Source organism: Pogoniulus pusillus, chromosome Z (genome assembly GCF_015220805.1).
Source record: "Pogoniulus pusillus isolate bPogPus1 chromosome Z, bPogPus1.pri, whole genome shotgun sequence".
NCBI classification, from domain to species: domain Eukaryota; kingdom Metazoa; phylum Chordata; class Aves; order Piciformes; family Lybiidae; genus Pogoniulus; species Pogoniulus pusillus.
The window spans coordinates 5396974-5467605 of NC_087309.1; the positions used below are offsets into that span (position 1 = coordinate 5396974).

The 70632-nt window shown below is 48.1% G+C and overlaps 2 protein-coding genes across 3 annotated transcripts; one reads left to right on the forward strand and one right to left on the reverse strand.

The window, feature by feature from the left end:
- The first annotated feature begins 11726 nt into the window (after window positions 1-11726).
- On the forward strand, window positions 11727-23541 carry HMGCS1 (3-hydroxy-3-methylglutaryl-CoA synthase 1). Of its 2 annotated transcripts, none has more exons than XM_064176681.1 (10): window positions 11727-11855; window positions 16947-17404; window positions 17776-17901; window positions 18391-18555; window positions 19195-19363; window positions 19461-19631; window positions 21377-21483; window positions 21820-21945; window positions 22580-22743; window positions 23143-23541. In XM_064176681.1, the coding sequence occupies exons 2-10, from the start codon at window positions 16957-16959 to the stop codon at window positions 23233-23235; spliced, it is 1569 nt and encodes a 522-aa protein (XP_064032751.1). In that variant the 5' UTR covers window positions 11727-11855; window positions 16947-16956; the 3' UTR covers window positions 23236-23541. The 2 variants fall into 2 exon arrangements, with proteins under 2 accessions (XP_064032751.1, XP_064032750.1); XM_064176680.1 differs by lacking the exon at window positions 11727-11855 and adding an exon at window positions 15311-15372.
- A 3008-nt stretch (window positions 23542-26549) lies between these two features.
- NIM1K (NIM1 serine/threonine protein kinase) lies at window positions 26550-39787 on the reverse strand. The gene is made up of 3 exons (XM_064176682.1): window positions 39366-39787; window positions 32040-32308; window positions 26550-27395 (listed from the first exon to the last, which is right to left on the reverse strand). Exons 1-3 carry the CDS (start codon window positions 39655-39657, stop codon window positions 26649-26651), a joined length of 1308 nt encoding a protein of 435 aa, XP_064032752.1. The 5' UTR covers window positions 39658-39787; the 3' UTR covers window positions 26550-26648.
- Between the last annotated feature and the right edge of the window lie 30845 nt (window positions 39788-70632).

Genomic DNA, 70632 nt, shown 5'->3' on the forward strand with positions numbered 1-70632 from the left:
CATGGGAAGGTACTGGTTTGCACTGTGCTTCTTTTGAGTCCCATTGAAGCAGTAAAGCTTTTTTTACTTCCAAATTTCACAAGACAGATTTAAACAAATTTAAGATCCTAACTTTTACAGATTTGAAACTAGACAAAGGAGAATAGATAGGGTATAAAACGTAATTTAAGACTGACCAATTCTACCTCTGTAGTCTTCACAGGTGAGTGGTAAGTATGCTCATTTAAGAAAGATGGGGGTTATACTTTCTTTCCCTTGAAACTGACAACCAATTTTTATTCTGGCAGCCTCTACATAGAAGGGAAAAAGTTCTGTGTGAGTCCCTGGATTAGAAAAGTTAAAACATGGATGAAGAAGAACAAGCACAAGATTCGCAGAAAAAAATCTCATGGTAGAAAGCAGAGAAGAACAAAAATCATTAAAAAGAAACAAAAGAGGCAGTAACATACCTGTGGCTTATGGCACTGTGAACCAAGACACCAGACTGCGTCAGTGATGGATGATGGCAACACTACGATGACTTTTCAGAGACCAGTGTGCTAGAGAAAGCACTGGCAGCAGAAAAACCACCTGTACACAGACACAGTGCTGGTCAGCTTACCAGCAAATGACAAGGTGTTCCTGGACAATGTCTTGCAGCATCTGCTTGCTGTACCTCCTGGATCTGTTGGTAGACTTGAACTCTCCTCTCTCCCACCCTGCTTTCGTGGCAACCTCCTCTGTGATTTCTTTTCTAACACTCCAATAGGCAGTTCCTTCTCATTGCTCCATTTTCCTGGTCCCATTTTTTCTTGTCTGCAATCATCTTTGAGCTGTTGCCTGTTGTGCTTCTCTTCTTCTGGTCATTAATATTTTCTTCTCTTTTCTAATATATTTTTTATAGATACCTTTCCAGGTACCAGTTCAGTTTAAGTTGGCCCAAGACATGTACCCTTTGCCTGTTCCATGCAGTCTCTGCTCCCAGTGGTTGCCGTCATGAAGTATCATTTCAATTACAATAGCCAAGCCTGTTCATTCGGCTCAAAGTGTGGCATCAAAAGCAATGCAATAAAGATAATTTCTATTGCCTTTGTTCATTCCATTCCCTATTCAAATGCTTCAGCTGGGTCCTTTCCACCCTCTTTGCTGAATTTCTTACAATTAGCACTAAGGATTGCACATGGCTAATAATGACGCCAAGCTGGCTGCCCACTTCACATCTCTTTCCCACTGTATGGCACTGCCTTCACCCCCGTAGTCCAGTCCAGTCTCCAACTCCCTCCCTCCTCCCCTACAAACTTCAAACTAATTTAGTATTTCCACAAAGACACCTCAGTCAAAAGGCACTTTTCCTCAGGGTTACGTGTGTGGAAAGCAGAAAATAAGGGGAAAGAATAGATCTTAAAATGAGAAGTACCATAGAATGCATACATAAAATATTTACCTAGTGAGCAAAAGAATACTTAATATAACAACATAACTCTGATCTTTCTCCTCTTCCCCTACTAATTACTGTTTGTTTCTATTCACTGTATTTGACTTAACTCCTCAGAGCTGCCTCTTGTGTTTGTTTTGTAGTGGTTGTGTCTGGCTACACACTGAAATGCATTGCAAGCATGGCAGGTGACAGCAGATAAAAGCAGCTGCTGATAGGTTTCCTGTACAAAATGAAGATGAGCATCTGGAGCAAGGTCACTAGAGAAGAAGTAGCATACCCCTGCAGATGTGTATCTGAGGGAAGAAACTGGTTCCTCTCAAACCAGATAGCAGAAAACAATAAACATAATTATTTCCTCTGATGAGCCAACAGCCTGCTAACAGGGACGAGGCAGCTCATCTAAGTCTTAATCCAGTTTATCTGGAATACTGAGTACACCAGTGCAGCTCCATCCTCTGCCTGCTGAAATGACTTGCAGGAAACCTTCTGCCAGGATCAGGAGCTGGGACTGCTCTCTCTGACTCGGCACATTCACAGAAGCTCTTCCAAATGCCACGGTCAGTGTGCTGGGGAGGCAGAGGATGTGACCCTGGCTGATCCAAGCCCAAACTGCACATGTGTTCTATCATTTGGTTTGCACTCTGATGCTGAACTGCTTGGATAGCACACAGATAAAGTCAATGGGTATTAGACAGAACACAGTTCTCTCAGGTCCACGCTCAGCAGAGTGCCTGGAATGCTAAACTGCTATAAAATATGATCCTATGGTGTCTGTATTTTACTGGTTTTGGCAGCTGCATTTATTCTTTTCCTTATGTTCTGCTTTAGATTCCAGATTTTACCTTTGCATTTCTTTACTGACTCACATATTTCTCAGTGGATTTATGATGGCATCTCAACTCCTCATACCTTTTCCATCAATGTTAACCACTGAGTGTACAGAGTGCACCCTAAATATTGACTGAAGCATGGAGTGTACCCTCATTTGGATGCCAGTCCTATCAGGCATACCCAGTATTTCTCAGTATTAGAGCATACAACTGACTTGCCAGGCTGACACAGGCATGTCCAATGCCCCTGTGAGCCACCTGACGGTTACACTTACACAATCATGAAGCATTTCCACTTGGTAAAGGCAATCAGGAAAGTCTGGGAAAGAAAAGAAAAGGAAAAGGAGAGGGAAAAGGAAAGGGAAAAGGAAAAGGAAAAGGAAAAGGAAAAGGAAAAGGAAAAGGAAAAGGAAAAGGAAAAGGAAAAGGAAAAGGAAAAGGAAAAGGGAAGGGTCTAGGCATTTGCTGCTGAGAAGCTCCATACAGATCTGGTCTCTGCCTGTTTTAAGAACATAGGTCAGCTGCCATTCTGTCTCTGATCTGGGGAGCAGTATCTGCTTCCTTGTGGCTACTGCTTTATGTCAGCTTTCTTAGCCCATGAACCTTAAATCTTAACTATTCAACAGTTACTGCTTCACATTTGAAATCACAGCACTGCCACTATTCTTTCTCCTATGTGCACTGCACAACAGCAGCAAAGATGAACGCACGCTACGATGTCACAAATACATTAAGTCCTAGAGAGATCTGCAATTAAAACACTATAGGAAATATTTGGATTTACTGGGCCTACTTTAAAAGACAGGCTTTTATATTTTCATTTGCATCTCCCAGTTCTTCAAAGTGTGTATTTTCTCATGCCAGGTTCCCTTGGATTCAGTAGGTCAAATGGAGAAAATATGAGATATCTGGAGTCCTTTCCCAGCTGTGTTCCAGGTTTGGGTTCCTGTGCATTCTTTTGGGAACCAAATTAGCAACAGCTCCTACTAGTCATTCAATCTAAAAAAGCTCTCCTCCCTGATATTGGTATAGGAGCTATCAACTGCAGCACATGAAAGGTCTGCTCTCTAATTCACTTCAGTATTACCCCTGAACTCTGACACACAAAGATGTAAAACAAAAACCTTCCAGTTTCCAAACCTTCATCTGTCTGATCTCACGCTCTCTGTACCTGAGTGTTGTTTTTGACCTTTGCTATTTTGTACTTGGCAACAAAATAAAATCAATACCTTTTTTTTTTTGTCCACCAAGAAAAGTCATCTCAACATCCTGTTTTGTGGAACAGATTATCACGGCAAAACTTTGTTCCTCTTGAAAATGCTAAAGCTCTCTTTTCAAAGGGTTTAGGCACCTAAAGAATCTGAAAACCAGTGAGTATTTTAGTGACTTAAAACCGTGGCTCCCATTGTCTAAATGAGCTCTTGAAAGTTCCACTAAGTTCACTCTTAAATGGTTTTAAGAAACAGTCTTAATCTTCTGGCTGTTTCATTTCTTCTCAGTAACTTAACCTGATAGCACAATCTCTACCACTCTAGGTGGCTTTAGAGGGGAGGAGGGGAAACCACAAGTATAAATTGGTTAAGAATTACTAAACAGAAACAACCTGTTGGTGTATTGAGGCAAAAGCAGAGCCCTACATTTGATATGCTAGGTCAAAACTAGAAGTAAAGGTGACTCACCAGACATCATTCCTCTTTCAAAAGAGTACTGTATGAGAAGATCCCACAAGCTTTCACACAGCTCAAAATTGGTGAGAAAGACTTAATTTCAAAGTCTCTTTTTTTTTTCCCCAAATCAAAACAGGCTGGATTTTTACAGAGGATGAGAAAGTCTGTCTGTCACTTGCAGCATTTGAGCATTTTTCTGTTGAGTTTCTTTGGTAATACCATCTTTATTAAATAGAGAGCTTCCTTTCTCAGGCTTCCAGTTACAGAACCATGGAATCAGTCAGTGTTGGAAGGGACCACAAAGATCATCCAGTTCCAGCCCCCCTGCCATGGGCAAGGACACTTCCCACTAGATCAGGCTGTCCAGAGCCTCATCCAGCCTGGCCTTAAACACCTCCAGGGATAAGGCTTTCACCACCTCCCTGGGCAACCCATTCCAGACTCTGACCACTCTCATAGTGAAGAAATTCTTCTTAACATCCAGTCTGAAACTACTAATTTCTAGCTTTGTTCCATTACCCCTAGTCCTATCACTATCTGACACCATAAAAAGTCCCTACCTAGCTTTCATAGAATCATAGAATCAACCAGGATAGAAGAGACCTCCAAGCTCATCAAGTCCAACCTATCCCCCAGCCCTAGCCAGTCAACCAGACCATGGCACTAAGTGTCTCGTTCAGTCTTTTCTTGAACACCTCCAGGGATGGTGACTCCACCACCTCCCTGGGCAGCCCATTCCAATGCCAATCACTCTCTCTGGGAAGAACTTCCTCCATCTTGTATGTCCCCTAAGACACTGAAAGGCCACAATAAGGTCACCTCAGAGGTGACCTTAGTTCTAAGGTTACTGAGGTGTAGCAGTCATTTTTTGGGGGGTACATTAGTCCAAATTACCAAATGCAGTCCTGACTGAAAAGAAGCTAAGACAACTCACAGGGCAGACTGGTTACACTGTAGAGTCACGAAAGGAAAATCACATGGCATTTTCACAAGCTGGGCTGCAAACAATGGCAATCACATATCTAGAACATAATTTGCTTAGAGGACTATAATTAATTACATAAGAAATTTTGGAACAAGATTTGTCAACAACAACTTTAATGTTATTACTGCAACCTTTCAGAGAAATTAGCATCATGCAGTTGCAGTCTGTCACAATAAGCAGTATGGGCAGATCATTCCTTGTGAAGAAATAATGGCAATATTTTTGTAAGTATTCCCTTGCAATACAGTCAGTGACAGGAACAGCAGACAGGAGCCTCATAAAGCTGAATATAAAGGATAATGTTATTGACCACAGTTATAAAATAAATTGTTCTGATTAATAATAATAGGACATAAGGAATTAGTCACCAAAGTAGCCTGCAAGAGGAGGATGTCTGGTCTTGGTGCAAACTTAAACAATCATCTAGATCCAGAAGTATCCAGAGGAGGCAAACACATTGCTCTTAGCAGTGTCAGACACCAAGTCTCTGAATTCATAGAATCATAGAATCATGATACTGTGATACTGTGATAGAATCAACCAGGTTGGAAGAGACCTCCAAGATCATCCAGTCCAACCTAGCACCCAGCCCTAGCCAGTCAACCAGACCATGGCACTAAGTGCCTCAGCCAGGGTTTTCTTGAAGACCCCCAGGGACGGTGCCTCCACCACCTCCCTGGGCAGCCCATTCCAATGCCAATCACTCTCTCTGGGAAGAACTTTTTTCTAATATCCAGCCTATACCTCCCCTGGCACAACTTGAGACTGTGTCCCCTTGTTCTGTTGCTGGTTGCCTGGGAGAAGAGGCCACCCCCCACCTGGCTACAATGCCCCTTCAGGTAGTTGTAGACAGCAATGAGCTCTGCCCTGAGCCTCCTCTTCTCCAGGCTAAACACCCCCAGCTCCCTCAGCCTCTCCTCATAGGATTTGTGCTCCAGGCCCCTCACCAGCTTTGTTGCCCTTCTCTGGACATGTTCCAGCACCTCAACATCTTTCTTGAATTGAGGGGCCCAGAACTGGACACAGCACTCAAGGTGTGGCCTGACCAGTGCTGAGTACAGGGGCAGAATAACCTCCCTTGTCCTACTGGCCACACTGTTCCTGATGCAGGCCAGGATGCCATTCGCTCTCTTGGCCACCTGGGCACACTGCTGCCTCATCTTCAGCTTACTATCTATCAGTACCCCCAGGTCCCTTTCCTCCTGGCTGCTCTCCAGCCACTCAGTCCTCAGCCTGTAGCACTGCTTGGGGTTGTTGTGGCCAAAGTGCAGAACCCTGCACTTGGCCTTGTTCAATCTCATCCCATTGGCCTCTGCCCACCCATCCAGCCTGTCCAGGTCCCTCTGCAGGGCTCTCCTACCTTCCAACACATCAACACCTGCTCCTAGCTTGGTGTCCTTAATCACAGTTTCAAAATTCTGAAATTCAGAAACTTGTTGTGTTTTTGCATTTTGCCTTTCCTTAGTCATCTGGAGGTCTGGGCTGATGAAAAGCTCAACATAAGCTGGAAGTGTGAATGCAGCCCAGATGGCAACCCTGTGCTGGACTGCAGCAAGAGCAGTGTGGGCAGCAGGGCAAGGGAGGGGATTCTGCCCCTTGGCTCTGCTCTCCTCAGACCCCATCAGGAGTCCTGTGTGCAGGTCTGGAGCCCCCAAAACAAGAAGGATATGGAACTGTTGGAGCCAGTCCAGAGGAGGCCACCAAGATGCTCAGAGGGCTGCAGAAGCTCTGCTATGAGGACAGGCTATAAGAGTTGGGGCTCTTCAGTCTGGAGAAGGCTTCAAGGAGAGCTTGGAGTGGCTTTCCAGCATCTGAAGAGGGCTACAGGACGGCTGGGAAGAGACTATTGACAAGGTCTTGTAATGGCAGGGCAAGGAGGACTGGGTTTGAACTGGCACAGGGGAGATTTAAACTAGATGTTACGAAAGGGTTCTTTACAGTGAGGGTGGTGAGACACAGGCACAGGTTGCCCAGGGAGGTTGTGGCTGCTCCCTCCCTGGAGGTGTTCAAGGACAGGTTGGATGAGGCCTTGAGCGACCTGTTCTAGTGGGAGGTGTCGCTGCCTATGGCAGGGGTTGGAACAGGATGTCCTTTGATGTCCCTTCCAATTTAAACCATTCTATGGTCTGCAGGGTGTAATGCTTAGACATGCTTCAGTACTGCAGAATAAGGTTATCACTTTATTTGGTACAGGAGGTCAATTTGGTGTTCCTGGGGTTTGTGTGAATACATGATTTTACATTAATAACAACTATTTCATGCATGTTTATGTCACACTACCTTCTACAACAAAGACTGAATGCAGTTCATCACCACAGGCCATAGAAAATAAAGCAGTAATATGGATTATCTCCCCTGTGAAGATGTAATAAAGATGATTGCTCCTTACACCTGCAGTTGTTGTTGACTACAGGGCAAAAAAACCCAACCCAAACTAAAAACTAACCAAACAAAAAAAAAAAAAAAAAAAAAAAAAAAAAAAAAAACAACCAAACAAACCAATTGCAATAACCATTTTAAAAGCAACTATGGTATTTACCAGAAAATAAACCTCCACTGCCATGTAAGTGCAGGCTTACAGACAAACAGATTTAAGGTGTCAGAGAGCAGCAAGGGTAGGATGCTCTGCGAGGCCAAATGAGTCAGGAGCTGAATGTGACAAGAACGCAGGCAAAACAGTGACCTCACTGACAAGGACACACTTTTCACAGTGCCCAAATGAAAAAGTAGAGCAGGAACAGCAACAGAAGGCAAGGTCAGCCAAGAGTCTGTGTTTTCAGACAACCCTGTATCAATGAGCAGGTCAAAGTGAAGCTGAGAAGTCAAGTTAGTGGGTCAGGACCAGCAAAGCACACACAAGCATCAGGCACAACTGCAGCACCACTCAGATGAGGGCCCAGGTTCAAACACCAGTGCCTAGGGAAAAGGCCACCGAGGAGGCTCCCGACAGCTCACTGTCACATATCTCTTTTCACTGCAGCACCATCCCAGGTTACACGAGTTTGTTAGAGCAGAGCTGGTTTTGCATACAGGCAGCTAAGTCCCCAGGGAGCTGAAATGTCTCAGAGTGCACTTGCAGCCCTCACACGAGCTCATGCACATTCAATGACATGGACTGCTTCTTCTCTTCACAGTATCACAGTATCACAGTATCACCAAGGTTGGAAGAGACCTCATAGATCATCCAGTCCAACCCTTTACCACAGAGCTCAAGGCTAGACCATGGCACCAAGTGCCACGTCCAATCCTGCCTTGAACAGCTCCAGGGACGGCGACTCCACCACCTCCCCGGGCAGCCCATTCCAGTGCCCAATGACTCTCTCAGTGAAGAACTTTCTCCTCACCTCCAGCCTAAATCTCCCCTGGCGCAGCCTGAGGCTGTGTCCTCTCGTTCTGGTGCTGGCCACCTGAGAGAAGAGAGCAACCTCTTCCTGGCCACAACCTCCCCTCAGGTACTTGTAGACAGCAATAAGGTCTCCCCTGAGCCTCCTCTTCTCCAGGCTAACCAATCCCAGCTCCCTCAGCCTCTCCTCGTAGGGCTGTGCTCAAGGCCTCTCCCCAGCCTCGTCGCCCTTCTCTGGACACCCTTCCTGCATGCCTATGTCAGGAAACATTTTGCTACCAAAGCATACAGTGAGAAGCTGGCATTAAGAAAACATTCTGGAATCTAGAACAAGGAGACAATTCTATGTAGATTTTTGGTTGGCTGGTTGGTTTGGTTTGTTTTTCTCCTGTTCATGGTTTGTGTGTTTGTGCTAGGGAGAAGAAAGTAGAATTTAAGTCCCAGATTTCCAGAGCAGAAGTTGAACTTCTGCAACAGAATTCTGTTTAGTCCGCAGGCAAAGAAGATAACAGTGTGTCTGCATGATGTAACTATGTCATCACCTTTTGAGTTTGCTTTTTTGTCAATATCTTTTTTTTTAATCAGAACTACAAGTGGAACTGGCTTGTACACGGGCTGGTGCAGGTTTATCAAAGACTGCAGGTCAACACGTGCAAACAAAGCTTCTCTCAATTTCTCAGTACTCTTACTCAATCCTTGCACCACAATCAGGCAGCAAACCTGAGATTTTTGCATGACGACAGCAAGATGGTTACAAGTTCAAAACGAACTGAACAAACATGATAGGAGTTAACACTTTCAATGGCAGTTTCCCCTCTTTCTTTTGCATTATTTTTACCTATTCCTAACATGGTGGTATTAACATGGTTCTAACAGCCTTATACTGACTGAAGGGAGCAAGGTTGAGCATGAGCCAGCAGTATGCCCACATGGGCTAGAGGGCCAAGGGCATCTTGGCCTGCATCAGGAACAGTGTGGCCAGCAGGACAAGGGAGGTTATTCTGCCCCTGTACTCAGCACTGTTCAGGCCACACCTTGAGTGCTGTGTCCAGTTCTGGGCTCCTCAATTCAAGAGAGATGTTGAGGTGCTGGAAGGTGTCCAGAGAAGGGCAACAAAGCTGGTGAAAGGCCTGGAACACAAAGCCTATGAGGAGAAGCTGAGGGAGCTGGAGGTGTTTAGCCTGGAGGAGGCTCAGGGGTGACCTCATTGCTGTCTACAACTACGTGAAGGGAGGTTGTAACCAGGTGAGGTTGGTGTCTTCTGCCAGGCAATCAGCAACAGAACAAGGGGACACAGTCTCAAGTTGTGGCAGGGGAGGTCTAGGTTGGATGTTAGGAGGAAGTTGTTGTCAGAGAGAGTGATTGGCATTGGAATGGGCTGCCCAGGGAGGTGGTGGAGTCACCATCCCTGGAGGTGTTCAAGAAAAGCCTGGCTGAGGCACTTAGTGCCATGGTCTAGTTGATTAGATAGGGCTAGTCTGGATGATCTTGGACATCTCTTCTAACCTGGCTGATTCTATGATTCTGTGATTCTGCTAGCTGTAGCAATCAGATCTCATGGGATATGACACCAGATGCTAAGGGTGTATATTTCTTTGACTTAAGCAGTACTTTACAATCACATTATCCAGACTGTAAAATTTTTGTATGCTTTTTAACAAACTTTTTCCTATCTGCAGCAAAGGTTTGTATGCCCGCTAACGGCATCAATGACTTCCCTCTGGGGACATTCAGTAGCCTGTGGAGCACTCTGTTAGCTGGCTGTAAGTCATCACACGGTCTAAAGGCAACAGATGTTCAGATGAAACCTATACATTAGCTGGTTGTCAGTCTGACATAACCATAATCACAGAAGGTTAGAGATTATCCTGGAGAAGAGGAGGCTCAGGGGTGATCTTATTACTGTCTACAACTACCTGAAGGGGCATTGTAGCCAGGTGGGGGGTGGCCTCTTCTCCCAGGTAACCAGCAATAGAACAAGGGGACACAGTCTCAAGTTGTGCCAGGGTAGGTCTAGGCTGGATGTTAGGAAGAAGTTCTTCACAGAGAGAGTGATTGGCATTGGAATGGGCTGCCCAGGGAGGTGATGGAGGCACCGTCCCTGGGGGTCTTCAAGAAAAGCCTGGATGAGGCACTTAGTGCCATGGTCTGGTTGACTGGATAGGGCTGGGTGCTAGATTGGACTGGCTGACCTTGGAGGTCTCTTCCAACCTGGTTGATTCTATGATTCTATGATTCTATGACCTTGAAATGGTCTAGTTGATTGGACAGGGCTGGGTGATAGGTTGGACTGGATAATCTTGGACGTCTCTTCCAAGCTGGTTGATTCTATGACTCCAAGCCCCACTGCCATAGCAAAGCCATTTAGAGGAGGTCACACAGGAACACATCCAGGTGTGGTTTGAATGTCTCTAGTGAAGGAGACTTCACAACCTCTCTGGGCAGCCTGTTCCAGTGTTATGTCACTCTCACAGTGAGAGAGTTTTTCCTTATGTTTGTATTGAAGCTTCCCTGCTCCAGATTCTTCCTGCTGCCCTTGTCATCACTGAGCTGAGCCTTGCTCCATCCTCCCAATACTTGCCCTTCACATAAACATTAATGAGGTCACCTCTCAAGTCTCTCCTCCAAGCTGGAGAAACACATCTCCCTCAGTCCTTTCTCATAATGGAGATGTTCCACTTGCTTAATCATCTTTCTGGAGTCTTTCAAATAGTTCTGTGTCCTTCTTAAACTGAGCACATTGTGGATTTATCAAGCTGGGAAGACTGTCATGGGATGATCTAGAGTAGTTAGAACAGGACACTGGGCCACACAGGAAGGGCATTACACAGCCTTTGCGAAGCAACTCCTTTGGTGGAGTCCTTGTGCATGTTCCGAGTTCCTCGGCCTGGCTTGGCAAGAGGAAGGCCTGCGGGTAGGCTTTACAAGCAAGGGAGATGTCATGAGCCTAGAGCATGGGGATGCGCTTCCTGAGGCGAGTTAACCGGACCACGCCTTGCTGCCCCGCAGACCCTTGCCCGCCTGGGGATTGCCAACAGGTCCAGGTCTGCTCTCATCCGCCGTTGATGCCTCCCAGCTCCTCCCCGCGTCCTTCCCGCCCGTCCTGAACCCCAGGCCCTGCCGCAACCTCGGAGACAGGAGCAGGGCCGAGAAGCCGCACGCATAGCTTTCACCAGCGCCGGGCGGACCTCGCCTCCCGTTACCAGGCAACGGCCTCCTCGCCCGGCCGGGGACCGACCGCCGTCCTACTCTCACCCGCCGTCAGCAGCGCGCTCCCATTGGCTGCCTCCGCTCAGCGCTCGGCTCCCATTGGGCGCCTGCCGCCGCTGCTGCGTCCTCATTGGCGCGCTGTCCTCTGGCCACGCCGCGTCACTTTCTCACACCATTCCCTCCGCCTTCTCCGCCAGCTGCGGGCCGGCTCGTGGGCGGGACCTGGGTGGTGGCACCTGTGATTGGCGGGAGAAGCTGCCACTCAGGGCGTGGGCCGGAGCCCGGGCGGCGGGGCTGTTTTAAAGGCGCCGCGCATCGGTGCCCGGTGTTTTGCGCCGTGTGTGAGGACAAGTGAGGTTACGGAGCAGCGACCACCGACACCGGGAGCCATCGATTCCAACAGGTGAGGGCAGTTCGTCCAACAGAGGCCTTTGTGCTCCGCCGCTTTCGGCGCCGGGTGGCGACCCCTCACTCGGCCCTCAGCCGCGGCGGAAGGCTGGGAGCCCCGCGCGTGGGGCGGTGGGGCCGTCCGTGGGGCTCGGGAGTGGGTCGATCTAGCTGTAAGCTGTGTTTTCAGTGCAGGTAAACGGTGCCTGCAGTGCGGTAGGACAGGGATGGAGGAGAAAAGGAGGAAAAAAAAAAAGGGGGACACACACACACACACACGACACACGGACAGGGACGAGGGGGCAGGGGAGAAAAAGAGGGGAAAAAAGAACGGCAAGCAAAATCCAGAAGAGCTATGCTTGCCTACGAGTTCGCACGCTGCTCCGGGCTCTTCCCGGACCGTCACGGAGCATCGCCTGTGGCGCGGTGTGGCATGGGGCTCTCCCCGCCCGGCAGAGCCAGACGCCTCCCGAAAAAGCCAACAGTGCAGGTGCGCCTTTACCGCCCTTCACCCCGGGGCAAGACCTCCGGCTAGGTGAGCTGTGGTAGGCGGCTGCTGCGAGGCTTTGCTGGGCTCTGCCTCCGCCTTGGTGCCACAAAGAAGCCTGAAAGCGGCGGCGCCTTCGTCATGTCTCTTAATCGCTTCTCAGTGTCGCGACGTCCAAAACCAGGGTGGGATGGGTGTGTGAGCGGGCGACCGTGCTCCCATGTCTACGCCACCCCCTCGCCGCGTAGGGAGGAGGCAGCCGGGGACTATCCCAGGGATACTGTCGCCTTCTGTTGCCGTAGCTTTTATTGAATCGGGTAGGCATCCTGACACCGCATTGCTAACGGAGCCCCGGTCTCTGAGGTGCCCAGGGGTGCACCGCAGCAGGGTGTCTGGCACCCCTGTCGGTGGGTTCTTGCGGCTCGATTCGAGGTCCCGTCTTTGCGGTTCGCTGTTTTGCGCAGTTTGCCTGTCTCGGGTGTAGTCTCCACCCCGCTAGGCTAGAAAAGAGCAGGACCAGGGATGCCACAACCGCACCCGGACGGTGCCGTGGCGGAGGTCCGAGTCGCAGCGTGACCCCTCCTGGTGTGACGGGCGTCCTGCAGGCGCTTCATACATGTAAACCTTTCCGCTCGGCAGCTGAGTGATGTCATGGCTGAATCTGTCAGCTCATCACTGGTTAACTTCCGAACCGCAGTCTGGAGCGGGCTCTGTTCTCACCAGCCAAGTCCATACTCCAGGTCCCGCAGAGGTGCGATGCCTCAAGAGGGTTAACAGATGTGCTGCTGGTACCAAACAGGCTGGGGGCTGTTGAGACTCTAGGCAAGTGCTCTGTATGAATTAAAAGCTTAAGCAGGAAATAATGAAGTCAAGATTGTTGACAGGATAGTCTCAAATTCTTAACAAAGCCGAGAGCTGTGGGAGGACGTGTTGTGGCCACACTGGCATAAAGTAGTGCCTGGATAATACTGCTCATTCATTCCCTCCACAATCCTAGAGGACTCAAAACAAAGCAGGCATATTATTTTTAAAGTTAAAATTCTCTGTCGTTAAAAAAATGTCTGCATTTCTGAGAAAGCCTTCATGGTCAGTGAAAGCTCATAATGGGGTGTTTGTGATTTAACTCGGATGACAAAAGGCTATTTGTTTTACATCAGGTAAACAGGTTTCTTGTAAATGACAGACTGACTTTAGATGTCATAGGTCTGGTTTCCTCCAGTGATCAGAGCAAGCTTATAAAAAGCAGAGGTTTTCATTGCAGCACAGCTCTGTAGCGCTGTGTGCCACTGTCTTTGGCATATTTGGTGATCCTGGTGTTTGGTGAGTCACGGCAGTACCAGAAAAAGAGCCTCCCTTTAGTTGTCTTCATCGGGGAGTTTTCTTATGAGACAGCTATAGTGAGTAATGTGAACTAAGTGCCAGTTCTGATTGGAGCTCTGTAAGGAGCAGGGACAGGGCAGAAAAGCTTTCCTCAGCCCACACCCATAATGCAAATCTTGGCATCTTTAGTTTTCTCATAATTCACGGCCTGGTTAAAAGCCACTGCTGTTCTATTGCTGTTACAGGTCAAGCCATGTGCTCCATGCATTGCTTTTTAGTTGTAACTTAAGCCTTTCAAGAGTCTTTGTGGCTTTCAACTTTCAATTTTCTGGTGCTTGGAGCAGAACTGAGTTCTGCGCTGAGTACCCGGCTTGCCTTTGAGGTGGCAGCCAGGTACTGCTGAGATGGCATTTATTCTTTGCCTCATTTTGAAGAAGTGAGGTGTTCTGTGCCACAGAGAGCTGAACCCCAAAGTCCTTTTACCAGCTAGTGAAACCATAGGATCATTTTGCTTGGAAAAGACTTATGTCTTGGATCACCAAGTGTCAACACTGCCTATGTAAGTACTCCATCTATAGCACAACCATGTACCTAAGTACTACATCTAAGTACAACTATGTGCTTAAGTATTACATCTACACACCTTTTAAAAACCTCCAGGGGTGGCGACTCTGCTTGGCAGCCCTTTCAGTGAAGAACACTTTTTCCTGATACCCATTCTAAACCATACGTGATGCAACTCGAGAGCAACTTGGGAATCTGACACCCACCTTACTAGAACTTCCTTCCAGGCGATTGTAGAGTTCAGTAAGGTCTCCCCTCAGCTTCCTTTTCTCCAGGGTAAACAACCTCAGTTCCTGCAGCCACTTCTCATAAGCGCCCTGTGCTCTTTGCCAGCTTTGTTGCTGATCTTTGGAGACACTCTGCCTCATCCTGCCGCCTCTTCTTCAGACTGAACAGCTTCAACTCTTTCAGTCTGTGCTCACAGTAGAGCTGCTGCAGCCCTCTGAGCATCCTCCTGGCCCTGCTCTGGACACACTCCAGCATCTCCACATCCCTCTTGTAATGGTAGCTCCAGAACTGGATGCAGTACTCCAGGTGGGGTCTCGGCAGAGCACAGTAGAGGAGGAGAATCACCTCCCTGGCCCTGCTGGCCACACTTCTCCTGCTGCAGCCTGGGCTCTGGCTTTCTGGGCTGCAAGTTCACACTGCTGGCTCCTGCTGAGCTTCTCTCCCCAGGGCTCTTCTCCAGCCAGTCACTGCCCAGCCTGGATTTGTGTTTGGCATTGCCTCGGCCCGGATGCAGGACTAAGCACAAATACATATATAGATGGAGTGTATATATTGTATACCATCAGGTGTGGTGTGGGAAACAACAACAACAACAAAAACCCAAACAACCGGGGAGTTCTGAGTGCTGTGGGGGTTTATGTTCTGATGGTGTGGTGGGGCTTGGGGGTTTTGTTTTCTTGGGTGTTGTTTTTTCTCCCCTGCGGAAGGGAGGTGGTGCCTCCAGGCTCTGTCGCTCACGGCGGCTAAGGCAACAACGCTGTGGCTTCCCGGAGCTGGCTGCCTCCCGCCGCTGCCCAGCGCCACCTGCGCCGCTGCGGGCGGGCCGGGCCGGGGCGTGCCGCGGCGCCTGCGCACTGCTGCGCTCCCCTGGCCGCCCGGCGCGGCGCATGCGCGGCCGTGCGCACCGGCAGCCGGGCATGGGATTCCGCAGCGTGTAAGGGCCGGGGTCGCGGCGGTGCGGGGCGGCGAGGCGGGGGGCGGCTGGGGTTGTGCTTTGGTGGGCCCGGGCTGCGGGTGGGCCGCAGCAGAGGGTGTCTGTGCCACCCTGGTAGATCGTGGCCGTCTCCTCGGCCGAGTCACCGGTAACCTTGAGGCGCTGGCGGCAGGGGGGAGCCAGATGCCCTTGGTGCCCTCAGCGCGGCCGGCGCTGCGCGGGGAGCCGGCTGGCCGTCGGCCGAGACTGAGGGCGTCGTGGCGGGGGTGGGCAGAGCAAGGAGAGGTGCCGCTTGGCCCGGGCGGGCTACCCAGCGCGGCAGCAGGGTACACGAACTGAGCCGAATCGGTTGTTTGGGTTAAAATCGTGGCGGCGCACCGTGCGGGTGTTCTGCATCTGCGAATAGCCTGCTTCTGCCGTTCACGCGTTTCAGTTATTTTAGGCACGTAGAGGTGGTGTTAAAACTTCATTAGAGGAAATAAAAATGAATGGCGAGCCATACGTTGTGGGTTTTTTTACTATAAATAAGACTATAGCTGTAGCAGGAGGCTGTGCTCACATTCGTCTTCATACACATGCTGTAAAGTTATTCCTGCAGAGAAAGGCTTTATTCCCTTACGTAACTCATCGTGGTGTTACCGAAGAAGTCGGGTAAGGGCGATGTACTTGCAGCTGGGCACAAACGGGACAAGTGCTCTGTGGGGATGCTAGCAGAAGCGCAGGAAGATGGTGCCTGCCTGGGTAGCAGGGGTAGGGCTAAAGTAATAGAGCATAGCAGATCCCAGGGTGTAGCACATCCTATGGTGTAGTGACAGCTAAGTTAGGAGGTTTACAATAAGAGATCTGGTCAATCGAGGAGAATCCCTGTGTTTTCATCTCAGCCTGTGAAATGATTCTCCAGGTCTGGTCTTGGGAGGTCCAGAATGCCAAAACATAGTATGCTTTAAGAAAAAAAACCCAACAAAAAATGTGAAACACCCCCCTCCCCCCCAAAATTAACACTGAAAAGGTTTACTGTCTTTGCTGCAAGTACAAACAAAATGGGAGGAACCCTTGTCCCTTAGTTTAAAAACAGTCCTGGGCTGTTTTAAGGCAGAGTTTTGCTGGTAATGCTAAATTGTAAACTTAAGCTCTCAGCTAGCAGTATGTTGTTTTTCTTTTTTTAAATCCTTTTTTAAAATCTTTTTTTAGAATTTAAATTCTTGTGTGAGCAAAAGTAGAGTGAGGGACACTGAAACTAATTTCTCAAACGCTTCATGCTTGCTAAGCCTGTGTTTTGCTTCAGGGAAGCAATTTAGGCTTAACCTATGTCTGCTCATCTCCTTGGATGAAATTTGTGTTTCGGAAAAAAGTACTTTGAGTATAAAATGTTTTGAAACTCATACTTAGGGTAAGTATGCTTAGGCTGAAGTCTTGCTGGAGGCAAAGCCTTGCCTTTTGCAAATGCTCTTGTAGAGTACCTGACACTTAAGTTTTTACTAAGCCTACACAAAATGAAAGTAAGCATCTCAAAATGGATGTGAATCAATCAACTGCTTTTCTGTTTTCCTTTTTTTTTTGTTTCTCTCTTAAAGATCTACCACAATGCCTGGCTCTCTTCCAGTTAATGCTGAATCCTGTTGGCCCAAAGATGTGGGAATTGTTGCACTGGAAATATATTTTCCATCTCAGTATGTTGACCAGACAGAGCTGGAGAAGTATGATGGTGTGGATGCTGGGAAATACACCATTGGGCTAGGCCAGTCAAAGATGGGGTTCTGCTCTGACCGGGAAGATATCAATTCTCTCTGCTTGACTGTGGTTCAGAAGCTCATGGAGAGGAACAGCCTTTCCTATGACTGTATTGGGAGATTAGAAGTTGGAACAGAGACAATAATTGATAAATCCAAGTCTGTAAAGACTGTCCTGATGCAGCTTTTTGAGGAGTCTGGCAATACAGACGTAGAAGGAATCGACACCACCAATGCATGCTATGGAGGCACTGCTGCTCTTTTCAATGCTATTAATTGGATTGAGTCCAGTTCTTGGGATGGTAAGTTCAGAGTATTTTCTTGCATCATCCTCTGGTTTTGAGTAGTTTGCCTTATATTGACAGTGCTTATGTCCAACGATATGAAAACCAGAGGGTAGACTGGTCTTTCCCTGAAATGATCTGGACATTTGACACTAGTTCAGTTACAGTGCAAAAAAATGACACAACTTGTAATCACTGATCTTCCAGTGATTATATTTCACTGTCTGCCAGGATATTGAAGTGTGGGAGAAAAGTTGGTATTGGAGGGCCCCTTAATCTTGAGATGCTATCGTCTGTAACCCATGCCTAAAAACGACAAATTTTAGTGGATAGTACAATGTCCCAGGGGCTTGTTCCTTTCTCATCATTATTTCTCTGTTTTTTCACAGGACGCTATGCACTAGTTGTTGCTGGAGACATTGCTGTGTATGCCAGTGGAAATGCTAGGCCAACAGGTGGAGCTGGTGCTGTTGCCATGCTGGTTGGTCCAAATGCTCCACTAATTTTTGAGAGAGGTTAGTCCTGTGTGAGAAAATGAATCCTGTTCAAGCCACATAAGTGGATGCATTCCGAATCTTGTGGCCTAGTTTTTGTGCATTGCTGGAAGGCTGGATTTATGACAGCTAATTTCAGAAATTGTCTCCTCTTGCTCTGAGATGATGACTTCAAGTCTTGTTACAGGAGGTGAAAGACCAACTAGAGATGCCTCTATCTGTTATTTCTCTGGGGAGGATTCTCCCAATGAAATTGGTGGAGGAGTGGGCTCCAGCTGAACAACACAGCACTCTACCACCAAAGCAAAAATTGTGAAAATAATTTGTTGCTTGTTTGTTATGCTCAGTCTTGCTGCACTTAACAAGCAGTGGAAAACTCTGAAACATTGCCCTAAAGGGCCTGAAGTGCTGTGGGGTTCAGATACCACTTCTATCCCCACGTGTGCTAAGGGGTGACTGGAAGCAGCCGAGTAAGGTCATTTTCCACTTTTGTCAATGTCTTCCCATCAGGCTTGCGTGGAACACACATGCAGCATGCCTATGACTTCTACAAACCAGACATGGTCTCTGAATATCCTGTAGTTGATGGCAAGCTCTCCATACAGTGCTACCTCAGTGCATTAGATCGCTGCTACACCGTCTATCGGAATAAAATCCACGCCCAGTGGCAGAAGGGTGCGTAGCCTTGTGTGGTGATAGTGCAAATGCTGGGATGTCTGACTGCTCTGATGTGTTTTCAAGTTCTAGCATCCAATCTGAAGTTTAGTGCTTTGGTCCTTTTGTTCATGTTTGTGTGTTGCAAGTCATCTGAAATGGTTGCCCTCTCCCATAAGAAACGTCTTACTTCCGTACTCTGGCTAAGTACCTGGTATTCAGCAATAACATTTTGGTGTTGCTTAAAAAAGTGTGATTATCACCCCTTCAACCCAGATTCTTAAGATATTAGGTTAATACTTAGGTGCTGTGTAATTTCTTTTTTTCTCCATATGTTTAGTAATTGCTTTGCTTCTGTTAGGAAGCATAGGTGTGAAGATTGGACAGTTAAATGGCGTAGTTTGTGTCAAAATGCTAGGCAGAAATATGGGGGCCTTATTGAGCTTAAAATGTGCAAATTTTGGTGCAAAAGACCAGTAAGAAACTGATTTTAGAACAGAAGTAGCAGCAGATCTAGATGAACTCACCAGCAACAGTCTTACAGTGTTCTCTTGTATAATGACAAGTTATGATGATTTGTATCCTGCTGCCTTAATTCATTTTCATAGCAGAAGTGTATACCAAACATACCTTCTAACATAACATTTCCTCCACTTCCAGAGGGGACAGACAGACGTTTCACCCTGAATGACTTTGGATTCATGATCTTTCATTCTCCCTACTGTAAACTGGTACAGAAGTCTGTGGCTAGACTCCTGCTAAATGACTTTCTCAGTGACCAGAACCCAGAAACAGCAAACGGTGTTTTCAGTGGTCTGGAAGCTTTCAGGTGAGAGTGGCTGCTGTTTCAGTTGTTCACATAGTCTTAGCTGTTGTTATGCATCCAAAGTGTGGGTTTTACCTTCTGTTTTTACCTTTTTTAATAGGGATGTAAAACTTGAAGATACATATTTTGACAGAGATGTGGAAAAAGCTTTTATGAAAGCTAGTGCAGAACTCTTCAATCAGAAAACCAAAGCTTCATTACTCGTGTCCAATCAGAATGGAAATATGTATACCCCTTCAGTCTACGGTTGCCTTGCCTCTCTTCTAGCACAGTAAGCATAAAATTGGGAAAAAAACAATAGCTTTCTATACAGAAAGTCATAAAAGGGTTTTATTTAGGAAAGCCTTTCGTGAAAGTGTCACCTGGAAAACCTCTCCTATTAGATTGCCTTCAGGAGAAAGACTAAAGTTTAGCCTGGAGAAGAGGGGGCTCAGGGGTGACCTCATAGCTGTCTACAGCTACCTGAAAGGAGGCTGTAGCCAGGTGGGGCTGGTCTCTTCTGCCAGGCAACCAGCAACAGAAGTAGGGGACACAGTCTCAAGTTGTGCCAGGGGAAGTATAGGCTGGATGTTAGGAGGAAGTTCCTGTCAGAGAGAGTGATTGGCATTGGAATGGGCTGCCCAGGGAGGTGGTGGAGTTGCCATTCCTGGAGGTGTTGAAGCATGGTCTGGATGAGGCACTTAGTGCCCTGGTCTGGTTGACTGGCTAGGGCTGGGGGATAGGTTGGAGTGGATGATCTTGGAGAGGTCTCTTCCAACTTGTTTGATTGTATGATTCTATTCTGCGTAATCAGTTCAAGCCACAAGCACCTGCAAAATCTGTTCCAAGCTGATCTGAAACAGCCACCTGCTGCCTTCCAAAATAGGATCTTATTTGTAAGGTGGCATCCTTTCCCACCCAAACTTGTATTCCCTTCCAGTGACCCCCTTCTAAAAGAGAAACCACAACCAAACCCCCAAAACAAAAATGCAGGAAAAACCAAAGCCTCAAAACAGCACAAAAACCTCAGCAAAGCACCACCAAAAACCCCACAACCCTCTTCGATGCCCCAAACACAGTACAGACCAACCAACTTGCTCGAAAAAGTCAAACAAAACCAACCAATAACCCCCACCAAAGCAAACAACTCAAACCAAAAACCCCCGTGAAACAACAGGAAACCCCACCCATAACAAAACACAAACCACTGAATTAAAGAGCAGAAATGGCTTCTTTATTTCACTATAATGCAAAGCCAAATTAAATTAGCACTCAACAAATTTTATTTTCCCCAATTGCAGACTTTAACAAACCTGTAATGTGTTTAATTTAAACTATTTGCCTTCCATCATTCTGAATTGACTCTCCAAGATGTGATTGTTTTAAGCTGTAAGTCCCTTAAGAGTGAAAATTGGCAGCCTTCTAGATAACCATAGTGTGATCATTTCTCTGCTCTGTTTTGCTTAGGCAGCTCTAGAACTCATCAGCAGTGTTTGAAACTTGTTAAAAATCATTGTTTAAGCACATGGCGTGGTAATTGTGTATTGTAGGCAATATAATTTGCTGGCTGTTTTTTCTAAGCTCGATGCGCTTCCTTGTTTAAAATTGGCACCTTGGCTGAATTCTACCTTTTGAAGCTGGGGTGTGTAGCCTGCAGAAGAGGAGGCTCTGGGGTGACCTCAATGCTGCCTGCAACAACCTGAAGGGAGCTTATAGCCAGGTGGGGTTGGTCTCTTCTCCCAGGCAACCAGCAACAGAACAAGGGGACACAGTCTCCAGTTCTGCCAGGGGAGGTCTAGGCTGGATATTAGGAGGAAGTTGTTGTCAGAGAGAGTGATTGGCATTGGAATGGGCTGCCCAGGGAGGTGGTGGAGTTGCTATCCCTGGAGGTGTTGAAGCAAAGCCTGGATGGGGCACTTAGTGCCACGGTCTAGTTGATTGGACAGGGCTGGGCTCTAGGTTGGACTGGATAATCATGGATGTCTATTCCAGTCTGGTTGATTCTATGATTCTAAACAACTGTTGTTTGATTTGCAGGTACTCCCCAGAGCAGCTTGCGGGACAGAGAATCAGTGTGTTTTCCTATGGCTCTGGTTTTGCTGCCACACTGTATTCCATCAGGGTTACACAGGATGCTACTCCTGGTGAGTTGTATTGACTCCCTTGCACAGCTCTCCTCTGAAAACTCTATTATGCTACCTACCCTCCTGTCTAAGTAAAGCTGCAGTGAAAAGCCTAATGACAGCAATGCTAAACTGAAGATATTTTAGCTCCAGAGACTGTTCAAGTGTTTCTTTGGACAAATACAGTTCATCAGACTGGTTTAATGTTTTAATTGAGTAATTGTGAATATTTGCAAATAGCTGAAAGTTCAGTTTCTGCAGTGCAAAATATTTTGAACAGGCTTGAAATGTTAGCACACTAGTGTGCAGCTGTCACCACTGGTGCTACCTCACTTACACGATGGTTTCGTACTGTAGGTTCTGCGTTGGACAAAATAACTGCCAGCCTTTCAGATCTCAAAGCAAGACTTGACTCAAGAAAATGTATTGCACCTGATGTCTTTGCTGAAAACATGAAGATTAGACAGGAAACACATCATTTGGGTAAGACCTTCATAAGTCTGGAGAAGAGGAGGCTCAGGGGTGATCTTATTACTGTCTACAACTACCTGAAGGGGCATTGTAGCCAGGTGGGGGGTGGCCTCTTCTCCCAGATAACCAGCAACAGAACAAGGGGACACGGTCTCAAGTTGTGCCAGGGTAGGTATAGGCTGGATATTAGGAAGAAGTTCTTCACAGAGAGAGTGATTTCCCATTGGAATGGGCTGCCCAGGGAGGTGGTGGAGGCACCGTCCCTGGGGGTCTTCAAGAAAAGCCTGGATGAGGCACTTAGTGCCATGGTCTAGTTGATTGGATAGTGCTGGGTGCTAGGTTGGACTGGATGATCTTGGAGGTCTCTTCCAACCTGGTTGATTCTATGATTCTAAGTAGAAATCATTCTTAGTCTTACAACAAAATACTTGTCACTTATTTCACCTGACTTTAAATTAGACCATAGAATGAAGGAAATGTCCAAGCTTTTCCACTTCTGAATTTTGCTGGACCATGTGGCTGAAATAGAAGTACAGACTTGTTTTTTTCCTCTCTTCCTGCGCCCAAACTGCAATGGTTTGTGTTGTGTAAAGGTCTTAGGAGGAACCAGGAGGTAACGGCGTATTACTGGCTTTTGTTTTTACAGCCAATTATATCCCGCAGTGTTCGGTAGAAGACCTCTTTGATGGAACATGGTACCTCGTGCGTGTGGATGAAAAACACAGGAGAACTTATGCGCGGCGCCCACTCGTGGGTGACGGACCTCTGGAGGCAAGAGTCGAAGCTGTCCACCCAGGCATTGTTCATGAGGTGAACACTCGGCGCTCTTTTAAAGTTTGACGTACATGGTGGAACGGTCTTTGTGTTTGTCTTAGTAGGTGCATGTATGTTAAGAGGAAGTGGTTCAACGCGTTAACGTTAAATACAGTGTTAATGTGTGTAACTTGCAAGCCAGAAGTAAAAACTGCAACCTGGGATTAAAAAAAAAAAAGGACATTTCATTGTAACAATAATGAAACTGGCCAAGGATGAACTGAGAACCAAGTGGCTCTTTCCACATAATCAGTTTGCATGAAGCATGACGGATGTGACTGACTTAAAACCGAGCTGTTCAGTGTAGCATGAGTGTTGGGAGTTGGACTAGCCATGAAGTATGCATGTCTGTGAGTGAGGAAACTGTATTTAATGTTGTTTCTCCCTTCTTCTTAGCACATCCCAAGCCCTGCTAAGAAAGTGCCAAGAATCCCTGCAACAACAGAATCTGAAGGCGTTACTGTTGCCATTTCCAATGGGGAGCATTAAGATGCCTCTGTGAGGTGGGGAATGGAACAAGATGTGAGGGTAGAGTGAGAGAGAAAAATTAATTGGTCACAGTAGTGCAGAAGTTTCAGTGTACAGTAACTCATTGGAGCATTGGGAAAATGGGGACAATGTGCAAGCTCCTTGAAGAAATTTGTCTCAGCGTGGTGTGCTGATATTGACAGTATTTTGGAACACTAAAATCATGAATACATTGGAAATGGAGGGATTTACCAGGGGCTGTTTTGGATCCCTTAAGATGTCTGATTTTTTTTTTTTTTTTGATTACTGAGTAGTAGCTGTAGACTATTACAAGGTCTTTGTACCTGGGGAAAAAAAATCTGCTTGCTCTTTCACATACAGTGATTTGAAACCTACACTGTTAACTTCTTGTACTCAAGTCTGTGGAAAACAGCTCAAGCTTTTAATGTTAGGGTTCTCAGTGCCTTGACAGTAAGCAGTCAGTCTTCTGAATACTGCACTTCTCTTACCCTTTCTCCCCTTCCTTCTCCCAGTTGACCTCACATCACCCCATTGTTTTGAAAAGTACAAAACCAAGTAGCATTTGCCAGGACACACTCTCTGCACTGTCAAAATGAATGGATCAAAGCCAGCTAGACTGGCAGGGGATTTGCTTCCAAGAAACTCTTAACCACCCACTGTTGGTTACTACTTGATGCTTTCCAACCTACATTATTGATCACAGCAGCCAGGGAGGAGAAAGAGGAAAAAGATGGGAGGTAGTGACTTCTAAAGAAATGGGTTCATTGGTTTGGCACCTTTCTGGATTCTTTAGTGGAAGTATCTAAGGCAGAAGGACTTACAAATAAAACTTGTAGAGATGGACTGGTTCTGATTGGCAAACAAAGGGAGGAGGAGGACTTGATCTGGAGCTCTGGCCCCTCACTGTTCTTTATACATTTATGAAAGACTACATCTAATGCTGAAGTTGGCTTTGTACTTTCAAGTGCTTCTCACTGTTGGCAATATTATAGGAGTGGGCATTTTATTTCTTTTCCAACATGCAAGCTATAAGCTCTCCGTTTTGCAAGTAATAGATACACAATACTTTATGGGGATTGCATTCTGGTAGACCTTTTTTGATGCCAGATTGGAAATTAACTTTGACATGAGCCTTGTAAGCTTGTAATATATACTTCAACTGAGCTAATGTACAGAATGAAATTTTGTTGAATTTATTTCTTGGCTAATTCTTAAAAGCTACACTATCTAATATAAAGTAGGAGAAATGATTTGTCTGTTAAATTTTGGTGTGTGTAATGAAGTGTTTGTATGACCTGTAACTCGCTAGGATTTGATAACTTGCTGTATTTGTACAGTTAAGCCTTCGTAAAATAGTTCCTATAAACTGATCAGTACTAATTTGTTTCTTCTTCTGGAAATGATGGCACAACGATGCATGATGATAGTGTTTGCAAGTTTGGTTTAGGTTGCTCTTATGAAACTTGTCTTGGCACCAGAAAAACAAACGGCTATGGAATGAAGTCCATTGCTGGCAGTGGACGAGCCAAGAAGTGAGCTGCTGGCACAAAGTTAACTACAGGGACCTCACAGTGTGTGAGGCTGATCCTTTATTAAAATAAAGTTTGACATCTTTCAAACCTGTTGCTGTAGTGCTGAGTTGTTGAGTTTTCAGGGTGCTTTTCTGTGCTTCCTTCAACAGGAGAGAAAAAGAAAACTGACTCTAAAAACCCAGAGTTGTGGGTTCACAAGTTCTGTGGACCTTCTGCATCTTTCTTCTCAATATTATCTCTTTACAATATGTGGAAGATAAGCTGGAGAAGCAGCTGGTGCCAGCACGTTATTTCAGGGCTGTGTTCCCAGACAACTTACATGGAAACTTTATAGTGGAGGCATGAATTTCTAGATTACAAAACACAATTCCTCTTTATTACTGTCTTGTGAAAGGTTATATTATTTTACTCCCCCTAGACAAAAAGAAAGGGGATTGGTTCTTGCTTTCTATTTACCTGAGCCTCACTTTCGTTCAGATTCATGAGTGGCCTTTTAGAGTTGCTCTTTTGCTCATGTACATTACTCCTTTTGAAGTCAACTAACTGACCATTTCCTCAGACAACAGTTGATAAAGTATCCTGCTTGTAAATTTGAAAGCACCAGCTCTACCTCTGTAAACTTTTTATTGCTATGCCTGCCTTACCTGAAATCATACAGGCTTTACCTCTTGCCTAAGGCATGTCAGCTATGCCTCTTCAGAGAAAGACAGCTACTGCACTTCTGTGCTATTTTGAGTTATGCTGTTGGAAGGTGAAAGCATAAAATAAGTCATTACAGCTGAAAATTGGAGTGGCTGTATCTTGGTGATACTTGGAACAGCTGGAATTGTCAGGCTCTCCTACTTGTAATTTGCAGTGGTCAAGCCTTTCTGCCAGCCTTTGCCAGAGTGGTAAGGCAGGAGTTACACAGTGTGAGTCTGTAATGCTCAGTGTATACATGGATTTAGTTACTCGTTGTATTCAGCTTATTAATACCCAGTACTAAAGAAACAGTTTAAAACTATATGGATTTTGGAGTATGTTAAAGTCTTTTTTGTTATTGGAGTGCAAGTAGTTCTGGACTGTGAAACTCATGCAAGCAATGAAAGGTGATGGAAGGATAGTAGGTAGTAGCCCAACTAGAAGTGCACTAGGAATCATCAACCACACAGGCAGGGTTAAAGCAGCATATCCTAACTTGCCTTTCTGAACTGTGACATTCAGAACTGTGGTAAACAAGCACTGCTGTTTTTTGTGGTGTTTCATTTTTATAAGAGAGGCTCTGAAATTTACTTCAAAGCTTCCTTGGCAAATTAAACATGAATTTGCAATTGTTTAATTCTCTGCCAAAACTCTCCTGGTTTACACTGGTAAAGTTGTTTCATGCTCAGGTGCAGCTCTTCAAGAAATGAGCACTGAAGACTACACAAAGTGCGATTGAATCATGGAACGCACTGAGTTGGAAGGGACTCTTTAAAGGTCTTAAAGTCCAATCTGCTTGCAGTAAGCAGGGACATCCCCAGCTAGATAGGTTGGTTAGAGTCTCATCAGGCCTGACTTTTCTCAGGGATGAAGTCTTCTCCCACCTCCCTGGGTAACTTGTTAGCATTCCAGCACCCTCATAGTAAAGATCTTCCTACTGTCCATGTACTACAGGCAGTACTAAAAGATCACCTTCACTGACAATCCCTTACCTCCTCTTGCACTGTCTCTACTGCGTCATGGAGCAAAGGACAAACACGCATAGGAGGTCTCTATTTGGGTGCTTCCCTGTGACTTGAGACATGCAAAGGAGGTGAGGCATTTTTGGTTTATTCAAAAATTACAAAACTTGACACTAGAACTTGGGAAAGGTGAATAAAACTCTGCTAAATGTGCTGAGTATAAAGCCTGCAGTGCAGTTCATAAAACAGAACACAGCTTGGATGTGTGCTTCAGCCTGCTGTATGAATGGATTGTTCTCAGCTCTTGTTCCTTGGGGTCTGGGTGGGACATGATAGGAACACATTCAAGTGCCCTTCTCTTCTGTACTCTGTGCAAAACAATTCTGTAGACGCCTGTTATTGAGCTGCGCGCGTCTCTTCCCTGGTTATTTTGAATGTGCTCTTCTGTGATTCCCAGATCTTCCAGAGTGTTTTTCACTTCCATTTCTTCTTCTTTGAGTGTACTGACCTCTGATAAATACTTTGGATCCAGTTTAAATGGCTGTAAAGGTCTGGGGTACTGTATTCCTTGCATCCACTCACTGTTCATTATAAGTTTGACGGAGTATCGTTCAGTTGGTACAGGCTGAAGGACTCCTTTTATCAGTTTCTGGCAAGTTTCTGAGAGGCAGGAAGGCAAAGTGTATGTTCCTTCAAGAATGCACTTTTTCAGTTTGGCTACTGTATCTGCCCGAAAGGGCATGATACCTGTTGTCATAAAGTATAGCAGGATCCCCAGTGCCCAGATGTCTACATAAATGCCGACATAGTTCTCATCTCGGAAGAGTTCAGGAGCAGCATACGGAGGAGAGCCACAGAAAGTATTTAAAGTTTCCTCTCTTCTACTTACTGTGCTGAATCCAAAGTCTCCCACCTTAACACAGGTGTTACTGGTATAGAAGACATTTTCTGCTTTCAAGTCCCGGTGAATTATGTTATTCTCATGCTGCAGAACAAGAGGAAACGTTGGTATTAACAAACTCTCTCACCAGAAAACTCTCGAGTGACTCACCTTTACCAGTTGATTACCACAGAGAAGGAAGGGACTTGTTTTGGACAAATGAGCAGGAAAGAAGCACTGCAACAGAAATGTTAGCTAAACAAATTTAACTGAATTCTTTACTAATACAAAAAGAGTGGGGATGGGAAGAAGCATGCAGTAGCACTCAACTTGTTAACTAAACCCCAGCTGTTCTCATGGAGTAGATTTGTGATGGCATCACGGCTCGTCCTACAAGACTAGATGCTTTTTCAGGGTTCAGAACACTTGCTTTTGCAGTTACTATATTTCTGTAATGATGTAAGTAACAAACAATTTTAACTTAATTCTGGTTTTGTGTATATTGTTAGCTGGTGGATTTAGGAAGAGAAAGAGTTAAGTTCACCTAGGGAATGTAATCACAGATAAGAGAGGCATTTAGTGCCATGGTCTAGTTGACTGGCTAGGGCTGGGTGCTAGGTTGGACTGGATGATCTTGAAGGTCTCTTTAAACCTGGTTGATTCTGTGATTCTATGATTCTGTGGAGAGTTTGTGGCTGAGAAGGACCACGGACTTGTGCCTTGTGGTATTTCATGTTGTTGCAGGATGCCAAGTTCAGTGCTGGTTTCAAGTGTTAAAAGTCTTGAGACTTAATATTAAACATGTTAACATTAACCCATAATGCAGTAACTTGTACTTTTGGGGTTGGAAATGGCTGTACTAGCCAAGGACTCGAACCTGATTTGCTCAGCTTAGTGGCAGGATGAGTGTCTTGAATAGGTAAGAGTTTGGCTTCATCGTTGAAAGAAATAGGAGAAGCAGATGCGCTTAATCACAGTATCACAGTATCACACAGTATCATCAGGGTTGGAAGAGACCTCACAGATCATCAAGTCCAACCCTTTACCACAGAGCTCAAGGCCAGACCATGGCACCAAGTGCCACGTCCAGTCCTGCCTTGAACAGCCCCAGGGACGGCGACTCCACCACCTCCCCGGGCAGCCCATTCCAGTGTCCAATGACTCTCTCAGTGAAGAACTTTCTCCTCACCTCCAGCCTAAATCTCCCCTGGCGCAGCCTGAGGCTGTGTCCTCTTGTTCACAGTATCACAGTATCACAGTATCACCAAGGTTGGAAGAGACCTCACAGATCATCAAGTCCAACCCTTTACCACAGTGCCCAAGGCTAGACCATGGCACCAAGTGCCACATCCAACCTTGCCTTGAACTGCCCCAGGGACGGCGACTCCACCACCTCCCCAGGCAGCCCATTCCAGTGCCTAATGACTCTCTCAGTGAAGAACTTTCTCCTCACCTCGAGCCGAAATTTCCCCTGGCACAGCCTGAGGCTGTGTCCTCTTGTTCTGGAGCTTGCCACCTGAGAGAAGAGAGCAACCTCCTCCTGGCCACAACCACCCCTCAGGTAGTTGTAGACAGCAATAAGGTCACCCCTGAGCCTCCTCTTCTCCAGGCTAAACAACCCCAGCTCCCTAAGCCTCTCCTCGTAGGGCTTGTGCTCAAGGCCTCTCACCAGCCTCGTCGCCCTTCTCTGGACATGCTCAAGCATCTCAGTGTCCTTCCTAAACTGGGGGGCCCAGAACTGAACGCAGTACTCGAGGTGTGGTCTGACCAGTGCAGAGTACAGGGGCAGAATGACCTCCCTGCTCCTGCTGACCACACCACTCCTGATACAAGCCAGGATGCCACTGGCTCTCTTGGCCACCTGGGCACACTGCTGGCTCATGTTCAGGCGGGTATCAATCAGCACCCCCAGATCCCTCTCTGTCTGGCTGCTCTCCAGCCACTCTGGCCCCAGCCTGTATCTCTGCATGGGGTTGTTGTGGCCAAAGTGCAGCACCCTGCACTTGGAGCTATTGAACCCCATCCCATTGGCCTCTGCCCATCTGTCCAGGCGGTCAAGGTCCTGCTGCAGAGCCCTTCTGCCCTCCAACCCAGCCACATCTGCCCCCAGCTTGGTGTCATCTGCAAACTTGCTGATGACTGACTCCATGCCCTCATCCAGATCATCTATGAAGATGTTAAAGAGGATGGGGCCCAGCACTGATCCCTGAGGGACACCACTCTCTGCCCCACCCTTTGAAGTAACAAGGTGAAGGATCTGGGGCAGTAGGGAAACCTTTCGGCATCCTAAGAGTTTTTAAACTGGCAGCAGTAGCAGGTGATGATCTCCTCTCCTAGCCGTGGACTGGCAGCAGTGAGGTGGGACTTAGGAAGTCTGGGTTTGGCGGCTTAGCGATCAAATGGCTTGCAGATGTCGGTATGGGTAGGTGAAGAGCTTAGCCAGCTGCACAGCTTGTATTTAACGCTAAAAAACAAACCAACGTTAAAATGCAAAACAAGTGCCGGGAGTTGCAGATTTAGCTGTTCAATGGGAAAGATGTCGAAGCTAATCGCTTATAGGACCTGCGATCATATGTCAAATCACATGAAAAAGACACACTGCCTATGTACAGCAGTTTGCAACACGGTCTCTAGTTCACCTCCAGCCCGGGGAACATCCTGGGTTTTGGTTTCGCCTGAGGCTGTGAGGTGAGTAGGAGCCAGGAGAGGGCGCCCGGAGCCAGCTTGCACCAACCATTGCTGCCAGGTCTCAAGCTTGCAGAGCAGCCTTAGGGATTTCTGTGCAGTTCTTTGAAGTATCTTGGTTAATACGCAAGGTTCAGAGGATCTGATGCAGTAGATGACTGCACCTTTTCTGCCTTTACAAGCTGCTTTGGGCTATACACGAATAACATCATCCTAAATCCAGTTGCAATACTGGGAGACTAGGCAAGGAGAGTGATTTGCCATTGGAATGGGCTGCCCAGGGAGGTGGTGGAGTCACTGTCCCTGGAGGTGTTCAAGAAAAGACTGGATGAGGCACTTAGTGCCATGGTCTAGCTGACTGAGTAGGGCTGGGGGATAGGTTGGTCTGGATGATCTTGGAGGTCTCTTCCAACCTTGTTGATTCTATGATTCTATGATCTTGGAGATCTCTTCCAACCTGGTTGATTCTATGATTCTATGACTTGCTGGGTGTTAACTTCATGGAGCCATGCCAAAGCAAGCACCAGGAATTAACTGTCTCAATTGCCAGTCTATCATGTTTGTTAATAAGCAAGCTGGAAGTTTGCAACACTCAAATATGCCTGGAAGTGTTGTCTGAAACACTTTCTCCTAGTGGAAGTGTGACTGATCCTGTGTCTTGAAATAGCTGAGGGAAAGCAATGGAACTTTGTAAACTCCTGCTTAAGAGCAGCTTAAAGCAGACAGGAGAACACTGGTGCTAGGGAGATGGTTCCACCCACCCAGGTGTTCCCAGTTCATGGTTTGGACAGATTCACTCTGTGCTGGATCAAGAGCTGGCTGGATGGCAGAGCTCAGAGAGTGGTGGTGAATGGTGCCACATCCAGTTGGCAGCTGTCACTGGTGGTGTTCCCCAAGGATCAGTGCTGGGCCCAGTCCTGTTCAATATCTTTATTGATAATCTGGATGAGGGGATTGAGTCCAGCATCAGTAGGTTTGCAGATGACACCAAGCTAGGAGCAGGTGTGGATCTGTTGGAAGGTAGGAGAGCCCTGCAGAGGGACCTGGACAGGCTGGATGGGTGGGCAGAGGCCAATGGGATGAGACTGAACAAGGCCAAGTGCAGGGTTCTGCACTTTGGCCACAACAACCCCAAGCAGCACTACAGGCTGGGGACTGAGTGTCTGGAGAGCAGCCAGGAGGAAAGGGACCTGGGGGTACTGATAGATAGTAAGCTGAAGATGAGCCAGCAGTGTGCCCAGGTGGCCAAGAGAGCCAATGGCATCCTGGCCTGCATCAGGAACAGTGTGGCCAGCAGGACAAGGGAGGTTATTCTGCCCCTGTACTCAGCACTGCTCAGGCCACACCTTGAGTCCTGTGTCCAGTTCTGGGCTCCTCAATTCAAGTGAGATGTTGAGGTGCTGGAACATGTCCAGAGAAGGGCAACAAAGCTGGTGAGGGGCCTGCAGCACAAACCCTATGAGGAGAGGTTGAGGGAGCTGGGCCTGTTTAGCCTGGAGAAGAGGAGACTCAGGGGTGATCTTATTACTGTCTACAACTACCTGAAGGGGCATTGTAGCCAGGTGGGGGGTGGCCTCTTCTCCCAGGCAGCCAGCAATAGAACAAGGGGACACAGTCTCAAGTTGTGCCAGGGGTAGGTATAGGCTGGATATTAGGAAGAAGTTCTTCCCAGAGAGAGTGATTGGCATTGGAATGGGCTGCCCAGGGAGGTGGTGGAGGCACCGTCCCTTGGGGGTCTTCAAGAAAAGCCTGGCTGAGGCACTTAGTGCCATGGTCTGGTTGATTGGATAGGGCTGGGTGCTAGGTTGGACTGGATGATCTTGGAGGTCTCTTCCAACCTGGTTGATTCTATGATTCTATGATTCTATGATTCAATCTCCTCCCAAAAATCTGTCACCAGAGAGACAGTAAATGGAAGTGGATATAAATGCCTTCTCTCAGATACTTTTAAGACATCTCTGCCTTTTTCCCTCCAGAAATACAGGCCTGAAATATTGGTAAGCAGCAAACACTGTAGTTGAAAAAACACCAAACCAAACCATCTCCCAGAGCAGTGGGACTCACCATGTGTTTCACAGCAGACACAATCTGGGAGAAGATTATCTTGCACTCTGTTTCTAGCATCTTCCCTTCTGTACTGATTTTAGTGAAGAGCTCCCCACCGCCTGCGTACTCCATCACCAGATACAGCTTTGAGAATGTCTCCATCACTTCGTACAGCCTGATGATATTTGGGTGGTGCAGCTTTTCCATGCTGGATATCTCACACGATAGCAAGCGCTGAGTCTTCCGGTCCAGCTTTGCCTTATCCAGAATCTTAATCGCAACTTTCTCTGAAAAGAAAAATGCTTTCCCGTGTTGTTAATGTCATAGCTGCAAGTGGTGATACTATTTAATTACATCTGTGCTCGACCAGAGGAGCACAGCAAAATGTCACCTCCAAGTGTAAGGTTCGGCACCTGGGTCAGCGCAATCCCAAGCACAACTGCAGGATGAGTGATGAATGGCTGAGAGCAGCCCTGAGGAAAAGGACCTGGGGGTCTGGGTTGATGAAGAGCTCAGCATGAACCTGCAGTGTGAGTGCAGCCCAAACAGCAACCCCGTGCTGGGCTGCAGCAAGAGCAGTGTGGGCAGCAGGGCAAGGGAGGGGATTCTGACCCTTTACTCTGCTCTCCTCAGACCTCACCTGGAGAACTGTGTGCTGGTCTGGAGCCCCCAGCACAAGAAGGGCATGGAACTGTTAGTGCAAGTCTGAAAGAGTCCATGAAGATGCTGAGAGGGCTGCAGCAGCTCTGCTGTGAGGACAGGCTGAGAGAGTTGGGGCTCTGCAGCCTGGAGAAGGCTTTGAGGAGACTTTATAGTGGCCTTTCAGTATCTGAAGGGGACCTACAGGAAGGCTTGGGAGTGACTATTGACAAGGTCTTGTAATGACAGAATGAGGAGGAATGGGTTTAAACTGGCAGAAAGGAGATTGAAACTGGATGTTAGTTCTTTGCAGTGAGGGTGGTGAGACACTGGCACAGGTTGCCCAGAGAGGCTGTGTCTGCTCCTTCCCTGGAGGTGTTCAAGGCAAGGTTGGATGAGGCCTTGAGCAACCTATACTAGTCGGAGGTGTCCCTGCCTGTGGCAAGGGGTTGGAACTGGATGATCTCTGAAGTCCCTTCCAAGCTAAATCATTCTATGAGCTTATGATTCCATGAGTATAAGCTAAGCTACAGAGGCTGTGGTGCCCTGCAGCCTTTTGCACACACTCATGCAGTTTTCCATCTAGGACATTATACTCACTGCTGAGGTAGCTTAAGGCTGGCAGAGTACCACAAGGGCTAACCAAATCATCTGCTGTCTTGGTTGCTCCACTGCTGTCAGGCTAATATGTGTCTGATGGTCACAGTTACAGCATCTGCTCTCACTGTCTAGTACTGGTCAATAAAGGCTGCTTCCTCTTTCATTGCTGCCTCTGTGTTTGAGGTGAGCTAGGCCTGAACCTGGTACTTGTGACTAATGAAGGTGTCAAATTTAAATGCTTTGTTTCAGGACAGAAGAACCTGGGGGTAATTTCCAAGCTCTGGCTACAACCCTGCCAGATTATGGTGCAGGGATGTTTCTAGATTGGTGTGACTTACAGAACTTTCCCTCTTCTTACCCTATACCCCTACAAGCACTCAGTTACCACAGTCAACGTTATAAAGGTTTGCCTCTAAGGCACTGCTCAGGCCACACCTTGAGTCCTGTGTCCAGTTCTGGGCTCCTCAATTCAGGAGATGCTGAGGTGCTGGAAGGTGCCCAGAGAAGGGTGACAAAGCTGGTGAGGGGCCTGGAGCACAGCCCTGTGAGGAGAGGCTGAGGGAGCTGGGGGTGTGCAGCCTGCAGCAGAAGAGGCTCAGGGCAGAGCTCATTGCTGTCTACAACTACATGAAGGGAGGTTGTAGCCAGGTGGGGTTGGGCTCTTCTACCAGGCAACCAGCAACAGAATGAGGAGACACAGTCTCAAGCTGTGCCAGGGTAGGTCTAGGCTGGATGTTAGGAGGAAGTTGTTGCCAGAGAGAGTGATTGGCATTGGAATGGGCTGCCCAGGGAGGTGGTGGAGTCACCATCCCTGGAGCTGTTCAGGAAAAGCCTGGATGAGGCACTTAGTGCCATGGTTTAGTTGATTGGACAGGGCTGGTTGATAGGTTGGACTGAATGATCTTGCAGGTACTGTAAGCAGATGTTGATCTTGTTAAAGGTACTGAGTTTCCCTTGGTGTGCCTGCTTTCACAAAAGGCCCATGCTGAGCTTAGGGCAGTCTTCCCATACTGCTGCTCTCCAACCTGTTCCACACTTTCTACTGAGTCTCTTAGTAACGTGGGCACCTACTGCTGCCTGTGTGGAGGAGGAAATGCAGTTGTTGACTGGTAATAGCACACAAGAGTGACCCTGGCAGGGCCCTGACTGGTGACCTAGGAGAGGAAGACTAAAACCTTTGTTGTGTTGGTAACTGATAATCTAAACCAAGATGAAAGAGCATCAGTGTGCAGTGGGTAACATTCACACAAGGAAGTGCTTGGATAACAATTCTTACAACATGAACTATACAACTGCATCATTAAATCCCAATTTAGATAAGCTGGGGGTACTTAGGCTTCCAAAAAAAAAACAACCCAGAACACAAAAAAAACCTCAAGTCAGTAAATTCCTTCCCTTTCTTTTGGATAGAAATTGGTATTTGTTTTCTGGTTATTTTTTTTCTGCAAATTTTTAAAAGGAAAGGGAAAAAAGGAAAAAAAGACCCAAACCAAAACAGTCCAGGTTTGGAACTGAAGGGTCTGATCCTGTTCACACATGAAGTTAAATCAGGGCTGAGCTCCTTTAGAATCATAGAATAGAATAATAGAATCAATTAGGTTGGAAGAGAACTCCAAGATCATCCAGTCCAACCTATCCCCCAGCCCTAGCCAGTCAACCAGACCATGGCACTAAGTGCCTCATCCAGGCTTTGCTTCAACACCTCCAGGGACAGTGCCTCCACCACCTCCCTGGGCAGCCCATTCCAATGCCAATCACTCTCTCTGACAACAACTTCCTCCTAACATCCAGCCTAGACCTACCCTGACACAACCTAAGACTGTGTCCCCTTGTTCTGTTGCTGGTTGCCTGGTAGAAGAGACCAACCCCCACCTGGCTACAGCCTCCCTTCAGGTAGTTGTAGACGGCAATGAGCTCTGCCCTGAGCCTCCTCTACTGCAGGCTGCACACCCCCAGCTCCCTCAGCCTCTCCTCACAGGGTTTGTGTTCCAGGCCCCTCACCAACCTTTTCACCCTTCTCTGGACACGTTCCAGCACCTCAACATCTCTCTTGAATTGAGGAGCCCAGAACTAGACACAGTACTCAAGGTGTGGCCTGACCAGTGCTGAGTACAGGGGCAGAATAACCTCCCTTGTCCTGCTGGCCACACTGCTCCTGATGCAGGCCAGGATGCCATTGGCTCTCTTGGCCACCTGGGCACACTGCTGCCTCATCTTCAGCCTACTATCCACCAGTACTCCCAGGTCCCTTTCTTCCTGGCTGCTTTCCAGCCACTCTGTCCCCAGGCATTCATAACTGCAGTTGCATATAAATGGTATGCAAAGAAATAAGGTAAAAACCCCTGACACCCTCCTGTTTTTAAAACTTGTTCCACTCTACTTCCAAAAATTGCTTTTGTTACAAATCCTGTATCACACTTGCATGGCAGCAAGTGCTGAACAGGTGTTCATTTTAGAGCATTTTTAGCAGTCATCTCATTTACCAAAATACCAAAACTGAGTAGCAGGAGATTTTGTTTGATGGCAGGTGGTGTATGCTGAGGTTTGGAAAGAGCTAGCTGAAGTCATAGAATCATAGAATCAGCCAGGTTGGAAGAGACCTCCAAGACCATCCAGTCCAACCTAGCACGCAGCCCTGCCCAATCAACCAGACCACGACATTAAGTGCCCCATCCAGGCTTTGCTTCAACACCTCCAGGAATGGCAACTCCACCACCTCCCTGGGCAGCCCATTCCAATGCCAATCACTCTCTCTGGCAGGAACTTCCTCCTAACATCCAGCCTAGACCTCCCCTGGTACAGCTTGAGACTGTGTCCCCTTGTTCTGTTGATGGGTGCCCAGGACAAGAGGCCAACCCCACCTGGCTACAGCCTCCCTTCAGGTAGTTGTAGACAGCAATGAGCTCTGCCCTGAGCCTCCTCTTCTGCAGGCTGCACACCCCCAGCTCCCTCAGCCTCTCCTCACAGGGCTGCACTTCAGGCCCCTCACCAGCTTTGTCACCCTTCTCTGGTTTCTTTCCAGCATCTCAACATCTCTCTTGAATTGAGGAGCCCAGAACTGGACACAATAACATTAAGATTACACATAATTAAGATTACATGTAACATTAATATTACATATAACATTAATTATTACAGTAACAGTAATACTACATCAGATAAAAGGTTAGGAAATCATTTCAGGAAGAAGTGATATATGCTATGGTGGCAGCAGGAAACAACACAAACAGAACAAAGTTAAAATTGCTTTTAAAAAGCAGCAGACTTTTGTAGCAGTTGTTTCACATTAGACTGGTTTTTCACTAGCTGTGAAGTCTGGACTGCATCTGTACAGCTGCACTAACACACTACTTTTATCAGCTGGAAGGTTAAGTAGAATAAAGGTTACACAGAGCTTAGGAATCTAAGAGTCCTTAGCCAGAAAAACTCCACAGGACTGGAGAAAATCTCTGCCAGAATTCAGGTTAATGAATTCAGGCTTTGCTCCTGAATAGCCTGATACACATCACAGCACCATGCATCCTGCATCCTGCATCCTTACAAAACAAATAAGGTTCTTCATCCAGTATGAGCCAGCAGTTTTTACCTCTCTCCCAGTAAAAACCTTTTTCATCTATCCTGCTGTGACAAGGTGGCTACTGAACACCACATAGATCTCAGAAACCCATCTTAACAAAGAATAAAATGCTTTGCTTCTTTAGTATAGGATGACATAAGGTAAGACCTTATGAAAAGACCATACTTAGAACTTAACTGTATGGTTGAACTGAGCAGCTGAGCAGCTGCCTGATGCATGTGCCTGTCCCTTCCACAAGGACTCAAACTGCATTAATAACAAAGCCTTTGTACATGCACAATCAGCAACACCCCCCCCCCCCCCCACCCCCCCACCCCCCCAGCTTGTAGTCATTAGAACTTCACAGGAGCATCATTACTGACACAGCGATGTGTCTCAGGGTGTGTGTCTGCATGCATCCATGCATGTTCCTATTCTCCCATCCACACACTGTACTTTATGAGGACAGGTAAGCTCACAGGCAGAGATGAGTCAAAGGATGTTTGTCTTTCAACCTTACTTCCCCTCGTGACAGTTGCAAGCTTACTATTGAGAAATTAACTTCTTGCCCAGTGAACATTTTAACCAAAAAACCTAAAACAAATCAAAGATAAATTTGAGAGATTTCTGGTAAAAAGGAACGTGTTCAAGGGGAACAAAGGTATTTAGTTTGTCCAAGCTTACTGTATTCACCAAAGTTCAACATTTTCCAGTCAGCTCTGTTAGAGACAGCAACCTGTCTCCTAAGTAAGTCTGACAGGCAAAAAGTTCATTCAAGTCAAGTGCATGACTTCCTCTCATTAGCATTCCTCCTGTTCCCAAGTACAGGAGCAGAATTCCCTCCAACGGTAAGCACAGGGCAGCTTTCTCTGGAAGAACAGATATCACAGAGCAGAAGAGGAAATAGCTTGCTGTGGGCTGAGTAGGGCAGAGATGCTTTTCTGAAACAAGCAAATCCAAAGAAAAGTCCACAGCCAGGTAAAGTAACCTCCAGCCATATGCAGGCTTAGATTTGGGGGAAAAAAAAATAAATACCATCATTTCCCTACTTTGATTCCCAGTGCAACAACTGCAGCACACGGGATAAACATGAGCTCTCACACTTCTGCAGTCTGGGCTGAACGAGGTGCTTAGGGAAAACAATACATGCAGCATGAGGGGTTTGACACATATTGTCTCCTGTAAGATAGTCTACAACTACCTGAGGGGTGGTTGTGGCCAGGAGGAGGTTGCTCTCTTCTCTCAGGTGGCCAGCACCAGAACGAGAGGACACAGCCTCAGGCTGCACCAGGGGAGATTTAGGCTGGAGGTGAGGAGAAAGTTCTTCCCTGAGAGAGTCATTGGACACTGGAATGGGCTGCCCGGGGAGGTGGTGGAGTCGCCGTCCCTGGGGCTGTTCAAGGCAGGACTGGACATGGCACTTGGTGCCATGGTCTGGCCTTGAGCTCTGTGGTAAAGGGTTGGACTTGATGATCTGTGAGGTCTCTTCCAACCTTGGTGATACTGTGATACTGTGATAATAGAGTCAAGGACAGTTCAATCAAACTGGAAAGGAAAGACTATGAGGAAGAAAAAAGATACTAGTGTATAAAGATGCAGGGAAATCAAGTCATCCCTGAGGGAAAACAAGAACTGTTTCTATTATTGCCAGGTACCCAAAGAGGTGGGACAGAGGAAGTCTTAGATAATTGCAGTGTTAGCTGTAGTTACTTAGCCTTTCTTAGCTTCCTAGAAGCAGCACATAGAGTGCTTTCCTGTAATTAAAAAAGCAAAGCAACTGACAAGTCAACACCAACCCCAGTTTGGCTCTACAAGAACTAATTTCCTTGCACTTGCTCAGCTCACGTCTAGAGCCCTGGTTTCAGCAGTAACGAACCACCTGTAAATGAGTCAGTAAAGCAGGTATAACATCTCACCAGAATTACTGCAGTGAAGGAAAAGCTTCATCCACTTGTGATGAAACAAAGGAAGCCTTGCTAACTTCAGCTGTAGGCAGGAGCAGCTGCCTTGGGGGGTTCACTACCTATAGCCCTGCAGTTTGTGGGGTGGGCAAGAAGGCAAGTGGACAGGATGAGTTGTGGGAGGGAAGGCACAGCACTGTGTTTGAGCTGTGGAAATGAGACATGGTAACACCATAAAGTGCAGACACAAACTTCTCTTGTAATAGCTGCTGACTAGAGAAAATATTTCTACTTTCTTTAAAGGCTAATCCAAACTTAAGCATTTATCTGTCACCTTACTTATAGATTCATTCAGCAGCAACAAAAAGACACCTACAGGCTCTTTGTATATTTCAGGCTCATGGAATCATAAAATCATAGAATCAATCAGGGTTGGAAGGGACCACAAGGATTATCTAGTTCTAACCCCCCTGGCAGGGACACCCCACCCTAGATCAGGCTGCCCACAGCCTCATCCAGACTCAAGACAGCATCTTGTCTCCCACAGAGGACCATTTGTATACACACAGAAGTAACACACGGAGGACCATTTGTATACACACACTAACACCTGCTCAGCACACCGGTGACCCACATAGCGGTGCCTACCTTTGGTTAGGGCATGAATTCCAAGCTTCACTTGCGAGAAGTTCCCACTTCCTATTTCTCCTCTGACTCGATAGAAGCCAATTCTCTTTCCAAGGGTTAATTCTCTCACCACTTTTTCGTTCTGGGACATGTCCTGCATTAATTTTTCGAAGGGGCTCAGCTTGTGCTGCCTGCTTTCTTCATCTCCTCCATAGCACTCTGGGTGCCCATCGTCATCTCCACTGTCCTCACGATTCCATCTGGAATAGCGGTGTTTTCCAAGACTTCCTCCATTCACATATCCTGTTGTCATAGTCTATAGGGTAATCACTTCCCCATTTGACAAGATGTCCCAACAAGGAGTTTCAATGAGATAAGTCTGTATGGATATGCAGTCCTGCCTATAACAGACACTGAGACAAACTTAGCAAAACAACTGATGTGAAGTCCATGGGCTAGTTTGGAAATTACTTCAGCCTCAAATCTGGCATATCTACATACTGCAGTTCTGCTCACAGTCAGAGGTAAAACTGGAAGCTGTTTACATCCATCTCTCACTAACAGATTGAGTGTGTCAGGATTTTCACCTACAAGGTAAAAGAGGCTTTGCAATTAGAAGTGTAAAATCTGCAAGAAAGTGGCAAGTTGCTCACTGTTGATGCAGTGCATTTGACACATGCAAAATATTTGACATGAATTTTCAGGCTTTAGCTGGCTGATTTGAAAACTAACCTGACAGATAAAGGTTAAACAAATAGTGAATCAACTACTCAGAAGAAACCCAGGTGCTTCCAGCTACTTTGGAATAGCTGACCTTAAAAGCATAATTCTCTTCTCCTTGATCCAGTAACCAGTTCAGGCGCTGAATGTAGGCTTTGCCTTTAATTCATGCTTCAGCCTGCGAGCTTGTTGTCGCTGTGCCTTGCGAATGTCACTGTGCCTTGAAGCCTTGCTGTAAAAAGTTTCTTGCTCGTCAGTTTCCTCCTCATGGCAAATTTACCGAAGGAATTGATCCTGGAAGACGATAGGAGAAGCACAATCTGTGTGCGAGGCAAAGGAAACACTGCGCCTCAGTGTCCCTGCAGTCACATGGCAGGACAATACAGGATTAAGTAACTGCAATGTCACGTTAACCCTCCTTTATTTAGCTGAGCTTTCTTTAACGCCTTGAGCCTTCTCAAACTTTTGCCAGATGCACGGTGTTCCTAAGCAGACAGACGAAGAAAGTCATTAAAACCTTTACATAACTGCCATGCACTTCGCTCAACGCCGCCGCAGCACACATCACTTCACCAGTTTAACTCTGGCAGCACAGACCGGGACGTCTTTGGTCTACTACATAAACAATAATTTAAAGCACTACACTGGTTTTTTTTTCCCTTCTTTAACCTTGAAACTGCTAATTGTGCAGATGTGTGTCTGAGTATGGTAAGCTGGGCACAAAAGCTCGGAGAAAGCACAGGCAGTGATGGCAGCAGTGTTCCCCTCCCCTGCTCGCTACCTGACCGAAGAACTCAGGAGACACCTTGCTGCTGCTGCGGTGTACAGATTCACCAGACCAAGGAGAAGAGAATTAGACCCTGGAACTCAATGCCTGCAGTTTAGGGTAGGTAGACAGTCAGCTCAGGTGCTGCACTAGAAAAGGGCATGTGATGCTGCCAGGTGGAGCCAAATCTCTCCTAAGCAGGAAGAGGAGAAGCCAAAGACACCACAAAAGTGTGTGCTAGTTTGAAGCAAGCTAGAATGTTTTGGTAAAAGAACTAGATAACGGGCTGTGAAAAAATGAAAACAATGGTGATGTCAACTTCTCTCACAGTCTTGCAGAGAGTTCTGGGAAGAAGAAGTAAAACATTCTCCATTTTGTCACTCACTTTGCTTCTGGGCTTTGACGAAGCTGCATCTCATTAACCTTGCTCCCACTAACCCTGCTCCCTAACCTCTTGGCTGCACCTCTCTTCTTCCTGAGAACTGGGGTAAGGTTGAGAGGGCAAGGGGAGGTGTTGGGGTGGTTTGAGAGCCCCTCCTGGGGACTCAGGTTTCTGGGAGGGGAGTTGTGCTTCTGTATTGTTTATCCTTTGTATATTTCTGTATATAACTGTATATATATATTGTAAATAGCTGCTTGTATATTTGCTGCTGTAAAATAAATAGCTTCATTTATATTCCCAGAGGCAGTCTGAGTTAGCTGGGGCAATTCCAAAAGTGTGGGGGGGCGGGTTAATGCCCAAACCATCACAAAGAGCAAAGGCAATTGGTGACGATTTCAATAAATGGTAGCTGGAGTGGCTCAGAAGCACTTAGCTACAGAGACTGGGGCAACACAAGGAGCCTCTGGGATGTACCTGCTTGCCCTGACATGTATCTGAGCTCTTTTGCAGATCTAATTCCCTCTCTGTGCTGTGGCTGTGTCACCAACGGCTCAGCCAGGGAAGTGGCAGGTAGCCTGCTGTCTCCTCAGGACAATCCACCACTTCTCCCTCTTACTTCTCCCAGCCAGGGATGCTTCTTGCTGTGTACTCAGCAAAATTATGGCTAACAGTTTATAACTCGAACAGAGGGAGAATGCACTCCTTCTGTGATGCCTCTGAACTCATTACTCTCTTAGTTTTAGTTCTGCTTTAAGAAAAGTGATCTTTTTATGGTTAACAGAAAAGTATAAAATAGTAATACAGAATCATGTTATTCTCTGGATCTAGATAGAGTCAAACACCTGACAAATTGTTTGGCCACAACAACCCCAACCTTACCAAGCTGGATGGGTAGGCAGAGGCCAATGGGATAAGCTTGAACAAGGCCAAGTGCAGGGTTCTGCACTTCGGCCACAACAACCCCAAGCAGTGCTACAGGCTGGGGACAGAGTGGCTGGAGAGCAGCCAGACAGAGAGGGACCTGGGGTTGCTGGTAGATGGTAGCTGAATATAAGGCAGCAGTGTGCCCAGGTGGCCAGGAGAGCCAATGGCATCCTGGCCAGCATCAAGAACAGTGTGGCAAGCAGGATAAGGGAGGTTATTCTGCCCCTGTACTCAGCAATGGTCAGGCCACACCTTGAGTGTCCAGTTCTGGGCTCCTCAATTCAAGAGAGATGTTGAGGTGCTGGAACATGTCCAGAGAAGGGCAATGAAGCTGGTGAGGGGCCTGGAGCACAGCCCTGTGAGGAGAGGCTGAGGGAGCTGGGAGTGTGCAGCCTGGAGAAGAGGAGGCTCAGGGGTGACCTCATTGTTGTCTACAACTACCTGAAGGGAGGCTGTAGCCAGGTGGGGTTGGTCTTTTCTCATAGGAAACCAGCATTAGAACAAGGGGACACAGCCTCAAGTTGTGCCAGAGGAGGTCTAGGCTGGATGTTAGGAGGAAGTTCTTCCCAGAGAGAGTGATTGGCATTGGAATGGGCTGCCCAGGGAGGTGGTGGAGTCACTGTGCCTGGGGGTGTTGAAGCAAAGCCTGGCTGAGGCACTTAGTGCCATGGTCTGGTTGATTGGGCAAGGCTGGGTGCTAGGTTGGGCTGGATGATCTTGGAGGTCTCTTCCAACCTGTTCCATTCTATGAAATACTCTGTGTGTGCAAAAACTATCATTGGCCAAATCCTGAAACTGTTACTAGGGGAAAGACTGAACGGCAACCGTATTCTTTCATCAAGCCAACCTCACCTGCTCCCTCTAACTTGATACCAAAGAAGAAAACTGGGAAAGATCCCCAAGCAAACAAAAAACTCACATCATCCTGAACCCTTCATTCTGTATTCATTCTTTTTCTCCATTTGGGGAAATGATGATTTCTTGCAGGATCAACCAATTTCTGGCTGACAGTTGCTTTCTGGTTTAACCTGTTATTTGTAAGAAAAATATATTGATCATTTTTTCTAACTACAGCTTTGAAAGTCCAGTTATTCCAAGAAAATACCATCAGCCCAATATATTCCTAGCACGTTGCTCAGAAGGCCTATCTTTTATAAAACATCAAAGCCCACAAGACTTGTACCTGTCGTGGAGGGCCTGTTGGCCCGTACACAGTATCACAGTATCACACAGTATCATCAGGGTTGGAAGAGACCTCACAGATCATCAAGTCCAACCCTTTACCACAGAGCTCAAGGCCAGACCATGGCACCAAGTGCCACGTCCAATCCTGCCTTGAACAGCCCCAGGGACGGCGACTCCACCACCTCCCCGGGCAGCCCATTCCAGTGTCCAATGACTCTCTCAGGGAAGAACTTTCTCCTCACCTCCAGCCTAAATCTCCCCTGGCGCAGCCTGAGGCTGTGTCCTCTCGTTCTGGTGCTGGCCACCTGAGAGAAGACAGCAACCTCCTCCTGGCCACAACCACCCCTCAGGTAGTTGTAGACAGCAATAAGGTCACCCCTGAGCCTCCTCTTCTCCAGGCTAAACAACCCCAGCTCCCTCAGCCTCTCCTCGTAGGGCTGTGCTCAAGGCCTCTCCCCAGCCTCGTTGCCCTTCTCTGGACATGCTCAAGCATCTCAATGTCCCTCCTAAACTGGGGGGCCCAGAACTGAACACAGGACTCAAGGTGTGGTCTAACCAGTGCAGAGTACAGGGGCAGAATGACCTCCCTGCTCCTGCTGACCACACCATTCCTGATGTAGGCCAGGATGCCACTGGCTCTCTTGGCCACCTGGGCACACTGCTGGCTCATGTTCAGGTGGGTATCAATCAGCACCCCCAGATCCCTCTCTGTCTGGCTGCTCTCCAGCCACTCCGACCCCAGCCTGTATCTCTGCACGGGGTTGTTGTGGCCAAAGTGCAGCACCCTGCACTTGGAGCTTTTGAACCCCATCCCATTGGCCTCTGCCCATCTGTCCAGGTGGTCAAGGTCCCGCTGCAGAGCCCTTCTGCCCTCCAACTCAGTCACATCTGCCCCCAGCTTAGTGTCATCTGCAAACTTGCTGATGACTGACTCCATGCCCTCATCCAGATCATCTATGAAGATGTTAAAGAGGATGGGGCCCAGCACTGATCCCTGAGGGACACCACTAGTGACAGCCGCCAGCTGGATGTGGCACCATTCACCATCACTCTCTGGGTCCGGCCCTCCAGCCAGTTCCTAACCCAGCACAGAGTGTTGCCATCTGTTGCAGAATGGCTAAAGGAAAATGGACATGACTTAGAGGTGGGCAAGCAGGATGAGTATATGGAACTAAATTAAGGCTGTGCTAGGCCACATTGAAGAAACAAAGACATATTGAATAAACAAAGGCAGCATTTAATATAACTTGCTAGGGAGGCACTGTCCTTGATGAGTCGGCGGACAACTCAAGCAGAGCAGGATACAGCTAACTCAGAATAAGATAAGAAGTAGTTTGCTGCTTGCAGCTGCACGTAGCAAGTAGGTGCACCATGCAAACGGGGTATTTAGAGATTCAGCCATTTAGCTTCTTACATGTATGCATATATTATCTGTAACACATATAAGCGCGCGGCTACTGAATAAAGTTGTCACTCGCTTTTGATCCACATTGGACTGTGTGGTGTCCTTGCATAGTGAGTTCAGCCCTTCTCCGCGAGATCTGCCTCACCGCAGCCATCCAGGCCTCCCTATGCCTCTGCATGCCTGGACATGTTTTTCTGCCAGGATCCATGGCAGTAAACAGGCTGTGTAACACACACACACCCAGTCTGTGTATCCCTGGGGTCTGCCCAGGTGATCCCCATATTTGGGAGGGTCCAGGCAAACAGCTCCTGCCTATTAAGGTAAAGTTTGGCTTACTGCCCACCTGATTGGTCACTTTGGATGGCCAAAGGGCCATGAATCTCAGTCCACAGTCTATAAAGAGGGGTGCAAAGGTGCACCACGTGTTCAGACTCAGCTCTCGTCAGATCTGTTCAGATCCAGCTCTCTGACCCTGCCTGCAGCGCAGCTCAGCTCTCTGATCCACATTGCAGCTCCTGCTGCCCTGTCTTACTTACAAAGCCCAGACACAGAGTCTGGCCCTCACTTGCATGCTCACTGAGGCATGGACCTCGTGCATTGATTTACAACCCTGGGAGGGTGATCAATAATTAATAGCCACACTTATAAGTAGAGCTTAATCCTTCTGTAATATAAGTTATCTCTGCTTTAGAGCAGACACAGTTTCAGCCCCTGCTGGGCAAACAGCATAGTTCCCAAGCGGCACTAAGCCAAAGGGAAATTTCTCCCTCTGCAGATAGTTTATGTTTGAAATAGTTTTGACAGTTATTAACCAGATCCCTGTATATATTATAGACTAAATCGTTTTCATTAATTTGCACAAAAGAACTAAACAGTGGTTGGGGGTGGCAAGAGTTTGTAAATATTAATTTAATAAATTATATTTTTATATAAAAATGAATATCACCTCAAATTAATTTCTCACCTCCACCAAATGGGCGAGGCATAGAGATCCCTGTGCTGGATGTTAGGAGGAAGTTCTTCGCAGAGAGAGTGATTTCCCATTGGAATGGGCTGCCCAGGAAGGTGGTGGAGGCACCGTCCCTGGAGGTGTCCAAGCCTGGATGAGGCACTTAGTGCCATGGTCTGGTTGACTGGATAGGGCTGGGTGCTGGGTTGGACTGGATGATCTTGGAGGTCTCTTCCAACCTGGTTGATTCCATGATTCTATGAAAACATTAAAGACCACAGACTTTGCTATTTTTTCCTTCTGTGCATTGCTTGGTGAAGCAGAACACTAACACCTGCAATCATTTCTGTGCAAAACTTCACTTGATGGCCACAGCACCAAGAAGCAGGAGGAGGTTACAAATGGTTGTGTTGTACTGACCCCTTAACCACAACAAAACACCTATTCTGCATGCTGATGCCAGATGAAGAGAGCAAGAAGTCCTGGTGTCAAAAGGGGGAAAAAAAGCAACCAAAAAGACTCCCACCATGGGATACACTGGCCCATAATTTACTGTACAGTTACAAAATGAGAAGACATCAGAATTTGCTGCCTAATTTGGAAGTTTAATAGGCCTAAGCCTGCACACTGAAGCATAATACTGGTGAGCTCTTGATCAAATGTTCCCCTCAAACTGATCACAAAGACTGAAATCTTCATCTTTTAGGTTGATCCTGCATTTGTTTTGGGATGGACCCCTAAAGACAAACATGGATATTTCCCTGATGGCACCTGAGCTCTCCTACATGGATCTCACTTTCAGAGCAAGGAAAGGACCACTCAGCACAGGTTCAAGTAAGTTCCCACAATCATTTAGTCCAAATTAATTCTCACCAAGTGCAGAGAAAAGACACAAAGAAAAAACTCCCAGGTGTACCCCAATCTGTGGTCAACCCCTAAAAGATGTCACTATGATCTCTAATAGGTAGTCAGTGGCTGTGCTCAGGGAATGCTGCAACCTGCCCTACCAAAAGCCACTTAGCAGATGGACCATCTGACTGGGCTGGCATAACCACACTCATCTTCCAGGCAACAGCATCTGAATGACAGCAGCAGGGCAGAGGAGCCCTGCAGGGCTATGACCGAGAACTCTCATGATCCTGGAATCAGGATGCAGGACTCACCTTTCCACCTCTGCAAAGTGTTACGGGCTGGAACAAGCTGCTGGGTGAGAGTCAATGAAGACAGGCTTCATAGAGCATTGAGGTGCAGCTTCCCAGTCTCAGCCGAGTTGAAACAGGCAGAGGCTGGGTACAGCCCAGCTGGTGGAGTCTGACATCAAATCCAGTCTGCAGACTGCATGGGATAGATTGAAAAGCAAACAAATGCATAACAATCAACATAACACAAGCTATGAGGAGCTAACACATTAAACCCTGTAAAGCAGAAATTAAACATGGAGGGGGAGACCTCTTTCATCTTTTTGCTACATTGCATGATAAAAACAGCCAGAGAGAGAGTTAATTAGTCTCTGAATTTTGCTGAAACCTGCATGAAAAGCAAAGACAAAAGAAGAAGTTATTAGTAGAACACATTGATTTACCAGGCCTTTGAAATACATGTGGATTCATTTGAAATCTGATTGTATGTTGAAATAAAATGTACCCTCTTGAAGCTTTAACCTGGATAGTCTCTTTTATTTCCTTCCTCAAGGCACAACGAAAAGGGGTCCATTTGCCATGGAATTGTTCTAACATGGTAGAACTAGTTCCTGTTAAGCATTAAATATGTATTCTGAGGCAACAGAGATGCAAAAAATTATTTATTAGCCTTACAAGTAACATGAAAATACTCAATTGCTTCACCAAAAATAGATTGACTCATAGGTTTTTTCAAAGAGAATAAAATACATTATTTGGATAAAAGCAAGATACAGGACAAGAAGCAGGCAGCACTGAAATCACTGAGGAAATCAGTGACTTTTTATTTGCTTATTTTAGGAAAATTACTGTGTTTTAGGCAGATAAACATTGCCAAGCAGATGGCCTGCAATAAAACCACCTTGTCACTGCTTGCAGGAAAGAGAAACTTAATACGTGTTTCCATACAAAGGAAAACAGAAAATGTTCAGGTTTATCAGAGCTTTGTTTTTGCTGTTCCCCACACACTTATTAGATGGGCTCCAGCACATACAAATAGGTAATCAAGTTTAGTTGCATGAATATATAAACACTCCTCAAAAATACTGAGTAGTAAAAGAAGAAGGATTTCTAAGGTAAAATTGAAATGGACCTGGGCAGAAGACAAATGACAGCCATTCTGCTCCAAGCAGGTATTTGGAAAGACACAAATCCTGCACAGCACTCTGGAATGTACTTTATGCTGCCTGGTATTTCATAGAATCATAGAATCAGTCAGGGTTGGAAGGGGCCACAAGGATCATCTAGTTCCAACCCCTCTGCCATGGGCAGGGACACCCTACCCTTGATCAGGCCAGCCAGTTTTACAGTGTAATGCCTGAGACAGTTGAGATATATCCTGAATCAGCACTAACAAGCCTCTGCATTACAGTAATTATATTTCTAAGCCTGACTAAAAGAAGGCTTAGATGTCAACATACAATACCCACAGAAAAGCAGCAGGAGCCATGAAGAAACAGAGCAACATCATACAGGCTGCTTGCCTGGTTTTACAAATGCTATCCCCTCGAAGTGTCATTGCAACTGCTATGTCCTTGACAATTTTACATGTCCTAAAATGAATGCAGTACTGAGTACTCTATGAACATTCAGAGAATTAATAAAAATGTAGATAGAAAGACATATTTGTGCTTTAAATCTATTTGACAGTTAGTGTTGAGAGGCAGCAGAAAATAGCACTGCAAAAGAAAGCAATTCTGCTCCTATTTCTCTAGCAATATACAAGCATGCCACCACCTCAGACTGATGTGATCATCTTACCATGCAGACCACCCGCTCCTCTGACTGGCTCCTGCCTCTGAACCTGTATCCAGACACCACGTACCAAGGACCCTCTGCAATGGCCAGTGCCCTACTTCCAGGTCTGCTATCTGCATGTCCTTCCTGACCTCTGCAGGCACAGAGCCATAAGCACAAGCCTGCCATAAGCACTGAAGCTTCAACTAACCTCTGGAAACTGCTTAAAGCATGGTAAGTCTTCAAGACTCAGCAAGAAGCTTAGCGGGAGGCAATCTGATCTTATTTAACATCCCACAGGTCATAAGTAAACTAGTCAAAGAAATGCAAATCAAAGAAACAATGCCCCTTCAAGATTCCCTTTTCACTGGAGTGAGAACAGAAGTAAAATTAGCACAGGTACATTTGAAACTGGGATTGAAAGGAACAATGTAATGACAAGAAACAGCACCCAGGACAGCTTACTGTGAACTGAACTGCTCTCTCAGCTTCAGCTACTGTGGCACACATACAGGATCCTGGGCAAGCAATATTAATCTCACTGAGATTAAGTATCTGTCCTGGAATACAGTCTATCTTCTTCTTTTTTTTTTTCCCCCAAAGTGCAGGCCTAAATAAACTATATTCCATTAGAAAGAATAGTGCAAATCTGAGTACCCAGCAGCATTAGGAAACCACTTGGTGTTCTTTACATTTAATTTCTCTCATTAAATTAACTGGAAAAGGAGCCACTGTGTCAGAGAAACGTTGTGATGTAAAATTTACTACACAGAAGACTCCACAATATTTCAAAAGCCAAGACAGGTGATGCTTGTCAACATTTTTTAACAAAATAATACATTCAGTGTTCAAGTTTGGGGGGCAGCTTTTGGCAAATAGGCAGAAGTAGAAACTAAGAATAAGTCCAATTCTGTGGTGTTACACAGACACAAATGATACTCCGTGATTTCAGGAAGCATAGGTTCACAAATGAAATAAAAAGCCAAGATACACAAAAGTGGAGAATAAACCCATTTCAAAACCTCTTTAAACCTTAATCTTCCCTGCTGTGCTAGTTTGAAGCAGGCTAGAATGTTTTGGTGAGAAGAACTAGATCACAGGCTGTGAAAGGAAAACAGTGGTGATGTCTACCCCCCTCAGAGTCTTGCTGAAGAATGAAAACGTTAGATAACACTCTTACCATTTTTCTCTCTCTCTGCCCTGGGTTTCTGACTGAACTGCATCTCCCTAACCTCACCTTCCATTTGGCCTAACCCACTTTTGCTTCATAAACTCTTGGCTGAACCTCCATTCTTCTTTAGGACCGGGGTAAGGTTGAGTGGGGCAGGGGGAAGGTGCAGGGGTGGTTGAGAGCCCCTCCTGGGGACTCAGGTTTCTGGGAGGGGAGTTGTGTTTCTGTATTACCTTTTCCCTTGTCTATTTCTGTCTGTAACTGTATATACTGTAACTATCTGCTTGTATATTGTGCTAGCTGTAAATATAAGCTTCATTTATATTCCCAGAGCTGGCTGAGACTAGTCTGGGTATCTTCTAAAGTGTAGGGGGTGGGGAACACACAAACCATCACACCTGCAAACATCCACTCCCTCTTATGCAGACAGTTCCATGGCATCTATACTTTCACAACCACCATTCACATTTCACAATCCAAAAATGCAAACGCCTACAGGTAAGTCAGTGCACTTCTTCACTTTCAATTTTCTCCTTGAAGAAATCTGCAGGAGCATAATTCTGTCAGATTAGAATCCAGGCATGCATCTGAGAACAGACACACAGAAAAGCCGTTGTGGAGGGGTATTCTACTGCCTACGCCAGTTTTGGCAGAGGGGAGAGATTAATTGGTGTGAGATAATATGCTATAAAAATATTGTTTATTAAACTCAATATTCTGAACTCTCGCCACCCCCAACCACGGTATGTTAATATTACAAGGATCCTACATGGTTACTACCTGAAGGGAGGTTGTAGCCAGGTGGGGTTGGTCTCTTGTCCCAGGCAACCAGCAATAGAACAAGGGGACATAGCCTCAAGTTATGCTGGGGGAAATATAGGTTGGATGTTAGGAGGAAGTTGTTGGCAGAGAGAGTGATTGGCATTGGAATGGGTTGCCCAGGGAAGTGGTGGAGGCACCATCCCTGGAGGTGTCCAAGCCTGGATGAGGCACTTAGTGCCATGGTCTGGTTGACTGGCTAGGGCTGGGTGTTAGGTTGGACTGGCTGATCTTGGAGGTCTCTTCCAACCTGGCTGATTCTGTGATTCACTATTACAATAATTGGCAAACAATTCAAACTGTAAACAGGGAGAGAAGTTTCCCCACAGCTAATGCCACTTGGGGTCTATATGCTACTTGCCCAGCAAGTGGGCTGAAAGATCTTTCTGCTCTATAGCAGGAGGCAAAAGAAATTACAGAGGCATTAAAACGTTCACCTACAATTCTTATTATTTATCAATCACCCTCCGGGGCTACGTCACAGCTTATTGCTAGTGTCCACACTTCAGGGCAGTCTTTGCCCATGGACTTCGAGGCTGGAATCCTCCCAGCTTGAGAGGAAAGGAGAATCTTCCCGGTTTCTGGGGAAAGGAGAATCTCTGACTTTGTTCTCCTGGCGACGAATGCAATCTCTGACCTTATGCTGCTGGCTACTTCTGGATGCTCTGTCCAGGGATTCTTAAGCAGGACCTTCAGGTGCAGAGGCAGGATGTTGTGCAGTCTCAGCACAACGTAACACTGGCCAGACAGGCCGACTGCATGCAGACAAGTAGAGTCTGCTCCTGGCTAACTCAGCAGCAATGGCGCTTACCAGGCAATGATAAGGCAGCAGGCATGCAATAGGATGCACGGCTGCACGGGAGTCTGAGCTCCATAGGAAAAGTCAGGCAATACAGGATCTGGTCCTGGTAACTTACCACAGTGGCGTGCAAGTGTGCACAGCTGGCTGGGAGACTGAGCTCCGCTAAGCCTAATAATGAGCGAGTGATCGAGCAAGGGAGCCTGTGCAAGCTAGTGAGCAATGCAGGGGAGCCCGAGCACATTGTTTGCCTGTGCACCCCTATTTATTGAATGTGGGCTTAGATTAATGGCCCCTTGGCCACTAGAATGACCAGTCAGGTTGTCAATTAGCCAAACAATACCATAATAGGCAAAAGCCACAGGCCTGCACTCTCCAAATATGGGAAACACAACAGGCTAGCACCTACTGAGCATGAGCTGGGCTTGTGGGGCTGACACAACATGTTTACAACCACAGGGGTCCTGGGCAGACCAGACGTTATGGCACCAGGCCTATTGTGCCCCTTTTTTCCATTTAATGTGTTTACCTTTGGTTTGGGCACAAAAACATGTCACAGTATCACAGTATCACAGTATTATTAGGATTGGAAGAGACCTCATAGATCATCAAGTCCAACCCTTTACCACAGAGCTCAAGGCTAGACCGTGGCACCAAGTGCCACGTCCAGGCAAGGCAAGGCATAAATAAGCCTCTTTTGGGGCCTGCAGGCCCTCTGCAACAAAAGCTTATAAAGTACTTCCACTAAAGCTCTGAAATACACATCTCTTTTAAAATAGATGACAATTTAATGCATCTATCACTTCATTCACTGACTAATATTTCCTGGATTGGCTTAATGCTCTGCCTTCTTCTAGCAGTCTTCTATCGACACAAGATAATGGAGCTGCCTGAATGAAAGGGAAACAATTCTCTAGTTTCATTTTCTTTATAAAGCCGGGGGGGGGGGGGGGGAAACAATGCAGAAAAGAATCAGTGCAGATGGTTTATAATTAGTATTTTTTAAAGATACATTAGAATCTCTTAGGATTACGATTCTGATATCTCTCAGGAAGCAGACTCATGATATCTCCTAGAGAGATGGGACAGAACACACATGACCCTGTCTTTAACTTTGCCTGATGACACAAAACTTATGAAGAGAGTCAACACTGTCTTGAGCTAGAACTGCCTGTTCTGCTGGCATGAAGGGCTTTAAGCATCTAGCATAAAGATTATCAGATTCTCCTGGCTCCTTCAAACCTTAGTCTCTGACTGAATGTTCATCAACAACATTTACTCTCCTATCTCTCCACAGCACCAGCACTTCTTGGTGCCACAGCATTAAGTGAGAAAGAAAAAAGCATGTTTTTGCATCTGCTTCACAAAATCAGCACTTAAACCCAGCTAATCACACCACTTAATCTGGTGACAACATGCAGGGCTCAACAGGACTGGAAAGAGATTGTTCTCATAATGACAGGGCTAGCATGAATGAGCAGTCTCTGATCACTGTTTACTTCAAGAATGAACTTCACCCATTTATGATTCTCATTTTTAATGTTGCAGGTATCACTAATTACTCAAAAGGCAATGTTACAGTCATTTACGAGTGATCATGGTAGTAATCAACACTGGTCAGGCCACACCTTGAGTGCTGTGTCCAGTTCTGGGCTACTCAATTCAGGAGATGTTGAGGTGCTGGAAGGTGTCCAGAGAAGGGCAATGAAGCTGGTGAGGGGCCTGGAGCACAGCCCTGTGAGGAGAGGCTGAGGGAGCTGGGGGTGTGCAGCCTGCAGAAGAGGAGGCTCAGGGGTGACCTCATTGCTGTCTACAATTACCTGAAGGGAGGCTGTAGCCAGGTGGGGTTGTTCTTTTCTCCCAGGCAACCAGCAACAGAACAAGAGGACACAGTCTCAAGTTGTGCCAGGAGAAATATAGGCTGGATGTTAGGAGGAAGTTGTTGGCAGAGAGTGATTGGCATTGGAATGGGCTGCCCAGGGAGGTGGTGGAGTCACCATCCCTGGAGGCATTGAAGAAAAGCCTGGATGAGGCATTTAGTGCCATGTTGCAGTTAATTAGAAGGGTTAGGTGACAGGTTGGACTCAATCACAGAAACACACAATTCACCAGGGTGGAAAAGACCTTTGAGGTCATCACATCCAACCTATCACCCACATCTTTCCTCTTCCTTTCCACCCCTGAAACACTACATCTTTATTCATAAGGAAATATATTTATATAATTATATATATATATATATAAAATTATATATATATATATATATATATATATATATATATATATATATATATATATATAATATTGCATATAATAATACATATTATATTGCAGTTCAATTTGAATAAAATAAGCATGATCCCAGAGGTCTTTACCAACCTGGTTAATTCTGTGATTCTGTAATAGTGGTATAGAGGATTAAATGGCAGACAAGAGTCCTTTCTCATGATGCAGCTTTCATTGTTTCCACCTATGAGGAATTCAGGAAATGTCACTGTCCTTTGTTTCATAGTGTGTATGGACCTCATTATGGACAGAGTCTTCCCTGTGCTCAGCAGCATGCAAACACCATCATCAAAAGGTGGCTGCTCTGTAGAGATTTTCTCCTTCTACTGTATGTTGTGTTTGTCTCTGCAATAACTGAGTGCCTTCCAGTAGTGCACTGAGCAATGCAGCTACCATCTGGCATGTGTTTGTTCACTCTCCCTCTGCTCGGGGGGGAGAAGTGTGTGCAGTGGAGTGTTATGCTTCTACATTTCTATACATGGATGCTGACATGTGCTGCTGTATGTGCTTGATGCTGGGAATGACAAGGTCAAAAAACATGCCTTGCACTTGGAGTGAAAAATGATGATGCTCAGCATGTTCCTTAGTTGACTCTATGTCTGCAGAGTCTTAAGAAAGGTCTCCCTGCTGTTTAAGAACACATTTCATGCAGCATTTTCCCATCTTGCATAGCCTCTAGTCACCCTCTGTCTCGAGTAAGGAGTTGCCAGGGGCTTCCATCCCTTTCTCCAGAAGGCGTTGAGAGCTAGAGGAAAGAAAAGGGAAGAGAAAAAGTTAAATTTAAAGTGCTCATATTCACAGAAATGAAATCTGCTCTTCCTGAAACTAGGAAAAGTCATGACACAACAAATTTTAAACTCATTCAGATCCTGTGCAAGCCCATCTAAGGCAAAATGCTGTTCCACGTGTAAATGCATGCAGCATTCGCTCCTCAGGAATTCATCAGTGCTTCCAGAACTTGGAATCAAATACAAAACTACACCTCTGATGTTTGCTGAAACTAAACAAACCAGCAAGATTGTCACAAAAGGCTCCAGAAGGAAGGTAATAATCATAAAATTATCTGTTCTAAATATGATCTATTTGTTTTAATCATAGAATGGTTTAGGTTGGAAGGGACCTCAAAGATCAGCCAGTTCCAGCCCCCTGCCATAGGCAGGGACACCTCCCACTAGAACAGGTCACTCAGGGCCTCATCCAACCTGGCCTTGAACACCTCCAAGGAGGAAGCAGCCACAACCTCCCTGGGCAACCTGTGCCAGTGTCTCACTAGAATCATAGAATCAACCAGGTTGGAAGAGACCTCCAACATCATCCAGTGCAACCTAGCACCCAGCCCTAGCCAGTCAACCAGACCATGACACTAAGTGCCTCATCCAGTCTTTTCTTCAATGCCTTCAGGGATGGTGCCTCCACCACCTCCCTGGGCAGCCGATTCCAGTGCCAATCACTCTCTCTGACAACAACTTCCTCCTAACATCCAGCCTATATTTCTCCCGGCACAACTTGAGACTGTGTCCTCTTGTTCTGTTGCTGCTTGCCTGGGAGAAAAGACCAACCCCACCTGGCTACAATGTCCCTTCAGGTAGTTGTAGACAGCAATGAAGTCTGCCTTGAGCCTCCTCATCTGCAGGCTGCACACCCCCAGCTCACAGTATCACAGTATCACAGTATCACCAAGGTTGGAAGAGACCTCACAGATCATCAAGTCCAACCCTTTACCACAGTGCCCAAGGCTAGACCATGGCACCAATTGCCACATCCAACCTTGCCTTGAACTGCCCCAGGGACGACGACTCCACCACCTCCCCGGGCAGCCCATTCCAGTGTCCAATGACTCTCTCAGTGAAGAACTTTCTCCTCACCTCGAGCCGAAATTTCCCCTGGCGCAGCCTGAGGCTGTGTCCTCTTGTTCTGGTGCTGGCCACCTGAGAGAAGAGAGCAACCTCCTCCTGGCCACAACCACCCTTCAGGTAGTTGTAGACAGCAATAAGGTCACCCCTGAGCCTCCTCTTCTCCAGGCTAAACAACCCCAGCTCCCTAAGCCTCTCCTCGTAGGGCTGTGCTCAAGGCCTCTCCCCAGCCTCGTTGCCCTTCTCTGGACACGCTCAAGCATCTCAATGTCCCTCCTAAACTGGGGGGCCCAGAACTGAACGCAGTACTCGAGGTGTGGTCTGACCAGTGCAGAGTACAGGGGCAGAATGACCTCCCTGCTCCTGCTGGCCACACCATTCCTGATGCAGGCCAGGATGCCACTGGCTCTCTTGGCCACCTGGGCACACTGCTGGCTCATGTTCAGGCGGGTATCAATCAGCACCCCCAGATCCCTCTCTGTCTGGCTGCTCTCCAGCCACTCCGACCCCAGCCTGTATCTCTGCATGGGGTTGTTGTGGCCAAAGTGCAGCACCCTGCACTTGGAGCTATTGAAGCCATCCCCTTGGACTCTGCCCATCTGTCCAGGCAGTCAAGGTCCCACTGCAGAGCCCTTCTGCCCTCCAGCTCAGTCACATCTGCCCCCAGCTTAGTGTCATCTGCAAACTTGCTGATGACTGACTCCATGCCCTCATCCAGATCATCTATGAAGATGTTAAAGAGGATGGGGCCCAGCACTGATCCCTGAGGGACACCACTAGTGACAGCTGCCAGCTGGATGTGGCACCATTCACCACCACTCTCTGGGTCCGGCCCTCCAGCCAGTTCCTAACCCAGCACAGAGTGTTGCCATCCAAGCCATGGGCTGACAGCTTAGCCAGCAGTTTGCTGTGGGGGACAGTGTCAAAGGCCTTGCTGAAGTCCAGATAGACCACATCCACAGGCCTCCCCACATCCACCAAGCAGTCACCTGATCATAGAAGGAGATCAGGTTAGAAAGGCAGGATCTGCCCTTCCTAAACCCATGCTGGCTGGACCTGAGATCTTTGCCAGCTCCCTCAGCCTCTCCTCACAGGGCTGTGCTCCAGGCCCCTCAACAGCTTTGTGGCCCTTCTCTGGACACCTTCCAGCACCTCAACATCTTTCTTGAATTGAGGAGCCCAGAACTGGACACAGCACTCAAGGTGTGGCCTGACCAGTGCTGAGTACAGAGGAAGAATAACCTCCCTTGTCCTACTGGCCACACTGTTCCTGATGCAGCCCAGGATGCCATTGGCTCTCTTGGCCACCTGGGCACACTGCCGTCTCATCTTCAGCTACTATCTACCAGTACCCCCAGGTCCCTTTCCTCCTGGCTGCTCTCAGCCACTCTGTCCCCAGCCTGTAGTGCTGCTTGGGGTTGTTGTGGCCAAAGTGCAGAACCCTGCACTTGGCCTTGTTCAATCTCATCCCATTGGCCTCTGCCCACCCATGCAGCATACACACAGCGATAAATGTGGCCTGAATCATTCGCCGCTACTTCTATTTTTTTTGTTTGCTTATGGCCTCCTGCTGATCAGGAGCAAAAGGCTGATCGGGCTTGTTAGGAGAAGCAGTTCGGGAACTCCTGTTGCGGTCCCCTCCTGCCTCACCTCCACTACGGTTTTTAAACATTTGATCCAACAGTCTTTGCATCACTCGATGCATGTCATCTCGTATTTCACCAACTGTTTTACTCAGATTATTGAATTCAGCCTTTGTGGTATATTCTCCCCGGTCCTTTCTCGGCAGATCACGAGATTTCATCCCGCATTGGGTGCTCTGCCCCCGGTGTGCACTTTGCCCATTATTGGGATTTTGCCCCCAGGACTTCCCCTTGTAGCGACGGTACAGCTCCGGGCTCCCCCGTGGGCTATTCCGTGGGCTAGATCTGGGACTCCCTCTAGGGCTCCCTTTGGGACTTCCTTTGGGAGAAGCACTCTGGGACGCCTTTGCGTGCCGTACTTCCTGCTTCTTCCCACGTGGAGTGACCACATAGCTGCCTTTGTTTCCAGGCTGCTTCTTCTCAAAAGAGGATGCTGGCGGAGATACAGGTTCATAATAACCTGAATTTCGCCCTTTGATGGATAATTCCTCCAACAGCTCTCCCCACGTAATGTGGTAGGTTAAATTATACCCTGTTGTAACACCAAATTGTATTAGCTCCTCAATTTGCTCTTTTCTTGTGTCGCATATGCTGCTTAAAGTTCCTAATAGACCTTTTACTAAGGGTCTTAACCGTTTGGGGTCTACCGGGGCATCCATAGGATTTGGATAAACTCCCCCCTCATACATAGCCTGCACACACGCTAGCTTAGTGACTGCTTCATTCAATTTAGCACAATGTGTGATAGGAAATTTTGTTGGTTCGTCCCTATCTAAAGGATCAAAGGAACCAGCCCAATAAAAGATTCTAGAACTTAATGCAACATCCCCCTCGGGACCATTCCCAAGGAACACTTCAAGTCCCCAGCAACTTCTCCCCACCTCCTCGCGGGACAAGATTACCGAATCGGCACCACTCTCCACCACCCTGTATACAGTCAGTTATGGTTTCATGAGGCATGCGGGAATACAGTTCCCTAAACTCACGCATCTGCAGTGCCGTGTATGGTCGGATTCGCGCAGTCGTGGTTCCTTTGCCCCTTTTCCCGTAAACGGTTTCCGATTTGAACACGGGTCTCACGGAGAAGGGTCTCATTCTCCCGTGGATCTCCTCCGTTTCCTCGTCGCTGATGCTCGGCGTGTTTCCAGGCAAGGGCTTGGGGCGGCGCTTCTCTTTGCGGCGAGGCTGCGGACGTACGCAGTCATAGCTGCTGTGCGATGGCGGCTGTCCGGCGCGGCGGTCCGCTTGAGCTGTGGCGGTATGAAGAACGGTCACTCGTGGCGACAGTGGCTGTGGTGGCGGCGATTGTCGCTGATTTAGAGGCACTCGTGTGCGCGGCAAAGGGACTGGTGAAGGCTGCCGTCGCTGTTCCTGCTGCGGCGGCTGAAGAGATCGTGCCGGCGGCGAATCTCGGACAGACGGCAGTTCATACTGCTCGGGGGCCAGCGGATCGTGGCGTGGCTGCTGCGGCCGCCACTGGCGTATTGCTGCGTCTGGCAGGTCTCGGGGAAACGGCGATTCGGGTCGCGGCTCGGTAAAAACGACTCTGGGGTCCCCGGACGGGGTTGCGGGCACGGCAAGTGCCGCGGTTTCGGTTTCGGTTTCTAGCGGCGGCTGTCTAGCGGCAGCGGCTGTTTTAGCCATTTGCCGTGTTCGCAGTTCTTGCAGCGTTTGTTGTGCAATTTCCAGTCTCTCGTTTTGCAATTGCAGCATGGAATATATCTTCTGATTTTCGGCTTCTACTAATTTAATGTGTTGTCCCATGAGCTGTGCCTCTTCCCTCAAGGAACTTGAACTCTTCACTTTAAGACTCTCTATCTCATTTTTCATATTATCTAATTCGTCTTGCTTTCGAACTATGCAAGCTGCTGTCATAAATAACAGGCACAAACTGGTGTTCATGCAAGTTAAGGCTTTGATAAAGTTGCAGGAATCAAGCAATGTACAGGCCTGGGTGCGAGGAGAGACTCTGCTCTACCCCAACGCACCCCCTTTGCCTTCAGCTTTCTCTTTTTATACCCTATTCTATTACATATTTACTAAGTTCTAAGAAAAGGTTGGGTTTTCTTTATCAGTTCTTAGGAATGTGAGATGTCTCTTCCACACAGGTCTCCTTTTCTCCGGTGGTCCCTCTGGGAATCTTTGATGAAGTAAGGGGTCTTGCTTAAGTGTCTTCCTCGTGAACTTCAAAGTCCTGGTTCTTCTATTTGCTCATACAGGAAAGGTGGCACCAGGAGGAATGCGTTTCCATTTAAATATGCAAAAGACTCTCTCTTCCACATGCCTCCCTCCTTCGCCAATCTAATTACTCTTATCTTTAAGCTTATTGAGATGGTGGTGCAAGCAGGAATGCAGTTTCATTCAACCCCCCCCCTTCCTCCTTGTCTGACCTCTTGCCACGAATTGATCGGATCAAACATATGATTCTATATATTTCTCACACTGCTAATGTAATCAATTGTTCTTTGTCTATTTTATCAACATCCTGCAAGCCCGTACACAACGTGATTACAGCATTTGCCAATTTGTCTGTAATTTGTTCTGAGCTAGCTAATTTTAGCATAGCTACACCCTTATTTAAATGATCGGGCTCAATAACAGATGCCATTCAGTGAAATAAATCATTTGTTGCAAACCCTGCCTCGTCTGCAGCCATTTATGTCGCGGACGGGAAAGTTTGTTTGGAGGGGGGGGGAGGTTTGGAGGAAATGATATGCGAGGCCGATGTTTATAAAAGGTATAAATGATTTAATATTATATACACCAGAAATCCCCAAACTTATTTACAATTATCCCACGTAAGTTCCTTATATGCGGTTTGCGAATTAAATCACAGAATGATTTATGTACAAGAAATCAGGAATTTAGCAACAGTTTGTAAAAGAATTTAGAAAGAGAGTTTGTGGCTTGAAAATGCCAGGATTTAGGGAGAGAGTCTGTGATTTTTTTAGAGAGTTCACTGAAGCGTGAGAGATTATTCAGTCTTTACATTAAGTTCTTGTCAGTTACTCACTGTTCAAATACAGTTCAGGAAAGTTTCAAAGTCTTTATGAATTTTAAGGCGCCGTTGTCCGAGGCTCCGCGGGTCCGGTCGAGCTGAATGCTGACTCCCGGGGCACGTAAGGATCGGGCCCCTGCCTGGAACGGTGCCGTCTTGAGCTGGTTGGTTGCGATGCGAATGCCGCGGGTGTGTGCGTGTGTAATCAGCGATCGGGGTATCGAGCAAAAGAGGTGCAAGTAGAGCAGGGTAGAGAGCGAGGGGCCAGTTACGTTAAATTAAGGTGCAAGAGGTGCAAGTGGGTATATTTTTTTTATAGTATTTTAGAAGAGATGTGTTCAAACAACTCGGGCAGACTTGTGTTAGCTTTACAGATTGGTACGAAGTTATAATCAACTTATACAATTGGCTCATTCTCACCAAAACCAACTTATGGAACCACCCAGGGGTCAGCCCCCAGCAGATGTTTCTCGAGTGGTCACCATGTCTGAGAATTCGAACCCTTTTTTTCCAAAACATAGCCATGTTTATGTCTTTTGTTTCTCCGGGAGAGAGATTCTCCCAAGGCCTGTACGTCTGCTGGTACAGCAGCTGCGTCAGTGCAAGCAGATAGGAAATATTGGTTTGACTTTTTCGATGGAAGGCCTCTGAGCCACAATTTTGTAGAGCAAAAGGGCTCTGCTCCCTTCCATGACAAGCACGCCCGTGTGCCACGCAGCCTGCTGCTTCCTGCCCCCTTCTGGGTTTCTCCAGCCGGGAGACCCTCAGTGCAGAAAAACACCTCAGAGGCTTCAGCAGGGGGCTGCACTGGATGCTCTCCAGAGGTGCCTGCCCACCGCAACCACGCTGGGATTCAGGGACTCTGGGCGTGGCTGGCAGCATGCCAGGGCTGCGGTGGCCTGGCAGGAGCCAGGGCTGGCTGGCTGAAGAGCAGCAGTGGCTGCAGGAAGGCTCCTGGAGACCGAGATGCAGCAGCCAGAGACAAGAACTCTTACAAACCTTGACCTTTATTGGCATCACAAAATGCCTCAGGCACACCGTGTGCTGAGGGCAGTACAATGCCCAGGGGCACCCTCCCTCCCCTTTGCGTGTCCCCACCACCCTCCCCCATGCCAGTCCAGGGCAGGCTCAGAGCCAGGCAGTGCCATCTGCGAGGAGCTGCCTGGCAGCAGCAGTGAGTGCTACTGCTGGGGCTGTGCCCTGGTGCAGCTGGAAGCACGGAACGCCCTGCCCAGGGCCCTCTGTGCCCTCCTGAAGCAGGATGGGTGGCGCCGCCCAGCCGGGGCTAGCTGGGCCCTGCCACCTTCTGCCAGTGGCTCCAGCCTCATCAGCACAGCCAAGCCCACCACCGTGTTGTCCTCGTCCAGTAAGAGCCCGCCCTGGGCATGGAGGCTGCCCACACCCAGGCTCCTCACTGTGTGCGCACTGCCTGTTGAACTCTTCGCTGCCCGGCGCTGCTGTGCCTGCTGCTGTTCCTGCTGGGCAGTGGCCTTGGCCGTGAGGAGCTGCTCCTGCTGCACAGACACCTCAGCAAAGCCCACAACGTTGTCCTCTGGGCCCAGTAACAGTCCCTGGTGCAGGCGCAGGTTGTGCAGTGCTTCCTGGCTCTCCACTGCTGTGACCTTCTCCGGGAGCACAGGAGAGCCTGGGCTGCCCTTGTGCTCTTGAGCACCACCAGCTCTGCAGGCTTCTCCAGCCGAGGGACCCTGCACTGTGACCCCAGTGGCTGCTGGAGACATTCCTGCCCTTGGCACAGGAGAACTTTGTGCAGGCTCTTGCCGTTCCCCCTGCTGCTCCTGCTGCACAACCTGGTCCAAAAGCTTCTGCACGACGAACATGCCTGTGACCATAAGAAGCTCCTCAGAGACTTCAGGATGTTGTGCCGGTTCTTGCTGTCCCTCCTGCTGCACAGCAAGCACAGCCTGGCCCATGGTCTCCTGCACAGTGAACTGCTCTGAGTGCAGAAAAACCTCTTCACAGGTTTGCACACTTTCGGCCAGGACTTTCTCTTCCTCCAGCCTCTGGGCAAAGACCTCAGCAATGTCGATGACTCTGTTGCTGGAGTCCAGAACAAGTCCATTCTGGACGCTGAGGTTGTGCAGGATGGGCTCCTGGCTCTTCACTGCTCTGCCTTCCTCAGCCAGCACAGGAGAAGCTGAGGAGGCCTTTTGCTGCTCCTCTGGAGGACTCAGAGGGGCTGTGCTGCTCTCTGCAGCCACTGCCCCCTGCATGGTGTCCTCAGGGGCTGCCACAGCAGTTGCTGCTCTTGCTGCATGCAAACTCTGGGCTGCATCTTGCTGCTGCTGCTGCTGGGGCTGAAGCAGGAGCACAGCCTGGCCCACGGTGTCCCTCTGCAGGAACTCATCTGCATCTAAGAACTCCTCTTCGCAGCACTCCAGCTGTGGCTGCTGCTGCTGAGCTCTGAGCTCAGCCTGACCCACACAACCCTGCAAGAGAAGGTGAGGAGAGGCTGTGTGAGGAGAGTGGCCCTGGCCATTGTGCAGCTCCTATGGCCCTGCTTCCCTGGCACCCCCAGGCCCTGGCACTCCCGCTCCCAGAGTAGCCCCTGTGCCCATCCATGCCCTCCCTGATCTCTGATCTGCTGCCTCCTGTGCTGCTGCCTCAGCACCCCCTTGTTGGGCTGGCAGTGAGCATTCACCTTGCCTGCAGGCATAGTACCCTAGAGTCATGGAATGGCTTTGGATGGCCAAGAACGCTGAGGTCACTGAGTCCAAGCACCAAGCCAAGCCCAGCTCGGCCGTTCAGCCGAGTCCCAGCGTGCCCTGGGCACCCCTTTGCTGAAGCCCTCAGAGTCTCTCTCCCATTCCCACCTCCTCACCTTCTCTGACGGCATCTCCTGCCAGAGACGTTTCAGCTCCTCGAGAGCTTCCCTGCTGGCGTTGTCCTGCTCCTTGTCTGTGCTGCCAGCCAAGCCTGACTCCGGAGTCAGGCAAGAGAGGCAGAGCTCACACTCCATCATGTAGCTGATAGGGTGTGGCAGCCAGCTGTCGGTTTGGGTAGCAGCATCGCTGCTGGGGAGTGCGGGCAGGGAGGCTGTGGCCTCCTGCTGGGAGGATGCCGCCAGCCCCATGCTGGTGGCCAAGCCTCAGCACTTGCCTCGCACGTCTCCGCTCGCTCACGGCGTGGAATCCGCGGCCTCCGCTGGTGCAGAGCTGCCGAGGGCACCCAGGGGATCTGCTGCTCCTGAGAGCTGCTCCTCTGGGAGTGACAGCCCAGGCAGACAGAGCTCCTTAAATACCTGCTGGGCATCGCATCACAATGGTTTCCGGGCGTGCCCATAACCCCGCCCCAGAGCCTTGCCCAGCAACCCCTGGGTACCATTGTGATGCCCACGGCCAGGCCTGTGGCAACATGACCCCCAGAGCCCTGCTGGTTGCCATGGTGATGCCCAGGCTGCTGCCCTCCCCTCTCCTTCCCTATGAGGCTTTAGCCCTGGGGACAGATTGCTGCTTGGGTCCTCCGGGCAGGCCAAGGTGCCTGTGGGGGACCTAAGTTGATGTCTCCAGGTGTCATGGTGATCTGCGGGGCCAGATCAGCTCTGTCCCTGCCCTTCTCCAATGGTGCTCGGTGGCTCCAGGTCTTTTGTCCTCTTTCCTCTGTTGCACCCCACTGCTGCAGAAGGGAGGGGCAGCAGGACATCATGCCTGAACAATCCAGCCATGGTCCCCCACTCTCCCTCCACCTTCTGGACTGGGGAGAGATGTGGCAATAAGGACAAGGAATCTGGAGCCACCAAGTGTAGGGACCAGGGCTTATCATATAATGAACCAGGTTGGAAGAGACCCCCAGGCTCATCCAGTGCAACCTGTCACCCATCCCTACCCGATCAGTTGGACCGTGGCAGTCAGTTATGCAAAGTGATATGTGCAGTATTGAAGAAACAATGATAAACCTTTAGGTAAAGATGGCAGGGCAAGAGAAGAGGAGCTGTGAAACTGTGAAGGGAAGGAGTTCAGGTGTAGGTCTTGATGTAATCAGTATGCATGGGGAGTGGGACCCCTGATGGGAAGACTACCTCCAGTGAGTAGAACTAAAGATGTATATAAGCGAAACAGCAGTGCAAAGAAATGTCTTCCCTTGGAAAAACCTCTGGAGTCTGTGCTGCTACGCTCAGTGCCTCAGCCGGTCCTGTCTTCAGCACCTGCAGGCAGAGTGGCTGCACCACCTCCCTGGGCAGCCCATTCCAATGCCAGTCACTCTCTCTGTCAAAAACTTCCTCCTAACATGCAGCCTAGACCTCCCCTGGCACAACCTGTGACTTTGTCCCCTTGCTCTGATGCTGGTTGCCTGGCAGAAAAGACCAACCCCACCTGCTTTCAACTTGTCTTCAGGTATTACAGACAGCAGTGAGGTCTGCCCTGAGGCTACTCTTCTCCATGGTGAACACCCCCAGCTCCCTCAGCTTCTCACAGGGCCATGCTCCTAGGCCCCTCAGCAGCCTTGGTGCCCTTCTCTGGACACCTTCCAGTATCTCAACATCTTCATTATAGTGGGGAGCCCAGAACTGGACACAGTACTCCAAGTGTGGCCTCACAAGCGCTGAGTACAGAGGCAGAAAATCTCCTGTGTCCTACTGGCCACACTGTTCCTGATCCAAGGCAGGATGCCATTGGCTCTCCTGGGCACACTGTTGCCTCCTGTTCAGCTACTATCTAGCAGCACCCCCACGTCTCTTTCTGCCACTCTGGCCCCATCCTGTAGCGTTGCTTGGGGTGGTTGTGGCCAAAGTGCAGAACCCTGCCCTTGTTCAATCTCAACTCACCAGCCTCTGCCCACCCATCCAGCCTGTCTAGGTCCCTCTGCAGGGCTCTCCTTCCCTCCAACAGCTCCACACCTGCTCCTAGATTGGAGCCATCTGCAAACCTACTGATGCTGGAGTCAATCCCCTGCTCCAGGTCATCCATAAAGATATTGAACAGGACTGGGCCCAGCACTGGTCCCTGGGGAACAACACTGGTGACAGCTGCCGACTGGTTGTGGCACCATTCACCACCACTCTCTGGGCCTGGCCTTTGTGGTGGAGGGTACACAGGCCCCAAATGGCCGTGTTTACAAATCTATCCATGCCCGGACATGTTGTCCCCCCGAAAGGTGTTGCCCTGCCCAAACCTGGGGAAAACAAATTAAGGGGGGACAAGGGAGCACAATAAGCCTGGTGCCTTCGAGTCTGGGCTGCCTGCTTGCAAGGCTGAAGTAAACACGTTGGGTAAGCCCATGCGCCTAGGGTGGGGACCCGCCTGAGCCCCCTCCATATTTGGGGGTACCAGACCCGTGGATTTCACCTTATTTGGCATGTTTTGGCCTGCTGCCAGACCCTTATTGGACAGAATTGCGGCCAAGGACCATCAATCTCGGGGTCATACCTCATAAAAAGGGACAACTCAGTGTTCCTGCCACCCTCCTCCACCTGCCGCTCCTGGCCGCTTTGCCGCGTTTTGGGGCCACCGCCGCTGCAAGATTCCAGCCCACGGCACCTCGCACCAGCCCAGGGAACTGACCAAGGCGCTCCTGGCCAGCTGCCGCTCCAGCCCGCCGTTCCCAGCTCCACTGTGCCCGTGGAATCCTCAGAGACAGAGCGCCCCAATAATCCCTGAACTGAACTATTCATACCCACGAGGGCTATCAACGTGGCTTTGCCGCACTCATTTGGGACCATCCAAACTGACTCCAGCCAGTGAGTAACTGAGCAAACTCAATTTAAACCAGCACAGACTTTCAGTAATTTTACCAGTGGTACTTTCATGCCACAGACTCTCTACCTAAATCCTTCCAAGCCTCTGCTAAATTCCCAATCTGCTGGAGCTGTGCAAGGCAAGATTGGACGTGGCACCATTCCTGCATCAGGAATGGTGTGGTCAGCAGGAGCAGGGAGGTCATTCTGCCCCTGTACTCTGCACTGGTCAGACCACACCTTGAGTACTGTGTTCAGTTCTGGGCCCACCAGTTGAGGAGGGACATCGAAATGCTTGAGCGTGTCCAGAGAAGGGCGACGAGGCTGGGGAGAGGCCTTGAGCACAGCCCTACGAGGAGAGGCTGAGGGAGCTGGGATTGGTTAGCCTGGAGAAGAGGAGCCTCAGGGGTGACCTTATCGCTGTCTACAACTACCTGAGGGGAGGTTGTGGCCAGGAGGAGGTTGCTCTCTTCTCTCAGGTGGCCAGCACCAGAACAAGAGGGGGCAGCCTCAAGCTACGCCAGGGTAGATTTAGGCTGGAGGTGAGGAGAAAGTTCTTCACTGAGAGAGTCATTGGACACTGGAATGGGCTGCCCGGGGAGGTGGTGGAGTCGCCGTCCCTGGAGCTGTTCAAGGCAGGATTGGACGTGGCACTTGGTGCCACGGTCTAGCCTTGAGCTCTGTGGTAAAGGGTTGGACTTGATGATCTGTGAGGTCTCTTCCAACCCTGATGATACTGTGTGATACTGTGATAATCTCAGAACCGTACACAAAGAACGTGTGTGGGGTAGCTGTAAATAAGTTTGGGGGAAAGGGGGGGTTCCTCGTGTATTTAATATTAAATTGTTTAAACCCTTTTAAATTCGGCCTCATATTTCATTCCCCCAAGACCCAGACAAACCCCTTCACAACACCTGTAACCAGTAAGAACAAAAACCACCCACACAACTCCGTTGTGTATAGAAACAAAGCAACAAATGGGAAGCCCTGCTGGACTCCCTCTGTAACTCCTGGCACGATTTTGTGCTGTTCCTCTCAGCCTAGAGTAATTCAGTTTGCAGTGGCACAGCGGGGCAGATAAGATAACCGACAGTGCAATCACTCCCTGCAGAACTCTGAAAAGCTGATTGTCTTGGGTTCAAATGCAAGTTCCCAGAGACTCTTATAAATTTGGTAGACCCAATGACAATTTATAGAATTTATAGAGTTTATAGAGTGCCCTCCCCTCCTCCCCCTCCTTTCCCCAAAAGACAGGGAGAGAGATAAGAGGTAGGGACACCCCCAATAAATCAATCTCAACTCGATTTGGAAGTTAAAAAGGAAAAAAAAAAAAAGTTTAACAATAACTTAGAAAAAGGGATTGGAGGTAGGGGAGTTTACAAAGGATAAGGAAGGGAAAACAGCAAAATACAAAACAGGGATGGATACAACCCGAGTAGTGTGATGGTGTCTCTGCCTCGTGGCTGGTATGCAGTATCAGTGTGTGTGTGTGTTCGTGAACGCAGGTAGGGAGAAAGAGGGCGAAAAGAGGAAGAGACAGGAGAACTCCTGTCTTTTATACCACAGGAAGTGGGGGGAGTGGGCTAACCATCACCTGGAGTGCGGCCCACCCCTGAGGAGGGGCCAAGACCCCTAGGGTCAGGTTCAGGGTCACTCCCCCAGGAGTGCTAACCCTATACATTCCACCCCTTGGTTAGACCACTTCCACCTTTCTACAAACAGTCTTCTTCTCCAAAGATGGGAAAAGTGTCCATGGGTTAAGAGTTCGTGAAGTCCTTCTTGGTCCCTGGCTGTATCTCAAGGCGATGTGCTCCTCTGGTCCGGTGCAGGTTGGTGAGGTGTGAGCAGGACAGGAACGGAAGAAAAGTCAGTGAAACAGGAACAGTTCTTGTTGGAACTCAGGAAAAGAGTCTTTTCCCTCTGTGAAGAAAACATCAGGAACAGTCTCTTCATGTCTGGCATCAGGGGAACAGGTGTGGATGAGATGGCTGTAGACATCCTCTGGAGGGAAATCAGGAACAGTCTCTCACTGCAGGGCATCAGTGACGAATCAGATGCAGGGTTCTGGTTGGACGCCGTGGTGTGATGCGATGTTGTAGGACTCTGGATAGCTGCTGCTGTCATGTAGGTTCTGTTGGACGCCGTGTAGTGGTGAGGGTATAACTACAAAAACAACTTGTAACCCCTTATGAACTATGATACAAGTATTGCACAACTATGATACAAGTATTATACAACTATAATACAAGATGACCTGAAAGTATCTGGAACACATGGAATCAACTCTGAGATTTCAAAACCTTTTCAGCTAAAGAGAGATTTCTCTGAGGGACACACTCGATAACACCAGTTTCCATCATCACCCAGTATGTGTGACCAGGACCCTCTGCAGATACCACCCCTTTGATGGGTTTTCCCCCACCAGAGGCAGGAGCAACCCACACAGTCTTTCCCAGTAGATTCCTTTCACAGACTACAGGAACTCCATCTCCCTCAACTGTGGGCAGTAGGGCAGACTGAGCAGGACCAGCTCTGTTAACTGATCCCCTGCTGTTCACCAGCCAAGTGGCTTCTGCAAGGTGCTTCTCCCAGTTTCTGAGAGTTCCACCTCCCATAGCCTTCAGGGTGGTTTTCAGCAGACCATTGTGTCGCTCAATCTTTCCTGCAGCCTGTGGGTAGTATGGGATGTGATAAACCCATTCTATCCCATGCTCTTTTGCCCAGTTGCTTACAAGGTGGTTCTTGAAATGGGTCCCATTGTCTGACTCTATTCTCTCTGGGGTACCGTGTCTCCACAGGATGTGGCTCTGCAGGCCCAGAATGGTGTTACGGGCAGTAGCATGAGGTACTGGGTAGGTTTCCAGCCACCCCGTGCTTCCCTCCACCATGGTTAACACATACTGCTTGCCACTACGAGACCGAGGCAGAGTGATGTAATCAATCTGCCAGGCCTCCCCATACCTGTACTTTGACCACCTTCCCCCGTACCACAAAGGCTTCATGCGCTTAGCTTGCTTTATGGTGGCACAGATGTCACATTCATGGATAACCTGAGTTATGGCCTCCATGGATATGTCCACGGATCTGTCTCGGGCCCATTGGTATGTGGCATCTCTTCCTTGGTGACCAGAAGAGTCATGTGCCCACCGAGCTAAGAACAGTTCACCTTTGTGCTTCCAGTCCAGGTCAATCTGGCAGATGTGGGCAGCCAGGTCAGCTTGGTGGTTATGCTGCTGCTCTTCAGTGGCTCTGCTCTTTGGGATGTGAGCACTGATGTGTCGGATTTTAACTGGTCGGTTGTCCAGGCGTGCAGAAATGTCTTGCCAGAGGTCAGCAGCCCAAATAGGCTTCCCTTTTCTCTGCCAATCATTTCTTTTCCACTCCTTCAGCCACCCCCATAAGGCATTTGCTACCATCCATGAGTCGGTGTAGATGTATAGCATTGGCCACTGCTCTCGTTCTGCAATGTCCAGGGCCAGCTGGATGGCTTTCACCTCAGCATACTGGCTGGATTCGCCTTCTCCATCTCTTGCCTCTGCAACCCTGCGTGTAGGGTTCCAGACGGCAGCCTTCCATCTTCGCTTGCTGCCTACCAGGCGGCAGGATCCATCTGTGAAGAGAGCATATGCCTTTTCCTCCTCAGGGAGGTCACTGTATGGGGGGGCTTCCTCGGCACGGGTCACTGCCTTCTCTTCTGCTGGCTTTCCAAAGTCAGTGCCCTCTGGCCAGTTGGTGATGACCTCTACAATGCCTGGACGTTCGAGAGTCCCCATCCTAGCCCTCTGAGTTATCAGAGCCATCCACTTACTCCAAGTGGCATCTGTGGCATGGTGCGGAGTCGAACCCTTCCCTTTAAACATCCAAGTCAGGACTGGAAGCCTTGGAGCTAAAAGGAGTGGTGACTCCGTCCCAATCACCTCAGAGGCAGCTCTGACTCCCTCATAGGCAGCTAGGATTTCTTTCTCTGTGGGGGTATACTTGGTCTCTGAGCCTTTGTACGCCTTGCTCCAGAACCCGAGTGGGCGGCCTCTTGTCTCATCAGGAGCTTTCTGCCATAGGCTCCAGCTAGGACCATTCTCACCGGCTGCTGTATAGAGAATGTTCTTAATCTCTGGGCCGGTTCGAACTGGTCCCAAGGCCATGGCATGGACCACCTCTCGTTTGATCTGGTCAAATGCCACCTGCTGCTCAGGTCCCCACTCAAAGTTATTCCTCTTTCTTGTAACGTCAAAGAGGGGTTTCACAATTTGACTGTACCCGGGAATGTGCATCTTCCAAAAGCCCACACACCCCAGGAAGGATTGTGTCTCCTTCCGGTTAGTGGGTTCCACCATAGTGGCCACTTTATTCACCACATCCATAGGGATGTGGCATCAGCCATCCTGCCATCAAACTCCCAGGAACTGGATCTCTCTGGCAGGCCCTTTCACTTTGCTTCTCTTAATGGCAAAACCAGCATCCAACAGGATATTAATGATCTTCTCACCCTTCTGGAAGACCTCCTCTGCTGTCTCACCCCATACAATGATGTCATCGATGTACTGCAGATGTTCCGGAGCGCCACCCTTCTCCAGTGCAGTCTGGATGATGCCATGGCAGATTGTAGGGCTGTGCTTCCACCCTTGAGGCAGTCTGTTCCAGTGGTACTGGACTCCTCTCCAGGTGAAGGCAAACTGTGGCCTACATTCTTCTGCAATGGGGATGGAGAAGAAAGCATTAGCAATGTCAATTGTGGCATACCATTTGGCCTCCTTCGTTTCCAGTTCATACTGCAGCTCCAA

Coding starts and splice junctions, on each gene's coding strand:
- NIM1K (XM_064176682.1), bottom strand. CDS start 39,657: ATGACAACAGGATATGTGAATGGAGGAAGTCTTGGAAAACACCGCTAT. Junction 32,309..39,365: donor AATTCATGCCCTAACCAAAG/GTAGGCACCGCT, acceptor TTTTCTTTTCAG/AGAAAGTTGCGATTAAGATT. Junction 27,396..32,039: donor TGTCTGCTGTGAAACACATG/GTGAGTCCCACT, acceptor CTTGTTCTGCAG/CATGAGAATAACATAATTCA.
- HMGCS1 (XM_064176680.1), top strand. CDS start 15,326: ATGCGCGGCCGTGCGCACCGGCAGCCGGGCATGGGATTCCGCAGCGT. Junction 19,632..21,376: donor CTTGCCTCTCTTCTAGCACA/GTAAGCATAAAA, acceptor TTTGATTTGCAG/GTACTCCCCAGAGCAGCTTG. Junction 21,484..21,819: donor TACACAGGATGCTACTCCTG/GTGAGTTGTATT, acceptor TTCGTACTGTAG/GTTCTGCGTTGGACAAAATA.